At 39.4% G+C, this 72,089-nt stretch overlaps 1 protein-coding gene across 1 annotated transcript; it reads left to right on the forward strand.

Moving 5' to 3' along the window:
* The first annotated feature begins 19,839 nt into the window (after positions 1-19,839).
* LOC145125657 (uncharacterized) lies at positions 19,840-21,726 on the forward strand. Its single transcript, XM_079061081.1, has 5 exons — positions 19,840-20,301; positions 20,688-20,826; positions 20,915-21,129; positions 21,213-21,386; positions 21,475-21,726. Exons 1-5 carry the CDS (start codon positions 20,098-20,100, stop codon positions 21,559-21,561), a joined length of 819 nt encoding a protein of 272 aa, XP_078917207.1. The 5' UTR covers positions 19,840-20,097; the 3' UTR covers positions 21,562-21,726.
* Positions 21,727-72,089: the final 50,363 nt, after the last annotated feature.

The following is a 72,089-nucleotide window of genomic DNA, read 5'->3' on the forward strand; positions in this document are numbered from 1 at the left end:
CAGCGGGTTGGGCCACATGTTTAAGTGACCTACTCGCCGAGTCCAAGATAAGACTCGACGAGTAGGAGCTGGTGGATGAAACCCTAATTTCCGAGGTTTTCACCCTATTCAAGGATCACTTATTCCCTTAGCCTCTCTTACAGCCTCCCTTGAGTTCAGAAACCCTAAATTATGCTTACTATCCATATTTGTGTGTTTCTAAGATTGGAAGAAAGATCTTGGAGAAAGAGCTTGGAGTTCAAGAAGTTTGGAGCAAGGAACTGTTGTAGATCCGGATTCTACCCTATCTTGGCATCGTTTTGGAGGTGGTGGAGTTTGTGGCGGTAATCAGAGAGTTTGAGCTTATTTTTCGAGTCGACGGTTGAGGGGTGAATTTTCCTCACTATACTCAAGGGTCTAGGGGACCAAGGCCGACCCTTTTTGGATTGTTATCCTGATATGTTAAGTTAGTATGATATGTTAGATCAGTGTCCTGGTAGATAGGATGTTATTATGCTGCTATGATCACTTGGATCAGTTTATCTGTCTATAGATTATCATGTGATTATTTGTTATATGTGGACATGTATGTTTGGAGGTTGAGGCTTATCTGCTTTGTGTGAAAGCCAATAGACCCGGGCATTCCAACCTGTTGGTTGTGGGCAGTGAGTATTCCATCCCGAGGATGATCGAACTCATAGTATGTTGGCATTCCAACCGGATGGTTGAGGGCCGGGGTATTCCAACCCGATGGTTGACTGGACCCATAGTATGTTGTTCATAATTACATGTGTATTGTTGTGGTATGGGTATTTTGGGAGAAATCACTAAGCTTTCGGGCTTACAGTTTCAGTTTATTGTTTCAGGTACATCAGGGGATCGTGGCAAGGCAAAGGCGTGATCGTACAACTCCTCATGTTTTGTTTATGTTTCTGGGAAACTCTGATATAGACCATTTTGAAAACAAATTTGTAATGACTATTGGTTTTAAATGTTTCTTAAAAGTTTTAAATTGACTTGAATTTTATGGGTATTACAGTCTTGCAGCTGGATCGATTAACAAACTGGCGGATATCACTTTGTAATATCTCATGGTACCGGGCCTTTTTCATCTCCTCATCCGCCACGTACTGTGGAACAAGAAGGGCCCTCTCCCTGAACATGGTGGTGATCTCAGTCACCGTCTCAGTAGTCTGCTGGAGATCCTGGAACTCCCTCGCAAGCTGCTGCACCTCAATCACAGGTGAAAACTCGGCCCTGAACCTGGCCAAGAAATCACTCCAGGTCATCGTATCAAGAACGACATCATCTCTAATAGCATGTCTAACCTCCTCCCACCAATCACGCGCCCTGTCCTTCAGAAGGCGGGAAGCAAGTCGGACCTTGTCCCCCTCGGGACAACGACTGGTGCGAAAGGCGTTGGCGACATCAACCTACCACCTGCTTCTAGCAATGGGGTCCCGAGCCTCATGATAGTCTGGAGCTCCACAAGCTCGGAACTCTTTGAATGTCATCATGCGCGCCCCTATCATGGCCGCCATCTCAATGCGGAATGCACCCAACCTCTCGTCAAGAATATCCAGAATGCCCCCCTTAACCGTACCGAAGATCACAGGAGTCTGGTCCAATATACTGCGTGTAATCCCAGATGAAATGAACTCCCTCATCTGATCATCGAGCTACCCGGATCCAGATGCGAGCCTGATCCCTCTCCGGAGCCAGAGCTGCCAACTGGTCTAGTACGTAGCGTCACCATACTGAAAATACACCATAACAAACATCAGAATACTCATCATAACTCGAGGGATCTCACATACTACAAGTTCTCTGGGTTCATCTCAGCTTTCCTTGATTCGAGTACAGATCCTATGCTTTCAGTAGTACGGGCCCATACTACCTTCCACATCTATCCGTACTTTCCCCAAGAACTACCTTGACTCCACCAAGTCCCTTTCACTACTACTGCTCTCTGCGCTAATCTCATACTAGGCTTGCTTTAAGGTAATCTCCAACCCACTCTCCACCATCAGTTGCATAAGAAGTCCATGCTACCTTTCCCTAACTAGCTCGCGAATACCATAACATATTGCTAAGACCAGATAATTCTTCGAATGAGAGGTCTCTCCCTACAACGATGCGACTCAAACAAGAGTTGCGAAATAAGGATAAACCTAACCTTCTGAAATTATTTAGTCCTCGTAATATGTAACTCAGCATATTCGTTTACTAGTTAGTTAAAGATAGCTAGAACTCCTAAAAGCACAAAGCAAGTAGCATTCGAGCATTGAGTAACCATAATCAAGCATATCCTAATCAGGCCATCATATCACTGACTAATCAGTACTAGCATGCAGCTCAAATAAGCTCATACAATAGGCATAAAAGGCATCCTTCCTAGATCCTTGGCCCTAATCTAGCATGCAAATCATATAATCATATCATTTCATAACTAACATGTATGGGTAATTTGGGAGAACTTACTTGACCTCGGCTGATTGCATGCACCACACCCTTTTCTCTTTTCGAAATCTTTTTTATAAAAATGGATTTCTTTTGAAAAATTTTATACCAAATCCTTAGTTTGAGTTCAGACACACCCGAGAGTGTGCCCAAATCCCTCAAACCAAGGCTCTGATACCAACTTGAAACATTCCAAAAATTATGACCAAAATTTTCGTTTTAAATTATTAAATAAACCATAGTTATCAAAATCATCTCATCAAAGTATAAGTCATAGTATCTCAAAACATCGTATCAGAAACACATGTCAATATATCAGAATAAAACATCACAAGCTAAACATCTTGGTGTGTGCAATGCAGTCATCCCAAACTCTTCCCATTGCTACCGGAAGTACCTGAAACCAAAACTGAAAAATGTAAGCACGAAGCTTAGTGAGTCTCCCCAAGCTACCACATACCATACACATAATCACATAATCACATAATCACATAATAACATATCATGGGCCCCGCCCGGCATCGGACAATGTCCGGCATCGGGCCCCGCTCGACATCGGATCGAAATCCGGCATCGGGCCCCGCCCGACATCGAGAAAAGCTCGGTATACATATAAACATATCAACAAATACACATAAATAATTACATAACATAAACATATAAACATTCCTCGGGCCCCGCCCAACATCAGACCGAAATCCGGAAGCATACTAACATTCCTCGGGCATTGCTCGACATCGGACCGAGATCCGGAAACATACAAATACAGACACATGCAAGAATCATGAAGACATCAAGCATAAAAACATTCCTCAGGCATTGGCCGACATCAGACCGAAATCCGAAAAGCATATAAACATTCATCGGGTACTGCCCGACATCGGACCTTAGTTCGGAACATACTAACATACATAAACGGGTCGACATTGGTGCCTTCGACCCGTTCCTATAGGAGGAAACTCACCTCGCGAAGCTGAATGCAGAATCTCACGGTAAGGAATCTCTAATGGTTGCCCCGACGACTCCCCGAGCTATCATTGCCAAAATCATACTTAGTCAAAATCCAATAATCCTTCTTATGGTAAAATAAACATTTTACCCCCTGATCTAATTTGGACCATAACCTAGGCCCAAATCCGTAACATCAATGGTCTAATTCTATAAAGCCTTTCCAAGCCCACTAATGGCCCACTTATGGCCCAATTTTCTAAATTGGGCCCAACTTCTCAAATGGGCCTTCCCTTAAGCCCAAACATGTCCTTAGCCCAAGAACTGACTTCTGATGGCCCACTAAGGCCCAATAACTAAGAAGTCCAAAGATCGGCCCAAACCGAGGCCCAAATGACGAAAACCCATATCCAGTAAGTATGCGAGGCGTACTCCTCTGTACGCTAAGCGTACAGCTTGCATGGCTTGTACGTTGCGCGTACGGGCTTGTACGCCCAGGGTACTAACGTGTTCAGCCATAATTTCGAAAAAGGATTAATCCTTTAAGACCTTATGCTCCAAACGTAAATCTGAGTCTAGTAAAGTGACTTAACCAATAAATTCGATTACTTGGTGGCTTGTAACCCACCAAATGGACCCAAACTTGAAATATGGCAACTAACTTCCATAGAAATGACTAAAACTCATGCATGGACACAAAAAGACCTTCAAGATGGAAACTTTTCTGTTCTTGGGACTCATATAGCACTAAGGGTGGCAACCCTAAGCCTAGAAACGGATTTGGACTATAAAAATCCATTCTTGGGACCAAAAAGATCCAAAAAACCATTATCATAGATCTAAGCATACATGAGGCAAGTTGTGAGCGTTTTACCTCAAATGAGTGCTAAATGGTGATGATATCTCAGATCCTTGAGCTCAAGCTACTCAAGTTCTTCTTCACCAACTTCCTCTTTCTCCTTCTACGCTTCAAACCACCACAATGAGCTTCACAAGAACAAAATCACACAAAGATGAGGAATGGTAGGATTTCTAGGGTTTCTGAGTTTGAGAGGATGGTAAGGAGGCTAAGGTTTGGGACGTAATGAGGTATTTATATGGCTTAAACCCTAAAAATTAGGGGTCGTTTGGTTCGCTGGAATCTGTTGGAATCGGATTGAATTGAAATTTAATTCCATCACTTTCCTATGTTTGGTTCAAGTTTTGAGAAGGAATTGGATTCCTAAATGTGTCCAACTTTCCTTCCATTGAGGGAAAATAAATTCCATCTAAAAGATGAGGAAATTCAAATTCCTTTAAGTGGGAACGTTGAAGATTACCATATTACCCTTTTCATTTTTAACATTAAATATGAAAAACCTCTGTCACTACTCGCGACTACCTCAACCACAACCTTCGCCACCACTACCCACCACCTCCACCACCACCCACCACCACCACCTCCGCCACCCACCCACCACCACCACTAACCATCGCCACTGATGTCGTCGCCACTACCACCACCTTCACCACCACCACCCATAACTACCACCGCTTTCGTTACCACCACCATCACTATCGTCGACACCACTACCACCACCACCACCACCGTCACCACCATTACCACTACCACCACCACCCATAACCTCCGTTACCACCTACACCACCACCCTACCACTACCGTTGTTACTACTAACTCTATCATCACCACCACCACCTCTATTGCCACCACCACCACCACCACCTCCACTACCACCTACCACCACCACCTCTGCCACCCACCCACCCACCACCACCACCACTAACCATCACCACTGATGACGTCGCCACCGCCACCACCTTCGCCACCACCACCCACCACCACCACCGCTTCCGTTACCACCACCATCACCATCGCCGACACCACTACCATCACCACCGTCACCACCACTACCACCACCACAACCACCCATAACCTTCGTTACCACCTACACCACCACCCTACCACTACCGTTGTTACTACTAACTCTATCATCACCACCACCAAATCTATTGCCACCACCACCACCACCACCACCGTCGCCGCCACCCGCACCCACCAGGCCACCGCCGCCGCCGCTAACACCCACCGCCACAACCACAACTGCCTCTACCATCAACATTAGTGATGCCACTACTACCACCACCTCCACCTTCATCACCACCACACACTGCTGCCATCACCACCATCGCCGCCGCCACCACCTCCGTTTACTTTTTTATAATTTATATAATATATCTTTACATATAATCATAAAACAAAGTAAAAGTAAGAAAAAACCAAGAAGGATAGTTCTGTCATTTTACACTATTCCAATTTTATTTTCCGCCAACCAAACAAAATATAAAATTGGATTCAAATTCCATTCACTGGTAACCAAACAAAATATTGAAATGGATTCCAATTCAAGACAGATTACAATTCCTCAACAGATTCCAATTCCTTCAAAAACATTCTGTGAACCAAACGCCGCCTTAGGGTTTTGAGTCTGTTCGCGTACGCTGTGCGTACTCCTTGGTACGTTGCAAGTACGCGTATCGATCCCCCGCATCTAATGCGGCCACTACGCCCAACGTACGTCTTCAGTCAGCCCAATATACGATGACCCACTCACTAAGGCCCAACTCAACAATCCAATATTCATCTCATAGTCCAACAACTAATTATAAAGAAATTAAATAATTATCATTACCACAAGTCACGGGTGTTACATTTAGACTTTTAAAATACTAGGGTTTTAGAATTTAATATTTCAAAATTAAACTTTTAATTAAATTTTAATGTAACACCCAAAAATTCAAACCAATTTAAACTTTTGAAAACATTTCAAACCATTAAAAATCATTACAACTTTGTTTTCAAAATGTATAATATCAGAGTTTTCCCAAAAACATAGACAAAACATGAGGAGCTGTACGATCACGCCTTCGCCTTGCCGCGATCCCCTGATGTACCTGAAACAATAAACTGAAACTGTAAGCCCGAGAGCTTAGTGAGTTCCCCCAAAATACCGATACACATACAGTCCATATAAACATATCATAACAAACTAAAAAACATGTAATGGGTCCCCAGGTTTACAGACTGAATTACCCCTGAGCCCACAGTACGAGTCTCCCTTTAGCCCGTAACTGGAATGCTCCCGAGCCCATAGTACGAGTCTCCCTTTAGCCCGTAACTGGAATGCTCCCGAGCCCACAGTACGAGTCTCCCTTTAGCTCGTAACTGGAATGCTCCTAAGGTCTGTTGGCTACCGCACGGAGCAGTACAACCTCAACCCATCCCACATAACATATAACATACCACACAACCACTGAGCATGCAATAATCATATAACATCACAGGTAGTCCTACAGGTCTACCTAACTGACATAACTACTAGCATGCAACACTAACTTATACTCAACATCTATCACTGCTAGAATAACATATCCAATGGGCCGGCCTTGGTGCCTTAGACCCCTTAGTATAGTGAGGATAACTCACCTTGCAACTGTTGTCTAAAACTAGAAAGCTCAACTCCCGGATCACCAACACGAACTCCACCACCTATAGTTACCATAAAACCCTTTTTCATAAATCTCCAAATTACCAGAATACCCTCAGAAGTCAACTGGTCAACTCTTGGTCAAAGTCAAAGTCCACAGTCAAATTCAACAGTCCATGTTGACTCGACTCATCGAGTGCAGTTCACCAACTCGTCGAGTCCTTCCTGAACTCGAGAAGTCGTGAAATCCTTGATTGGCTCGTCGAGTTCCCCTTTAACTCGCCGAGTTCATACGTGTCCAAGAATTGGGAGAAACCTAGCCGACTCGCCGAGTCTTCGAACGACTCGCCGAGTTCAAGGCAATCTTCAACGGATTCGCCAAGTTTGTTCATCAATCCGACGAGTTCACGACCATCTTCATATGACTCGCCGAGGTGACTATGCAACTCGCCGAGTCCTTGCAGACCTTCATCCATGCAGACACTTTTTAAGCCATGCCAAGGTTCCAGATTACAGATCCAAGCTTCTAAGGCATGTTTAACACGTAAAGTTGCAAACTTTACACACATGCAAGGCTCTAAAGGCTCTAAATGACCAATCTAAGCTTCTAATGGAGCTTTACACCATAGGAGAGTCTCATCCTTGCAAAAGCTGGAAACTTTATGGACTTAGGACTCAAAAGAGGTTCAGATCTGAAGTTTCAACTTCAGATCTAGCTCTCATACCAACATCCCTTCATGAATAACTAAAGAAAGCCCTAGTTTTCACATATGAATGATTCTAGAAGAAAGAGAGGTTAAGGTAACAGTTGGTTACCTCCAAAACGTGCCCAAACTGAAGTAGACTCTGGATCCATATGGAAATCTTGATGCTAGCCTCTTGATCTACAAGTTCCCTTCACAAAAGTCACTCCCTAAAGCTCCAAAACACTCTCCAAGCTCTCACTCACAACAATTAGGGTTTCTGGGTCTCAAGAGGGTGATAGAGGACAGTGGGAGGCGCTAATGGTCCAATATATAGGGTGCAAAAACCCTGAAAATTAGGGTTTCCACTGCCAGCTCCTACTCGTTGAGTCCCTCATGCCGACTCGACGAGTCATTCATTAATTGACGTGTCCTGGCCCGCTGCTACTCGACGAGTCAAGCGCCAACTCGTCGAGTAGACCTTAGACATGAAGTCTAAATGGAAAAATTAATAATACCTGACGGTTGGGATGTTACAATTCTCCCCCACTTGACTTAGACTTCGTCCTCGAAGTCTGCTGTTGCGAATAACTCCGAGTAATGCTCCCGCATCTCAGCCTCCGACTCCCATGTCCACTCGGATCCCCTCTGATGCTCCCATTGTATCTTTACCAATGGAACCTCCTTGTTGTGCAGGACTTTCACTTTCCTTTCCAAAATGGCAATCGGCCTCTTAATATAATTCAGGCGCTCATCAATCTGAATGTCATCCAGTGGCACCACTGCCTACGGGTCCACAATGCACTTTCGCAACTGCAAAACGTGGAAAGTACTGTGGATCCGACTAAGCTCCTCCGGCAGCTCTAGTCTGTAAGCCACCTTGCCAACCCTGGAAATGATCCTGAACGACCCAATATATCGGGGACCCAATTTTTCCCTCTTCCTGAAGCGGATCACGCCCTTCCGGGGCGAGACCTTCTGGAGTACCATGTCACCAACCTGAAACTCTAACTCGGATCGGCGTCGGTCAGCGTAACTCTTCTGCCGACTCTGAGCGGTCTGCAGCCGCTGTCTAACCTGCTGAATCTTCTCGGTAGTCTGCAAGACCACCTCCATCCGACCCATCACCCTGTGACCAACCTCACCCCCAACAGACCGGGGTGCGACATTTCCGCCCATACAACAGCTCGAATGGCGGGGCGCCAATGCTAGAATGATAGCTGTTGTTGTAGGCGAACTCTGCAAGCGGTAGGTGGGAATCCCAGCTCCCACTGAAATCAATGACACACGCTCTCAACATATCCTCGAGGGTCTGAATGGTCCGCTCGCTCTGACCATCAGTCTGCGGATGGAAGGCTGTGCTGAAGTGGAACGGTGTGCCCAGCTCCTTGTGAAACTTCTGCCAGAAGCGGGAGGTAAACCTGACATCCCGATCAGAGACAATGGAAACGGGAACCCCATGGCGAGACACGATCTCGCAAACGTACATGTCGGCCAATATCTCGGCGGATGAGCTCTCCCGTATGGCCAAGAAATGGGCACTCTTGGTCAATCGATCCACGATGACCCATATAGCATCAAACCCCTTTGTCGTCCTCGGCAACTTGGTAATAAAATCCATCGTGATCTGTTCCCATTTCCACATGGGGATCTCCAGGGGCTGCAGCTTGCCATGCGGCCTCTGATGCTCGGCCTTGAACATCCTACATGTCAAGCACCTCTCGACGTACCAAGCGATTTATCGCTTCATGCACGGCCACCAATAGCTCAAACTCAAATCCCGGAACATCTTGGTGGGCCCCGGGTGAATAGAGAAATGAGACTTATGAGCCTCCTCCATAACCGTTTGCCTAACCCCACCAGACATCGGAACCCAAACCCGACCGCATCGGGTCAATAATCCCCGACTATCCTGCTCAAACCGTGTATTCTCACCCTTGATCCTCTCCAACTTCCAATTCTCCGGTCGCATGCCCTCAACCTGGGCATCTCTGATCAGACTCACAAGCGGGGAGTCCACTGCTATCCTCATACATACCGCTGGGGTGGAAGACCCAGCTGACTTGCGGCTCAAAGCATCCGCAACCACGTTCGCTTTACCAGGGTGGTAAAGGATCTCGCAATCGTAGTCCTTGACTACATCCAGCCACCTGCGCTGCCTCATGTTCAGGTTCGGCTGATCCATGATATGTCTCAAGCTCTTGTGATCCGTGTATATGGTGTAACGGACCCCGTAAACGTAATGTCTCCATATCTTGAGGGCGAACACCACCGCCCCCAGCTCCAAGTCATGCGTAGGGTATCTTGTCTCATGCGGCTTCAATTTCCGCGACGCATAAGCTATCACTCGTCCTTTCTGCATGAGGACCGCCCCTAACCCTGTGATGGATGCATCACAGAACCCCACAAAATCCTCAACTCCCTCCGAGAGTGTCAAGACTGGGGCCTCGTACAACCGCTGTCGGAGGGTCTCAAACGCCCTCTGCTGCTCAGGGCCCCACCGGAAATCCACCCCCTTCCTCGTCAGACGAGTGAGGGGTACCGCAATCTTGGAGAAGTTCTGTATGAATCTCCGGTAGTACCCTGCCAATCCCAAAAAGCTCCTGATGTCTGAGGGAGATTTCGGAACCTCCCACTGCATAACCGCCTCGATTTTGGCCGGATCGACCACAATCCCCTCTTGGTTAACGAGATGTCCGAGGAATTGGACCTCTCGTAGCCAAAACTCACACTTTGAGAACTTGGCGTACAGCCGTTCTCATCTCAGAACTCCCAACAACTCCCGCAGGTTCTCCTCATGCTGTTCTCGGGTCTTGAATACACCAAGATATCATCTATAAATACTATGACTGAGCGATCGAGCATCGGTCTACAGACCCGATTCATCAGGTCCATGAACACCGCTGGCGCGTTGGTGAGCCCAAACGGCATCACTACGAACTCGTAATGTCCATAACAAGTTCGGAACGCGGTCTTCTCCACGTCCTCCTCTCTGACCCTGACCTGATGATACCCAGACCTCAATTCTATCTTGGAAAACCAAGATGCACCCTGCAACTGATCGAAGAGATCGTCTATCCTCGGGAGTGGGTAACGGTTCTTCACCGTTAATTTATTCAACTCCCGGTAGTCAATGCACATCCGGTGCGAACCGTCCTTCTTCCGGACAAAAAGAATCGGTGCTCCCCATGGAGAACTGCTCGGACGAATGAACTGCTTGCCTAGCAGTTCATGTAGCTGTGACGACAGCTCCTGCATCTCTGGCGGTGCCAATCGGTACCACGCCTTAGCGATAGGGGCCGCACTTGGCACCAGGTCGATCCTGAACTCGACCTGTCTCTCCGGAGGTATCCCTGGCAACTCCTTCGGAAACACATCTGCAAATTCCATGACCACCGATACATTGGAAACCGAAATCTGATCCCTGACCCGCGTATCTACCACATACGCTAGATAACCCGCACACCCGTGCTGAATGTACTGCCGAGCCCTGGCAGCTGAACAAAACCCTGACCCCACTCTGGTGCCTTCACCATATACAATCAGTTCTCCCCCACTTGGGGTTCGAACTACCACTCATTGGCCCTCGCAATCAATCATAGCACCGAACCGACTGAGCCAATCCATGCCTACAATCACGCACACCTCCCCCATGGGGATCGGAATCAAATCTATCGGAAAGGACAACCCGAAAATCTCCAAATCACACCCTCGATAAACTGAAGAAGCAGAAACCCCGTGTTCGTTGGCGATAGACACTCGCAACGGACACTCTAACTCGCCTACTGGCACACTGAACTCCCTACTAAATGACTGAGATACGAAGGACCGACTCGCCTCCGAGTCAAATAAGACCAAAGCAGGCAAAGGGTTCACTAAAAACGTACCTAATCACAGGTACAACAGATAAGTATACATCAGATATAGAAAATGAGATAAAGGATAGAAACATACCAGCAACCACATCTGGTGCTGCCCTGGCTTCCTCTGCGGTCAATTGGAAAGCACGACCCTGAGCCTTCGGAGGCTCTGCCCTGACTGGTCTCCCATCCGTGATCCTCAAGGTAGCCGGTGCTGGAGCATGCGCCGACTTGGCGGCTAGCAACGGACAGTTGGCCTTAATGTGGCCAACCTGATCGCAGTGATAACATAACCGCATACCCTGAATCAGGACTGCCTGGCGGTAGTCCTTCGCGTAATGCCCCGTCTTGCCACACCTGTGGCACCCACTATCAGCTCGACACACACCAGAATGACCCTTGCCACACTTCCCACAAGTGCGGCTCTGCTGACCCCCGGTCCTAGTATCAGCGGTCTTATACCGCTTCGGTGCCGGCAAAGACTGTGTCGGGGCCTGCCGCTGCTCCCTTAACTGCAGCTCAATCTCTAACCCACGCCGTCTGGCGGCCTCCTGCAACTCTAGAAGAGTATCACATCGTTGGGTAGACACAAATTGACGGATATCCGTTTTGAGCATGCTCAGATAACGGGTCATCTGAGTCTACTCTGAAGCAAACTCCAGGCAAAACATCGCCCTCTCAGTGAACATACGGGTGATCTCCGTCACCGACTCCCCATCCTGTCTCAAACTCAGAAACTCTTGTGCCAAACGTTCCCGCTCAACCCGCAGAATGTAACGGGCACGGAACATGTCCCTGAACTGCTCCCAAGTAACAACAGCTCTCTGATCATCAGTGTACGACCCAGTCGCAAGTCTCCACCAGTCCTTGGCCCCAGACCTAAGCAGGTTCAGAGCACACCTGACCTTCTGGTCAGCAGGACACGAGCAGGTGAAGAAACACCCCTCCACATCTGAAATCCATCTCATAGCATTGATGGGATCCTGCGTCCCATCAAAAGTAGGGGGCTTCGTGTTACCGAAGTCCCTGTACTGGAAGCCCCTACCAACTCCTCCCCCTGCCGCTGATACAGCTGATGCAGCTGCCGCGGCGGCTGTCTCTGCAAGGGCTGCATAGCGCTCATCAAAGTACTCCACCATGGCGGTCTTAATCGACCCAAACATCTCTGGTAACTGTGCCCGGAACGCAGCAGCAACCTCCTCATGCAGGATCTCTCGAATCCTGGTATCCAACTCCTCTGTACCCATCTGCACCACTGGCTCAGGTGCTGTTGGCGCCTCCTGGCCTCTGTCCCCTGATCCTGATCCCGAACCGGATCCAGCCATAAAGCGTCTCGTCATCACCATTCTGAAACATACCACAAGATATCAGTTAATCCATATAAATAACTGGGAGCCAACTCCCGACTAACCCTAGGGATTGTGACTCACTTGCACGCGTATGGGTCCTGTGCTTTCAGTAGTATGGGCCCCCACTACCTTCCACACCTACCCATATTTGTCTTAAGCATCACCACAATTCCCTAACTGAATACACATCATAGCGAGCACTCAGTCCTCACTCCTAGAGGAATGCTAAATATCTCCTAACTGGCCTCTCGGCCTCACACAACCCACCTATCCATGAAACTTCCACCAACCCTGCAGCCCTAGTGTATGCTAGCCATACATAACGCTGGACCCTATAGACTTTCGAATATCCAATCCTACCCTAAGCTCCCAATCAAACAAGAACAGAACATAAGGCCAAATAACATTCTCAGGCTATAAGATCTTGGTTATGTATAACTGTGATGCATACACTAAGCAACTACAGTAATGATGTCAATCTCATATAAAGGAAACCCTAGGCTAACAGGCATCATGTAATCAGGCAATTCTATCATGCAATTCCTGAAGATCCCTAGCCTAGTACTAACATGATGTTCTAATATATCTCATAATCAAATAACTTGTATGGTATTTTGGGGTCTACTTACTGGCTCCGGCTGATCGTACATCCTGCATCCTCCTTTACTTATTTTGAAAACCTTTTTAAAGAAATTATTTTGAAAATCCTTTCCTTGATTTGAGACTAGAGTTACACGCATGACTCGCCGAGTTGACTATGCAACTCGCCGAGTCCTTGCAGACCTTCATCCATGCAGACACTTTTTAAGCCATGCCAAGGTTCCAGATTATAGATCCAAGCTTCTAAGGCATGTTTAACACGTAAAGTTGCAAACTTTACACACATGCAAGGCTCTAAAGGCTCTAAATGACCAATCTAAGCTTCTAATGGAGCTTTACACCATAGGAGAGTCTCATCCTTGCAAAAGCTGGAAACTTTATGGACTTAGGACTCAAAAGAGGTTCAGATCTGAAGTTTCAACTTCAGATCTAGCTCTCATACCAACATCCCTTCATGAATAACTAAAGAAAGCCCTAGTTTTCACATATGAATGATTCTAGAAGAAAGAGAGGTTAAGGTAACAGTTGGTTACCTCCAAAACGTGCCCAAACTGAAGTAGACTCGGGATCCACACAGAAATCTTGATGCTAGCCTCTTGATCTACAAGTTCCCTTCACAAAAGTCACTCCCCAAAGCTCCGAAACACTCTCCAAGCTCTCACTCATAGCAATTAGGGTTTCTGGGTCTCAAGAGGGTGATAGAGGACAGTGGGAGGCGCTAATGGTCCAATATATAGGGTGCAAAAACCCTGAAAATTAGGGTTTCCACTGCCAGCTCCTACTCGTTGAGTCCCTCATGCCGACTCGACGAGTCATTCATTAATTGACGTGTCCTGGCCCGCTGCTACTCGACGAGTCAAGCGCCAACTCGTCGAGTAGACCTTAGACATGAAGTCTAAATGGAAAAATTAATAATACCTGACGGTTGGGATGTTATATTTAAATTCCAAAACTTAAAGGGTACAATTTGAAACTTTCAAAATCATAAGATCAAAAATTTTAAATAATTAAACTAATCACATAATTTTGTCATTATCTTAAATTTGACCAAATCCATCTATTTTGATAAGGAAATCAGATTACCAATCAACAAATTCAATTTATGGTGATAAAAACGAATTATGGTAATTATCCTATTCCAAAATAGGTCAAAAATTCGAGAAATCAGCTAACAGACGAGCCAACTCGTCGAGTCAGGGCATGGACTCATCGAGTTCATCCAACTCGTCGAGTTCATCATAAAACTCGTCGAGTTTGTTGAATAGAAAACGATTTCTGTTTTGCATTCGATTTGGACAGTTTACTATTGCATCAATGTGACATCCCCAAAATCACGGCCATAAAAGACCGTTTTAATTTATGCTTTTAAAATAATTTCAGAGTAAATCCATTGATTTAAAAGAGCTGCGGAATTTGTTCCCAAAACAAAATACGATAAAATAAAGTTTATCAAAGCATTTCATCACGAGATGCATTTTCATTATATAACAATATTCGGGATGTCATGTTCCGATAAACAGACCAAAAGCATAAACAACAAAAGATAGACCATACAACAGTTACATATAACAACTGGTCTAATATCAAAAGATCTTGATAAGTCATCCAACTTATGCTCTCGCGCCACTACCTGTAATACAACAAAACTGAGTGGGTCAGGCTTGGGAGCCTTTCAACCCACAATAAATAATTATATTTAATTTCACCAACCAACAATAACCCGATTACCCATTCCCGTTATCCTCACTTTACGTCCCTAAAACAACATCTATCTCAAGGGACCTAATCTAGGATTTTTCATCGGGACGGACATTACTGCAAGGGGTTTCCTCAACAATAGATGTCCTAAAGGCAACCATGAGGGGGATAGAGTACACCGGTGAACACATCGTTCACAACACCTACAGGTTATGAGCCTGCTAGTGTTCCACATGACTGTCTAGAAAGAGTCTGTGGTCGTCATCCATACTCCGCTAGATGACTAGATCAACAACAACATCGAGGCCTCTCATCTGTTTATCACACATCAACTATCTACCCATGTTCTACCCAACATATTAGTAGATAAAAATATATATTTTTATACATAGTTTAAAACCTGTATAGCATGTTCATTCAATACATGTTCCACATAACAGATGAGGCACACACACATAACACGTATTTCATAGAGAAGAAATCATATCTATGAGATAGAAGAAAGTGAATATACATTCACACATATAACAACAAAATATACACATAACATGTATTTCATATAAAATACTTCATAATTATGCGTTAGAAGAAAGTAACTACACACTCACTTGATCAGAAGATGATCGGACAGCACTACGGCTTGTAGCAGTAGTATTCTTCGGTAGATCTGGAAGATCTTCACAAAAATTGGCTTCTCGCTGGCAGAGCTTCGGCTCGGGAATTGCACTTCTCGGGATCTTCGGGGCTTCGGGACTCGCTTCGGGTCTCGGGAATGATACCGGGGCTTCGGGGGATTAAAATAGGGCTTAGAGAGAGTATCGGGAATGGGAGAGTAAGAGATGAGCAACCAAACTCGGCTGACCCTCGATTTCTATTTATAGGGTGAATTTTCTGAGTTCACCTCGTGAGTTTCTAATATTCACCTCGTGAACTGGCTCACCTCGTGAGTTTCTAATATTCACCTCGTGAGCTCGATACGTCATTGTGTTCGTCACGACCACTTGCCTTGGAAGACGTCCATCATCTGTTCACCTCGTGAGTCACTAATGCTCACCTCGTGAACTGGCTCACCTCGTGAGTTTCTAATATTCACCTCGTGAGCTCTGACACAGCCTTGGGGTTCACGCCCCGAACTTCAGAAATTCATAACTTTCGCATACGAGCTCCGTTTTCAACGTTCTTTACATCCACGCGTTGGTGAGATTATGCTCTACAACTCTCATTTAGACTCCGTCGGCTAATTTTGACTTTATTTTTATTATATTTTTATTATATTATTTTTAGTAGGCCGGGACAGGAAAACTCCGTTAGAAATTCATAACTTCTTCATCCGAAGTCCGTTTTTGTCTGTCTTTTTACCGTTGGACTACTATCGACGAGATCTTCGATTCTCGTTTAGATTGTTTCGGCTAAAAACCGCTCGATCTCAAATCGAGTATTCGGGTTGCACACTGCTAAGTCGAAACTTCGGAAAATCATAACTTCCTCATACGAAGTCAGATTTGGGCGTTCTTTTTATGCACGCTCTCGGTTTAACGAACTCTACAACATTCTTTTAGATCACTAAGGTTAAATATCGCTCTATCGTAAATTCATATTTTACGTCATTCAGCGTCGTGCCGGTTCTGTCGCGAAACTTCGACAGGTCATAACTTCTTCGTTATAATTCGGATTTCGGCATTCTATATATATTCGGAAACCTCGTTTCAACTACTACAACATTATCCATAGATATCGAGCTTATCTAAGATTTCATTTTGACGCTTATTTTTATTCTTAATTCAATTAAGACATACAATTAAGCACAAAACACAAAATACTCAAATAATACACTTCTATTATTTCAAAATGAGTTACAAAGGTTAACCTAGACTACTATATCAACATTAATGACAAGCCCAGAAACACAGGCGTTACAATCAAATATAACAGAAAAACATCCTAGGCTCTGATACCACTGATGGGTTTTGAGCATAACAACATCCTATGTGATCATGCAACCCTAATTCCTTTGGATCTAAGCTTTTCTCTAGTTATACATGCAAATAGAAATTCCAAAGCAATAACCCTAATACTAGCATACAATTTTCGAGATCTATATGAAAACTTGGGTTAGAACATTACCTTGCTTGTTATCTAGTAATAACAAGAATTCCATGGATGATATTGACACTTGAAAGTTCTAGTGCCTCAAGTGTTGCACCTCTAATGGAGTCACAAACACCAATAGCAAAGGATGAGTGAGAGAGAGGGTAAAACACTATGATTTTCGGCTAGGGTGTCTCTTAGAATGCATAGGCCGAAAATCATATGCCAATGGGGTCTTTATATAACTGTGGCTGCTAGGGTTTTTAGGTGGAAACCCTAATCCTTGCTTAGGCTCCAAGCAGCCCATGGACATCCCTTCTGGAAGGCCTTAGACGATTTTTATAGGGCCTCCCTATAAAAATTCGTCCACCCCATTCCAAGGGAGTCCAGCAGCCCAGTTTGCAACTATCAATGATTTGCAAAACCAATACCCGTACTTTTAATCAGTTCCTTTAATCCCAAAATTAATACCAAATTAATTTATGATTAAATACTAATTAAATAATATGATTTCTAATTAATATATTATTCTTATAATATATTAATAAATCATTAAATAACCTCTTTCTCCAAAAGTCATCATATCAAGTTGCTATGGTGAAGGCAACACAAAAGGACCATGCTACTATCAAATCAAGTTCATACCAATTATAGTTATGGGCTTAGACACCTAATCCAACACACACGTTTCTACATTGATGGTCACGTTGTGAGGTTTCCTTCCTCACATCTTGACCATTTATTAATTGGGGTTTTACATCTTTAAATTGATCAAAAACATAAAAATATCGAATACTTGGATTAGGTGTTACACATCATTTCTCATGCCTATGTTCCTAGCATGCACACTATGTCTTTCCTTGGTCATCCATTTTGTGATCAGATCGACTAGTTTCTCCTTTGATGATACTCAATTTACAACTAGATCTCCATACTCAACTCTATCTCTAATGTAGTGGAATTTCATCTTTATATGCCTTGACCTTCCATGATCTCTAGGTTCTTTAGTCAAAACGACTGCACCTTTGTTATCATAGAATATCTCTAACAGATCTTTGTTACTCGGAACAACTCTAAGGCCACCTATGAAGTTTTTGATCCAGGTAGCTTCCTTGGATGCTTCGCTTGCAGCAATATATTAAGAATCACATGTAGAGTCCACCGTTGTCTCCTATTTTGAACTTTTCCAGGTCACCATACCACCATTCAAAATGAATACCCATCCAGACTGTGACTTTGAATCATCTTTATCTGTTTGGAAACTTGCATCAATATATCCCTTCACAACAGGCTCTTGTTCACCACCATATACACGCACCATGTCTTTCATATTTCTCAAATACCTAAGAATGTTCTTAACAACCGCCCAATGAATTAGTCTAGGATTTTCCTGATATCAACTTACCATGCTCAAAGCATGCGATACATCAGGACAAGTACATGTCATCGTGTACATGATCAATCCTATAGCTGAAGCATATGGGATACGAATCATTTTGTCATGTTCATCACTAGAACTAGGACATTAAGACTTGCTCAATTTAACGCTATGGCGCACTGGAACATTTCCTTTCTTGGAATTTTCCATATTGAATCCATTCAATACCTTATCCACATATGTACTTTGAGTGATTCCTATTAAACTCTTCGATCAATCTTTATAGATTCTTATACACAATATATATATATGTCGCTTCCCCTAGGTCCTTTATAACAAAACATTTCCCAAGCCAAGCTTTTACATTTTCCAACTTAAGACAATTGTTTCATGTGGGTAATATGTCATCTACATACAACACTAGGAACACAACGACACTCCCACTAGCTTTGACATACATGCATGACTCATCTGGAGTTCTCAAAAAACCAAACTCTTTGACTTTCTCATGGAAGCACAAATTCCAGCTTCACGATGCTTGTTTAAGTCCATAGATAGACATTTCAAGCTTAAAAACTCTATTAAGATACTTAGCATGTTCAAACCCTTCACTTTGTGTTTTGTACACATCCTCTAAATAATAATGATTTATGTATTATAAACAATTTATCCATCATTATTTTATAATTAACTATTAACTATAGGTAAAAATGTAAATTATTATGTAATTATGAGTTAATTATATGTAAAAGATATAAAAGTATTATGTAACCATTAGGTATTCAGTAAAAAAGTAAAATTTAGTTATTGAGGAGTATGAATAAATTGAAAATGAATATGAATAAATAAAGCCTTTTTTTGAATCGAAAAATATAAATATATAATCTACTCTTAAACTAACATTTAATTTCATTTATTTTTATCTATGTCCACGACGAGACTTAAACCCTCAACCTCAAAAAAAAAAAAAAATATCACCTGATACCGTTGAGCTAGAAAACTTTTGGTAAATAGTACCTATTGGTTTATAAAAAAAATACAAAGAATCATTTATAGAAAAAGAATACAAAGGATCATTGTTATGCAATTTGGTAAAGGAAACCCATATTTGACAACAGTCGGTTAAGTGTACGGCTGTTACACAGATTACCTCAAGCTTCCAATTATAAAACAACACGTTTCAGTAAACTATTGCCTATAATAAAAACCATATATAACCTTCACGTCACTTTAACCCAACGCCTAGGGGAACCAGAAGTGGATTGAATATCGAAATTCGATAAAAAGCCAAACCCTTTCTTTGTATGCTTTGCGATCTAGGGAAATCGATACTTATTTTTCGATTGGATGATCAACAAAACTCGAATTCGATCGAATTAGTGAAAAAGCAATTTAGATCGAGGATCGGAAGACTAGTTTTTTGATGTCCGATTGAAGTGATAAAGAGGGCGGAACCCTAATTATTGAATTATTGGGGCTTTTGTATTTGATTGAATTGAATCGCTGTATGAAAGATATAGGGGGGAGAAGGCGATCATAGAAAACAAAAAACAGAGCTGCACACACAACATGTCTGCGGTGGTGTGCGGGAAAAGATCATCTTTCTTCGAGGATCATACCGTACCTTCTTCATCATCGGCGTCGCCTCCTGCTTCTAAAAGAATCCGTTGCTTTTCTTCTTCGTCCCCTGTGCAATTTTCCTCAGCGACTCCATCGTCGCGGTTTTTCGCACTCGATCGTCTCATCGCGCTGTTCCCTGAGATGGATAAGCAGGTTCGTTACTTGTTAATCGGTTCCTTATTGGTATTAGTTCGTTTCTCCTTTCAGAAAGAAGCATCTAGTATATATGTAATTTTATCGTTCTTGTTTCATATAGCTATATTCTTGTGTTTCCTTCTCTAAGTAGAAAGATTTCCTGTTGTTGCTGTTTGTGTAGCATTCTTTAATTGTCAACAGAGGAGAAACATATGTTTATACTTTATAACTTGAAGCTAACTCTTTGCAATGGTAGTTTATCTAAAATTGTTTTTTCTTTAGATTGTGTTTCATATAAGAACACTTTCTTGGTTTAATGGAATACCAGATACTGACAATCAGAATCATATATATATATATATATATATATATATATATATATATATATATATAATCTATTTCAGCTTCTTGAAAGAACTCTGAACGAATGTGGTGATGACATTGAAACTGCAATCAAAAGTCTTACTGAGCTACGTTTAGTTTCTGTTGAACATGCTGCCTCTGCTGTTGGAAAGGAATCCGAGTATCAAATCCAACCCAATGGTGTGTCCTGTTCTTTCTATCTTATCTCTTTTAGGTATCTTTAACAATTCTTATGCTACTGCTTACTGTGTATGTATTGATGTTTTAGCTAATGGTGTTGCAAATGGTGAGGCTGTTCTTATTGAGAATTCATCACCTCAAAAACCACCTGTAGATGGTGCAGATTGGGTTGACCTTTTTGTGAGAGAAATGGTGAGTGCTTCCAACATTGATGATGCTCGAGTTCGTGCTTCAAGAGCTCTTGAATTGTTGGAGAAATCTATATGTGAACGTGTTACAACTGAGGCACATGGTCTTCAACAGGTGGGTTGACTTTAACTTTAACTCCTCTCTTCTCTTTCTCTAGGGTTTGTTAATTGAATGATGATGATTTTGTTTATCTGTAGGAAAATATGATGATGAAGGAACAACTTCAAGCCCTAATTCAAGAAAACTCTCTGTTGAAAAGAGCTGTTGCAATTCAACATGAAAGACAAAAGGAATTTGAAGATAGGGGGCAAGAGTTGCATAATCTAAAGCAAATGGTATCTCAATACCAAGAACAACTTAGAACTCTTGAGGTATTTTTTCATTATTTAAAAAAAAAAAAAAAATTTCAAAGGATTTTCTGTCTTTATAATTGATTATGAATTTATGATTGATTCTCAGGTCAACAACTATTCTTTGACCATGCACTTGAAGCAGGCTCAGCAAGGTAGCTCAATTCCAGGGCGATTTCACCCTGATGTTTTTTAATTAAATTTTGAGAGATTTATATTATACTCTTGAATTTTACTTGGTATTATATATATATAAAGCCTAATTATCCAAGGCTTATATAATATATACTTCATATTTTCAGACTTGTGTTATTGTATTGTTGTACAACAAAATATATCAATTTCATGGCTTTTTCATCTACTTATTGAAGATTTTATTTGCTATCTGAATTCTGATTGATTAACTGGAACAAAATGGGTAGAAAAATAATTAACTCTCAAATGATAACTGTGTATCATGAAAATAATAACATATAATTATGGTTTTCGAAATTATGATTTTCAAAATTGTAATATACTTTTATATGTACTACTACAAAGTAAAATAGTTTGAAGTATAGATTTTCAAATATCTATTTTTTTTTGAAGCGAACTCTTTATATACGGTGATTTTTTTTTTTTCACAAGTTTCTCTTGTTGACTAAGAAAATTATTATTATTTTTTTAAAGTATATGTTTGAAAATCAGAAAATGTATCTTCGGAAATATGTGAAGTGATTACATCTTTGAAATCATTTTGCACAGATAGAAGTACATTGCATTTGAAATCATATTGCATAAAAGGAAAATTTCAAAATACTCTTATTATTATATTTTGTATTTTTTGCCAACTCATTTTAACAATCATTTAGGTGAAAAACTGTGTTAGTAACTAACCTTTTACGTGAAGAATTGTAACAAAAAAAGACCCTATATTTTTCAACCCATTCAATTCACTTGCCATATCATTTTCTTTATTTAATTAAATTAAAAAATATAAAATATAACAAAACATAACAATTTTTATGGCCACATGCATCAAAATCAAAACCAATCAAATAAAACATAACATTATCTAATTGAATTAGAAATGTGAATATATTCATTTTCATTGTACAAATTTATATTAAAACAAAAAACATAAAACTAAAAGGAAATACCACAGGTTATCAACCCATACGCATCAAAACAAAAAAGTGGGAATGAATATTTTATGTTTATTCCTCCTAAAAATGGACGGACTGGTAAACTCGTTAATGGAGTAAATGTAAGAAGCCGTTCAACTCATTGCTTCCCAGCCTTCCCTTACCAAAACTTTAACCCATTTGGACTCCTTCCTCCCTTACAAGTTGTTTAAAGTAATTTATCTTTCACATGAAAAGTTATCAAAAGAAAGAGAGAAAATTATTATTAGTTTTTTGGAGTAATTTTATTTGAGAGATGTATTATTTAAAGAAACTTTTATAAATAAAATTGTTTTATTATGTAAAATACGAATATACGATTGTTGTATTTAGATTAATCAGATTTGTTTGTTAACAATCATAACTAATAATTCAAATATTAAGAACTAATAAAAATCATCTTAAATTATTACTGTGTATAATGTGTATGTGTTAAACAAGTAGATAATCGATTCTTACAAAGATTTTTTCTAACAAGAGTATCGTTAACAATCTAGGAATATATATAGAAAACTTCATTTAAGACAAACTTAATTTTAAAAGACTGTGAGACCAATTTTTTTTAGTTAAATATTTTAGTATTAAAAACATAATATGTATAATACTCTAACATTATGTTTTTAGAATATTTCAGTGTAAAATGTGTTAACAATATTGTTTTAGAATCTTAAAATATAATATATATTATGTTTTTATGAAAAGTAGAATATTAGATTATTTCATTAGAAAAAACTGGTCTCACAGAATCACAAAAATTGACACGTCTCAAATGAACATAACACTATATATATATATATATATATATATATATATATATATATATATATATATATATATATATATATATATATATATAGACACACACACGTTCAAATAAGAACCACTAAAGGTTAGGAACTATCTAGGAATTATATATATATATATATATATATATATATATATATATATATATATATATATATACACACACGTTCAAATAAGAACCACTAAAAGTTAGGAACTATCTAGGATTTATTTTCATTAAGGGTATTTTTGTCTATTCCACTAGTAGCTTTATTTAAACCATTTTCTTACTTACAATTCATTATATTCATAATCAGATCCAGATTTAGATATATTCTCTCTCCTCTCAATAAGCTTCAATAACACAAATAATTTCTCATTTTGATTGCTACCACTAGTGATGCATACCACCGCCAACGACGACCATGCGACCTCCGGCGATTGTCATCACGGTCGTTGCTCTGGTGAACCATTGCCATCACCCCTAACATCAGTCTTCTACACCTTCACACACACACACGCACACACACACACACACACACACACACACACACACATATATATATATATATATATATATATATATATATATATATATATATATATATGATTTGTGCTTCGTCCCCAATGACCTTCCGACCGCCGACCTCTCCAATGCTGCAAAAAATTTAATGTTGCATCCCTCAACCTTTCAAATCTGAAGCCAAAGATGTCGGAGAAGTCACCAACCGCCATCAACCTTTTAGATTTGAAGCCAAAGACGTACATATTTCTCAGATCCGATGTGTTTTGTGTAATTTCAAGCATAGATCTGGTGTATACAAAACATTTCATGGTGGTTAGTGGTAGTTCCACCACCACATCGGATATATTTCACCATCATCGCCTCCTCTCCTCAAACTGCCAAAAAAGTCACCAACCGCCATCAACCTTCAAATCTGAAGCCAAAGATACACCAATTTCTCAGATCTGGTTAGACCTGGTAAGATATGATGTGTTTGGTGCAATTCAAGCATATATATGGTGTACGAAGCATTTCATGGTGGCCAGAAGTGGTTCCAGCGTCACATCAGAACTGATGTGTATGGTGCTTATAGATCTTATATATGTGGTGCTTTTAAGGCGTTTGATGAAATGCTTCACCAAAATTAGGTATGTTTTTAAGTTGTAAGTACTATGAATGAGAGTCCTGAACTGTTTTATTAAACTATAAATGAAAGTCTAGAAATGATTTATTAAACTGTGAATTTATGAGGTAAATACAAGGTGTTTGATGAAACGCCTTAACAAAATAAAGTATGTTTTTAAGTTGTTAATACTGTGAATGAGAGTCCATAACTGCTTTATTAAACCGTGAATGGAATTTTTGAAATGTAAATTTTAAGTTGAGAGTATGGATGTGAATGTATAATTTTTGTGTATGAAACTATGAATTTATTGTATTAAGATGTGAATTTTGTGTTTTAAACTTTGAAATGGCTGTATAAGCAGTGAATTGCTTGTATGAATACGTGATTTTTTTTTATGAATTTTGTGTTTGCTTTTGAAAGATGAGATGATGTAAAAACCCAAAGTCTTCTTCTTCAAAACAACGTTATAAGTTATTAACATGTTCTTCAACTTCTGGATTGACCCAAAAATAGCCAGAGATAGCAAGTTGTTTTCTTTCTATTGTTAAGTTCCAACGGGATTAAGAAGTGATAGTTTTGTGCAAGTTTTGCAAAGACATGGCACAAAATTTTGAGATGAACCAAGTGCTTAGTGAGTGCCTTGGAAAGATCATTTGAATGCTGGAAGCACATATGATTAGATCCATCCATTTAGAAGATGCAATGTTCTAGTTGAAGAATGAACATGTGTTGAACTGAATAAACACCTACTGGTAGAGATTTGTGAATAACCTTCGTACCATAGGGAAGTAAGAATCTGACTCCTTTGAAGGTTCTCTTCCGAGACACTGAAGCAGATGCTGAGAATAAGGAAGGTTTATTTGAGGTTGTTGATACAAAAAGTGGCCCTCTTTAGCTAAAGGAACCGCAGTATGATAAGTTGCTGATACCGCAGTGAGAATTGATACCGCAGTGAGAGTTTTTGTCTACCGCAATTGGAAAGCTATTGTTGAACCGCATTTACTACCGCAACCTCATCTACTACCGCAACTGCATCCGCTACCACAATTGAAGATTGCATGAAGATCTACTTTGTTTTATTACGGACATAGCGTACACTCTTTTTATTATCCCGTGAACCGTAGATTGTTACTGAGGTCAGTAGTTTAATATTAGTTTATTTCAAATGTAACTTTTCGGGACTCTATATATAGAGACTCCCTCTTCATGTAATCTTATCCACTTTCACGATCTTTTGAGCTAATACAGAAATACAAAGATCACTCTCTCAAATATCCATCTTGTCTAATATCCGAGATTCTCTTCACCTTAAGTTGTTCACATTTACTAACTAGTGTTTAACTGCAAACCTTGTTATGAATCAACTTGGTGTCTACTTGATATAACTTGTTGTTGTTTATATTTCCTTTACATTTCCGCAACTAACTATGTAACACTTCTAACTTATTATTGTTGAGCTAACTTGATCCTTGAGATTAACTTATTCCGCAACTATTATCTTGTATTAACATTTGTTCAAGTGTTTCTCAAAAGTCTTTCTCTCAACAGAGGTCTTAGGTACTAAGTCAAGATCCTTAAATTTTGTGACGAGTCTCTCTAGAATAAGCCTCAGTTCCTCAACATATTTTCCTTTCTGCTTGTTGATCAACTCAAGTAGTTGCATCCATTAATTGTACCCAAACTTCATAAAATCTTGAGAAGATAGAACTTCGGTATATTGGCCAACAGCTTTTCCATTGTCACCATGTCTTATGATATACACTGTAAGCATTCTTTCAATATTGGTCTTGGAGCATCTTACTTTTATGATTGGATCATGATCACTTCTTCTTGTCAGTACATCTCCAAACCTGTTTCTATCAAGTATGGTAATTGCACTTCCCTGAACATATTTCTCCTTTGATGCTTTCAAATTGAACTTTTCCATTCGTTCAATCTGATCAAACAGATGCCAGAGTCGGTAACCACCTTTGGAATCTTCTTAGAATTTCTCCTGTCATACATTTGATTAGAGGACTGAATGTTATGTTGTCTGGCATACTCCCTAGCCACTTTGATAGAAACACCCTAAATTTTTTCCATCTCAGAAACTGTACGCTCTTTACATTTCTTCTTGGAAGGACCAACATCAGGGGCAGTTGTTTCCTTTCTTTTCTTGCTTAGTGGAACATCATCTTCATTAGATTCAATGTCACTTGGTTGCCCTTGAGGAACATGCTGCTCCCCCTCAACATCAGCACCGGTAGTACCAGTGTTAGGGTATATGGTCTGAATAGGTTGAACATCAATAAAAGACAAGTCTATATAATAGAATTCATCATTAACATCTGATTGCTTCATTTTTAGCGTCATCAATAGCAGTGCCACTGGTGAATTCCTTAATTAGATTCTCCCCCTTTTTGGTATCATTAGTTTGAGGGGAGGGCATAATGGAAAGTGCCGATGTTTTATTATGAGGAGGAGTAGTTGAAGGAGGAGTAGTGGATGGTGAAGGACCTGGAGGCAGTAGTGGCGGACGCGGAAGCATAGAGGTGGAGGGTTCGCTGAATGGAAGAGCCTCTTTAGAATCAGGTGGTGGTTGTTGTTCATTCCTTGGAGGAGACTGATACCCATCTTTAGTTTTAGTGTTAATGCCTAAAATTATACGCTTGATTTTAGTGATACCAGTCTCCATTGTAACAAAACGATGATTCATAGAAGTGACCTGAACTAGAGACTCCAATTTCGAAAGATTTTTCTCCTGAAAATATTTGAAACCAACAAGAAACTGTCATGGTAGTGATTGCTCCCCCTAAATAGTTGCTTGTGTGGGAAGAATTTGTTGAATAGGACAATGTTCAAGCTAAGCAGATAATGTAAGATCATGCTGGACTTGTGGAGCTTCAGAAGTACAAAATAGAGAAGTTCACACACGATCAAGAGAGGATGTATGAGTAGGAGGAGTATTACCTTGATCATGTGGAGGAGTCTCAGAGATATAATTAGTTTCAACATCATTACCTTGTTGAGCTGGAGGAGTTTTCGGAATGAGCTCTTATTCTTCTTCAAATGATGAAGAAGACTCAAACCGAATGTGTTTATTTGGTCGACCTGATTCAACTTCTTTAAAATCCTGTAAGTTCACTTGATTTGCTTGAACTTGATAAACATGAACCATTTCCGTATATTCACTATTCCACTCAAAATTACTGTCATCATTAAGATTCTCATTGGCAACGTCAACATCTTCATCAGACTGAGAGAGACTCTCAGTGTCTGCTTTTAAATCTTCTACAATGCGTTGGTTTGACACCGAGTGGGTCTCATCCTCCATTATTTCATCCTCAGAGAGGACAACAGGTGCAACATATGGAAGTTTCTCACACTCGTAAGGAGCGTTAATCCACTTATGCATACCCTTTTTAATGCTCCAATCATCATTAGGGTTTTGATTGAACAACTTGGAAGAGGTGAATGAATGAATCCAATCTACAACTTGATCATCACCATAACCGGCACCAACATGTTGAAGAAAGAGTGCAAACCATCTGTGATATGGGACATAAGTGGACCTTTTATTTCCTCTGATAATCTCATCAATTTGATCAAATATCAGCTAAAAAAATTCAAGTTGGTTATTCTTGATAATAGAGAAAAGGATATGTTGTTCAAAGGAATTCATTTCATCAAGGCTCCTAATTTTGTGAGCGAGACACTTGTCGAGAACGCCAGTAAGAAATTTCCAAGTAGTGTGAAGTTTCTATAGAATAACATTGTGGTTTCCTTGCTTCTTAAAATCGTTGTCCAAATTTTCTAGAATAGCACGACATTCAGCCATAGCAGGAAGAGGAAAATATTCATCACGAATTGGTAATTCATAAAGCTATTCAAATATTCATTGCAATCATTGGAATCATATAATTTTCATCATCGATTGTGCCAACAATTACTCCAACATCATGCAAGTAGAAGTATAGTAGAACTCACAAACATGTTGTGGAAGAAAGGGATCAACAACATTGAAAAGAGCATAGCAAAGTGGAGATGCTGTAAGATAGGCCACACAATCTTTAAATCCCTTGTTTTCTTATTTTTTAGGGATTTCAGGAGAGAATGCGACATTGTTGGACATGATGATGATAGGACTATCAGGAGTTCTAGCAGCTTTGATGACATTTGGTGTAGGAGAATATGTGTAGAGAACAGATGGAGGAGCCATTGCGATTAGGTTCTTGTGATTTAAGACAAACAAGGGATTTTGATCACAATTGAAAGTGTAATGTGACGATGATGATATAAGTCCCCCTTTATACCTCAGAGAGAATCATTGAGAAGCAATCATAAGAGTTAGAAGAATTTGCCCCAAATCTTGCAGTTATCTAGGAATGATGCATATCCCCAAATTTAAAAAGTTACCGTTTAGAACAAGATTTTGTGAAGATGGTAAATTGACCCAAGAGTAGTATTTGGCGAGCAACAATCATCAACGACAAAACAATAGAGTCATCATCTGTGTATGAGACATGCAATGGAAGTATATGAGGGATTTTGGTATATCACATTATTGTATTATTGCAATAGTAGATCACTTACACAGTGTAGCGAGGTATCATCAGTGTATGGTTCTATACGCTGAATCATTTGCCATTTTTATTAGAAGAATAATTTTGGAGAGAATGGGATGATGCATGTAATAAATTCTGGTAAATGCACCCATCAGCATAGAATGTAAAATTTTTATTAGTGTATGGTTTATATAGTGAATCATAAAATTTTTTGTTAGAAGTTTTGTAGGGAAAGAGTGGGTATGTGCGTGTAATATATCACTGTACATGATATACCCATCGGCATAGATTTTTCAAGTTCTCATCAACATCTGGTATCATACGTTGAATCATAAAACTTTATAGAAGAAAAATAGGGAAAGAGAGGGTTGTTGTGTGTAATATATCACGATACTTGATATACTTATCGACATAGATTTTCCAAGTCCTCATCAGCGTCTGGTATCATGTGTTAAATCATAAAAATTTAAAGAAGAAAGATAATGCAAGAAGGGGTTGTACGTGTGATAAACTATGATACATAACTTAACCATCGATACAGAATTTCAAACTTTTATTAGTGTATGGTATCGTATAGTGAATCATCAATTTTTATGATAGAATACTTATTGTGAGAGAAAAGGATGTCTCAGTCACACTGAGGTGTGATCAGTGTGAATCATAGACAGTTTCTAACTTATTAACCGAGAGTGGTTTAACTCCTAGCATCATAGAGTTATGTTTACAGTTTCAGTCTAGAATCAATGATTCATCATCAATTCCTTTTGATATGGTACAAGACAAAATTAAGAAAATAAGTAAAAACAAAAAGAAACAGTCAAAAAGAAAAAAGTCAAAAAAAGAAACCGTGCAACTTTTTTAAGAAGATCATAAAGACCCAATATGGTGTATCTTTTGAATTGAATGTTCATAAAGTACTTCCTCTTTTAAGAATCTTGTCACACCAAATTTTGTCTATAAAAGAGAGACAAATTAGAACTCATTTCACAGCCCCAAACATATCAAAATACAGAGATTTAAGAACCATTATAGAGAAAGAGATGTTATTATCCTTCGAAGATGAGATTACTCTGATGTATTCCAATATTTATATTGATCACAGCGAGAAGAGATCTGAAGTAGCACGGTCTTTGTAACCAACGAGTTAAAAAGTTCTAAACTTTGTAACCTTCGAGTTATGAAAGCCATCAGGAGAAGACTTGAAGGAAAAAATATTATGAGCTTCATAATAAGAGACAATAATCATTGTTTTAATAATGAATTCTTTGGATCTCAGATGGGGATCAGCGTAGCAGTGAGAGCGTTTATGGAAATTAGACGTGCCATGTTCATTATCTTCACTTGACCATGTCTCAACAGGTTAAGGATCCAATAGAAGGAAAGGAGAGCATTCAGAAGGTTCTGTCCAGACACAATTCTTTCTTATCTTGTGTCGACAGTAATACGCTCAATGCGTATCACCCTGACCATCAACTTCATACTGAAGAATGTATGTGTTGAAAGAAAGATGAAGAGCCTTTGAGAATGGTTTCAGAGACCAGATTCAATGATAAGATTTTGCAACAAATGGTGTGAAGAAATAGGTGGGATGGTCTTTTCTATAAAGAGGTTGGATGCATATCAACATTAAATTCAGAAGATAGAGATCCTGAGACTTGAAAGTTGAGAGAAAATAAAACATTAGTGATTAGAGAAATATATGCATGCAATGTATACTCCTTTGGTAAAAATGAAAGATTGGTTTTTCTAAAGAAAAATACTTGTTTTTGTAGTTTTGTAGTTTTTAAAGCCAATCCATATAGTACTAAAAATACAAAGCAGTAAATATCTATGAAGCAACAAATACATCAAGCACATAAATGTTATTTTTCCTAATAACAGTGAGCAAGATTGAATTCTTCGAATCAGTGATGTTTCCCTCCTTCTCGCTGAAGTAAACCTTATAGCCAACACACAAAGTTGACTGATGGAGAATAGGTTATGTCTAAGACATTTGACATACGAAACATCCTTAAATTCTACGGTCCTGTACTGAATCGATCCAAATCCCTTAGTTCTTCCTTTGCGGTTGTCTCCAAACGCCACAACATAGCCATCTTTTTCAACACAACCACTCAGGAAAGACTTACAACCTGTCATATGCCTGGAGCATCCACTATCAAGATACCAAATATGCTCCTTACCATACGGTGCTAAGAAACAAATTAGGACACACTGACCCATTTTTCAATGGGTCTTTTCAACAAAGAAAAAACATTATAACAAGCAGTGGGAAGATAGTTTAGTGAGTCATCATTTTTGGTCCATTTCTCATTTCTTAAATGAAGATTGTCAACTCTCTTAGTGTCTTCACCAAAGATGCACTCATTGATCTTATAATAAGGATCTCTACAACGATAACATACCCTTACCCCATGTTTTTTTTGTTGACACTTTTCAAAAATTGGGGTTCCAAGGCGTTGTGACCTTTTCATGAATTTTATGAATTTTTAAACAAGCCCTATAAAAAAGGATTTGTCTATGTGACGAGATGTGGAATAGGGATGATGATGTACACAAAGATTCATCAGTGTCAAAGGAATGAGACTTATCAACGACATGATGGTTAACGATAAATTCTGGGGACTCGCTGAGTATCTCATGTGTGGAGTGGAATTCAACATTAGAAATGTGAAACTTGAGATACATTTTAGTGGTTCGGGTAGGAATGTCAAAGGCAGGGTTTCTAATAGTAGGATCTAAAGCAGTTAGACTGGTAATGCAAACAGTGACACCATCAAGATTAGTCGTGCAATGTTTATCAATGAGAGATTGATTTATGAATGAGTGACTAACGAACCTAGACTTAAAATATTCCTTGAGATCATGAGAGGAAGGTAAGTTTTGTTCAGTTTCAATCTGTTTATAAATTTTGACAGCCTCAACAATATTTCCACCAGGAATTTTTTTCACACTGATCAGGTATCTTGGCATCTATTATTTTATTTAACTTATGGTGAGAGTGAGCCCAATTATTCATGATACCTTGAAGTTTGTCAGCATACATTTCAACTCTATCCTTTTTAGAATGAAGATCAATATTAGTAAGAGATAGAGTAGTGACTATAGTGTTAGTTAAAGAAAGAGTATTTTCAAAGTTGGATAAACTTGTGTGTCAATCTCTAACCTAAGTGTGTGTTTTCTTGATTAACTTTTGAGAGATGATGACAGACTTAATTAAACATGATACATTTTTGTTATCAGAGTAAGTGATGAACTTGTTTACTTGATATAAGGACAAGGAATCCCAGTCTTGACTTTTGGAATCCTTAGCGGCTTTGGCTAGATCAGCTTCAAATGTACTAGATCTTTTTCTTTCTTTATTAATTACTGGAGCATCAATGTGAGCAATCAAATGCTTATCTCTTCCTCCATCTTCGTCAGATGATTCTTCATCATGCACCCAATTTTCAACTTCAGCGACTAAGATCTTTACATCAATATTTTTTCTCTTCAAAGAGGCCAAAAACTTCTTGTAAGTGTCTCACATTATTTCCTTTCTCAAAATCTTTGTTTATTCATCATTATGAAGATTACCGAACAAGGAAGCCAAATCCATGGTTGCGATTTTCTCACTGTTCTTCAAAACATCTACGTGATGCTCCCAGCTATCGTTCAATGAATCAAGAAACTTGAGAACCAAAGAGTTGATAGTCTTGTTCATTCACTAGGAAATTAAAATGATTGAAGACCCGAGTAAGCGTCTCATTCTTTTGCTGACAAAAAAGGCTCATATCAACGATTAAGACTGTTCTTGGTAACAACCTTCACCTCATCAATACCTTCATAGGCAATAATTAGCGTATCCATCATCTCCTTTGCTGATCGACAATTCTGAACAAAGTGATAGATGTTATATGGAAGAGAGTTTCCTATAGCAGCAGGGCTCTAACATCAAGAGCAACAAGACATTTCTCTTCATCGTCGAATTCATGAACATGTTTTTTAACTAACTCACCTTCTTTGACATTGCCCTTCATGGGTTGGTACATATGAACATGAGGACCGTTTTTGACGATATCTATCATTGAGTAGTCCATTGTTTCAAGGACCATTATTTCCTTCGACTTCCATATGGTAAAGTTGTTTTCATCAAACTCTGGACTTTTGTTACCGGAAGTGGTTTTAGTGGGATTTGAAGAAGAAGAAGAGGAAGACATGGTTAATTGATATAGGCAACCTGGTATAATACCAGTTGTAGGTTCCTTGATCGATATCAACTAACAATAAACAAAAGAACACAAAAGAATATCACAAAGAATTTCACTAAGAATATCACAAAGATTTTCACCAAGAGAACGAGCACAAAGATCTAGGGTTCGATAATCAACCAATGATCAGAACCCTAGTATATATAGAAAAGTAAATACGATGCGAATCCCTACAAACAAGGGATATCACATGATGTGTGTAAAACCAACTAGTTTTAATCCTACTAACTTAAACACAAAGACGAACACACGAAAGGCAGTGTACCTATCGATTAGCAGTTTAGTTCAGGTAAGTAGGGTATCGAACACAGGGAACGGTAAACAATTAAAACTAAAGACTACTTTTATCTAAATTAAATAGTAAATATGGGTTTTCTCTAGTTTTACAAGACTAGAAACTTACTAATACTACTTGGGCTAAGAACTAGAAAAACAAAGATTTAACTGAATTTAATAATAAAAGGGACTTCTGTTTAGTTCAACTCAATTGATCCTATGGTTGATATTATGGTAATAGTGCAATGGATTAATTCTTCTATTGGCTACCGATTCAAGTGATTAGCCTTGCGTTCGCTACGATAATCCTTAGAAAACAAACTAACTCAAACAGTGATCAGTTGTCTAATTTAATTTAATTCACTAGATTATTTATTCGGGTTAATTTAGACTTGAAATAGCTAACTAAATTGGTCCTTTAGTTAACCTCTTGCTGATGGTCATCAAACAAGCTCACACATGAATTTACCTAATTTTTCTTATTAATTCTAGTTTCACGTTCGTTAGTCCTAGACATATGATAAAGTGGTCACATAAACATATGGGGTTGATAATTAAAAGATGTTCATACTATTTAATTATCTTCCTATTAACAGAAAATTAGTTATCATTCACACATAAGGTTCTTTAACAAGCTAGAATCAACAAAATCACCAATATTAAATTAATCCTACCATAAAATCAAACCATAATATCAATTTTGTATCCCCAAACAGAAGTTTAAGAGTTTTAGCTCATGATTAAGGTAATTAACAGCAATAAAACGAATTCTAATTGTCTAACCATAATTGAGAAACAATAGATTAAGTAGAATGATGAGAATGTGCCTCAAATCTTCTTCGGAATTGGATTCTAGGTTGTATCTTCGTTCTCTAGGGTTCTTCTGGCTCTTCAATCGCAGCTTGCTTCTCCCCAAAGGTTCTAGCAGTCCTTCCATCGGATTAAGACCCGCTATTTATAATTATCACAAAATAGGGGCTACTCGGCGAGTAGGTCGTGGACTCGCCGAGTACTAGTGTGAAATCCGTGTTCGGCAAGGAATCTTGACTTTTCTTTCGGGAACATTCTAATGAACTCGCCGAGTACGTGCGTGGACTCGCCGAGTAAGTGTGTAGTTTTCCCTTTTCCTTCATTCTTTGGTCTCTAATTGCTTCTCCTTTTTCCTTCTGCTTCCAAGCATGTCTTTTGGACTGAAAACACAATATAAGCATTATTAAGTACCTTTTGTCCATATTATGCATATAATTAGCCAAAAATGAATAGAAATATATGTTAAACATATGATTAATTATGCACATATCAAAATACCCCACACTTGACTTTTGCTTGCCCCCAAGCAAAACTGAATTTTAACACATTAGAATCACATAGGACAACTCACGTCGAACCCAGCCATTATGCCAAGACCACAACGCGCACATTTGTGTCTAAAATTCCTAATAACCCCCCATACTCTAAATACTCACAATCCTCATAAACATTCGCCCACTCACCCCGAACTATGCTCATTTTATGCATCCCTCCGAATCCATCCTCAGAAAACCTCTTAACCTCAAGGTGTTTTTGGTTGAGTAACCCAAGCATACATAATCTAGATAATTACAATGTATGATACCACATTGGAGCTCTTTGGAATTCTTCATTTCTTTGGCATTTGATCTTTGATCTCTTTGAATTCACCACTTTGTTGTTTGGTTTTTGGTATCTTCAACTTTTTGAATTTCTTGGAATTTTTGATCTTCTAATTTCATATTTGACTTTGATGCTCCAAAAATTCTTACAACTTTTCTTTTGTAATTCTCTCTTTTTTTTTCATGTAACTCACTTTTTTCTTCACTCAATACCTACATGCTTAAGCAGGGGCACTCAACTTCAACCTTTATTGATTAATGATAATAATTTTCCTGGATACATTTTAAGTACACGATGCTAAACATATTGCATCCTCAAACTAAGCGAGGTTGTGTTTTTGTCCCACGATTTCACTAGAATAAAGGAGGCCACAAATGCACTAGAACGTATATAGGCTCAACTAAACATTTGGGTCCTCATGGAATCATCAAATATAATACTAGCATGATCCCTAATTGTTTTTACCAAAATATCTAAATTAGCCCTAGCAATTTTATGCAAAATTTTAAAATTAATCTAAATTTTAACTAAATGTAACCAACCCCCTACCCCACACTTAATTTATGCAATGTCCCCATTGCATATTATGCATGAATAAGAAAACATAAAAATAAAGAGGGAATTGGAACAAACTCCCCTGGGATAGTAGTGGCGAGGTTGATATCTCTTATCTTCAGCTCCATCTTCAATTGACTTTAGACATGGGAACAACTCATCCATGTCGTGGGTGTCAAAATCTCGTGTGGTACAGTCTTTATAACAACTCCAAATATAAGGGAAAAACTCTTGGAAAAGCTCGGAAAATGATCTTCAAAGAATAGAACCAATGCCCATATCAAATGTCATCAAATCTTCAGCTCAAAAGTAAGAAGAATGAGCGACTCGTCGAGTAAGTATGTAGACTCGCCGAGTTGAAGCGTAAATGGCAGAAGAATCGTGAATTTTCACATGGACTCGGCGAGTCCATAAGATGCACTCGGCGAGTAGACCGCTGTGTGACAAAAATTTTATTCTGCCCAAGTCCGTTTCTGATGTATGGGGGTTATATAAACTAATAATTTCCCTCATTTTTCTTCAGGGAATAAACACTCTTTAACCCTTCTATCTATTGGACTCATAGCTTGACTCAAAACTTCGTTTCCTCTCTCGCCTTGACTCGATTTCTCACTTCGTTAGCCTTGACTCTAGACCCTCACATGCAATCCTAAGCTTCAAACTGAAAAGATCAAAACAACACACAAGTAATAGAAAAACGAAAAAAAACATCAAAATTAAAATCCTAAATTACCCTAATAAACTAGAAGTTTAAAAAGAAAAAGAAAAGCAAAATCTAATGACGGGTTGCCTCCCGCAAGCGCTTCTTTTTGTGCGAGTCTTTAGCTGGACTCCCAACTTAATAAACTTCTAATAAATTCGATGCCCATCTATCCATTGCATTAAATATTTTCTTTGGACCAATTTGTAAAATTTGGCTCTTTGCTTCTAAAATTGGCCAAACGAGCTTGAATACATAAAACCCAAGAATATTGACAAGGGTTGGAACCGGTTGGATACTAATCAGAAATGGATCGCGCTTCAGAACTTTCTCCAAAGTTGGAATCGTCACCCCATGCTTCGAAACACAAACCGGAAGAACAAGGGACCATGTCGTGGTAATGGTCAAACCACGGCTTGGTTCCTGCAACTCAGGTTTTTCTTGTTCTTCATCTGACCTCTCTGCTAGCAATCTTTCCAGCTCCTCCAAATCTTTTTCTGGATTAAAATCTTCATCTTGTAACTTTAGCTCTTGTGACTCAAATTGTTCTTGTTTATTAGGCAAGATGTTATCTAACCATCTTCCAAATTCCTTCAAATCATCATCTGAGTCATATTCCTCATCTTCTAGCTCTTGTGACTCAGATGTCCCTTGTGTGTTGGGCAAGATGTTATCTAACCATCTTCCAAATTTCTTCAAATCTTCATCTGAGTCATACTCCTCATCTTCTTGCTCAATTTCCTGTACTACTTCCTCAAGAAAAACATCAAGAGCATCGAGATTTGGAAAATACATAATAAATAAAAATAAAAATAAAAATAAAAATTAAACTAAATAAAAAAAAATTAATCTATAAATAAAAAAAAATGATAACAATTAGCAAATAAAATTAACTATTTAGAACCGTTCCCCGGCAACGGCGCCAAAAACTTGATGTGTGTAAAACCAACTAGTTTTAATCCTACTAACTTAAACACAAAGACGAACACACGAAAGACAGTGTACCTATCGATTAGCAGTTTAGTTCAGGTAAGTAGGGTATCGAACACAGGGAACGGTAAACAATTAAAACTAAAGACTAATTTTATCTAAATTAAATAGTAAATATGGGTTTTCTCTAGTTTTACAAGACTAGAAACTTACTAATACTACTTGGGCTAAGAACTAGAAAAACAAAGATTTAACTGAATTTAATAATAAAAGGGACTTCTGTTTAGTTCAACTCAATTGATCCTATGGTTGATATTATGGTAATAGTGCAATGGATTAATTCTTCTATTGGCTACCGATTCAAGTGATTAGCCTTGCGTTCGCTACGATAATCCTTAGAAAACAAACTAACTCAAACAGTGATCAGTTGTCTAATTTAATTTAATTCACTAGATTATTTATTCGGGTTAATTTAGACTTGAAATAGCTAACTAAATTGGTCCTTTAGTTAACCTCTTGCTGATGGTCATCAAACAAGCTCACACATGAATTTACCTAATTTTTCTTATTAATTCTAGTTTCACGTTCGTTAGTCCTAGACATATGATAAAGTGGTCACATAAACATATGGGGTTGATAATTAAAAGATGTTCATACTATTTAATTATCTTCCTATTAACAGAAAATTAGTTATCATTCACACATAAGGTTCTTTAACAAGCTAGAATCAACAAAATCACCAATATTAAATTAATCCTACCATAAAATCAAACCATAATATCAATTTTGTATCCCCAAACAGAAGTTTAAGAGTTTTAGCTCATGATTGAGGTAATTAACAGCAATAAAACGAATTCTAATTGTCTAACCATAATTGAGAAACAATAGATTAAGTAGAATGATGAGAATGTGCCTCAAATCTTCTTCGGAATTGGATTCTAGGTTGTATCTTCGTTCTCTAGGGTTCTTCTGGCTCTTCAATCGCTGCTTGCTTCTCCCCAAAGGTTCCAACAGTCCTTCCATCGGATTAAGACCCGCTATTTATAACTATCACAAAACAGGGGCTACTCGGCGAGTAGGTCGTGGACTCGCCGAGTACTAGTGTGAAATCCGTGTTCGGCAAGGAATCTTGACTTTTCTTTCGGGAACATTCTAATGAACTCGCCGAGTACGTGAGTGGACTCGCCGAGTAAGTGTGTAGTTTTCCCTTTTCCTTCATTCTTTGGTCTCTAATTGCTTCTCCTTTTTCCTTATGCTTCCAAGCATGTCTTTTGGACTGAAAACACAATATAAGCATTATTAAGTATCTTTTGTCCATATTATGCATATAATTAGCCAAAAATGAATAGAAATATATGTTAAACATATGATTAATTATGCACATATCATCACATAATCTTCGATAATAATAAAGTATATCTGATATCACTAAGATACCAGATCTACTAACTAACTATGTATATTCTATAATTACAAGAGATTACTTAAGATGTACATATCACGCTGACATGACATTGCAAACTTAACTTCATGCTGGCACTTATGAGACACTGACACTGATTAAGTCAACATGACTGTTTTACATCATCATATTCTAAGGCTTGACCTTACAACTATGAATTCATTATATTAAGCTGTGAATTTTGTGTCTTAAACTGCGAATTAACCGTATTAAGTTGTAAATTAACTGTACTAAGCAGTGATTTTTGATTACAAATTTTGTGTTAAAATCTGAATAATTTATGTATGAATGTATGTATTAAATTTCTTGTAAATACATTTAGTTTTTTGTGTTCTATAAATGTGTATGTAACACCTCAAAGTTAAGACCAAATTTTTCATTTTTAATTTACCAAAAATATGTTTCATAAACCAAGTTATAAAACATATAATTGTTTAAAACACCATTATTACAAAATATTAGAGTTCTCAAATTGTCCCAGTAACAAATCTCCTAGCGAGTGTGTACATTCAGACCTTTGCCTTCCCACGGTCCTCAAAAGTACCTGCCACATACAAGTCAACAAATGTAAGCACGAAGCTTAGTGAATTCCCAAAATACCACACATAGCACAGTACAAATAAACAACTATGGGTTATCAACAACACTAGGGACTATCAGCAGTCCCAGTAGGCTAATAGCACGCCCGATGGGTTATTAGCAACCCTGGAGACTATCAGCAGTCTCAGTCACATATAAACAATATAATACAATACTAACAGCTACACCCAACTGGTCATCACAGATACAACTATTCTACCACACATGCTCATACACATGTAAGAGTCACAAATATAGCTAGCATCATACATACACAATTTAGTGAGTCGGCATTTGTGCCTTTGACTCACGAGCGCGGGGAGAAGAGTCACCTCTACTGATGATAACTTAAACAACACCCGATCCGTGGCGAACACTGCTCTTCACACTAAACCAAAACCAAAAACAACCCAATCAATAATTAGGGTTTAACCCAAACCCATGGTCTAGTCCATTCTTTACCAAGATAAGGGAAAAAGATCATTTTGCCCTTTTTATACAAGCCCAACTAGACTAAGACCAAGATCCATAATGTCCCAAGGCAAAAAATTGACCCATTGGGCTTCTGCACAGAACGCCTGGTGCTCCTCCCTACGACGCCTGGCGTCCGAACGCTGAGTGTTCATATGAAAACGCCTGGAGTTTGCTCGCAATTCACCAACTTCCAAACCAATGACTTAATGGATTAAGATATCAAGTCCAAACTTCAGATCCATAGCTAATAGAACATCTAAAGCCATAAAGTTGCAAACTTTATGGCCATGCATGGTTACAATGAGCCCAAAAGCTAAAACTCCAACTCCTTAACCCATTAATACACCTCAAAACTTGCATAGATTGAAAGGAAGGTCCAAGATCAAAATTTTATCACTTAATCTACCCTAAAACGTCCAAAAGGACAACTTATTTGGTCTAAGGTAGCTCCTACCCAAAAAGACCAAGAAAATGGGGCTAATAAGCATAAACTTCTAACATAAGCAAGATCTAGAGATATGATGATCAAGTTCAGAACTTTATACCACAAAATGATGATGCAAGATGCCAAGAGTCCAGATCAACAAGTTGGAGGGCAACACCAACACTCCAATGATCTTCCTTCTCTATCAAGAACACTAAAATGATACCAAAAAGATGCACAAGGCTTCAAACTCTCATACACACTTAGGGTTTTCGATATGAGGATGGAGGTTGGAGTGGTGAAGGGTTTTGAGGCCATAATAACTTTCATCACTGGACAAACCATCACACCCTCCTAAAGTTTGGAAATTCAATACCTCAACTGACTCCTAAGCAATCACAACTATCTCGGAACACAATTATTACAATATCTTTACCATACGAACCATACAGAACCCTTCTGACCCTGATTACCACTTGCTGATTCCACTGGGGGGAAATCGGAATTTCTGACCGTTCTCTGATGTTGGAACCTACATCCAAAAACAAGGCAGCCCCTAAAACGAGCCTCGGGTAGATAACCACTGCAGAGAGGCACAAACAACACCATCATATTCCATAATTCCCTGGCTATGACCGAAAGTCTAGAGAGAGAGATCTACAAAGTCGGGGACTCCCAAGGCCACAACCATAGAATCAATCCTATCAATATGCTTCCCGAGACCGGGAACCCGTCAGGTCTAAATTTCAGAACTCATATTCCAGGACTGACATTCATCCACCCCTCGCCTTTGAGTCTGATTACTGCCAAACATGCGGAAAAGAATTCAAACACATCAATCGCGAATTTCCACAAATTCCAAATCCATAAGATGTACTAAAAACCTTTAATAAACCCTTGACTCCCTGACACGCCATTTGCAACCTCCGTTTCTACGAGCAAAGATGGGAAATCCAAGAATTTTCACATTTGCCTCTAATCCTTATCAACGCAGGTGTACGCCCACCTGGAAAATCACTCGAGACATTCACAAAGAACTTCATGATTCGAGACTTCATAACCTATACCCAACCTTGATAACCAAACCCCTAATAACAGTTTGCGAACCAACGAGATTTACATTGCGACACTCCGCATATACTTTCTGATACACGGCTGATACTCCCAACAACCCTTAACTGCCCACTTCATCCAAACCAACTGATTCGTGAGTCTCCCGACTCCCATCAACGCGCCAACACCAAAAGTACCACAAGCAGAAGAAAATAACAATCATGATCACTGGTCCCACAACCTATGTCTGGAATACCCCTACCAGGTCCTCAACATAGGTCTGGATTTCCTCCGAGCCCACATCATGAGTCTGGAATGCTCTCGATATTACACCGTTCTTTTCGACATTACATTATTCGCCCAACACCCCAGGGCCTAAAGATACTCACCTCATTCCATCGCCTTGCAGGGACCTAATCAACGTCCCTCTCAACGCTAACAAGCACAACCATGCCATAATCTTGTCATACACAATTCCTTTCATAAAACAAACTGCTAACAAAGAAAAACCCTACGAAATCATGGTCGCACACAACCCGAGAATAGGATAAACGATCGTACTCTAGATCTAATTCAAATTCTATAACCCAAAAAGAACCATGCATATAATTTGAACCAAGTGCTCCAATGCTATCTTGTCCATCCTACCTACACCCCTCTCGGCAATATATAATGAATTTACCACAATGTACACCCTTAGGGAACCCATAACCTCATCCAAAAAGGGAAGAAATACCAGAGTTCTATCGAAATTAAAAACCTCCATCATTAACATAAGACATCCTCATGAACGGTCGAGACAAGACCCCATACCTAGATTGAGACTGAATAGATTCCACCAATACGCAACTAGATCGAGAAAACTTCCAAGGTGATCCTGAATGCTACCAAAACCTAAGCCTGCTATGAACCAAAATTCCACACCACCATTGAGGGTAAACATACCGAGAGACCAAAAGAACATAAAACATACTGAACTTGATGATAGGTCAACACATCCACTGAACTTCATCTGTCACAACTTGAAACTTTCGGAGAACCTCCGTTGAATGATGAACGAAACGACCAATAATCGAGAACGCATTGACATTAGATCCAATGAACCAAAACCCACGTGGAGCTGAACGTACCCAACTCTGAAACTAATTTCCTGGTCGATCTCTGCCCAAGCTAGACTATAAATAGAAATCCATACAACGAGCCGACAATTCCCTCAACAACCGATACTCAACCTGAGTGATCCTAGCGGCTCCTCATCTATTCATTGGCACCCCAAAAGGAACCAATAGCTACAATGAGTTCCTTGACCAACTACTTTCTGCTGGGAGACAACTCATGTATCTCCTGAACACACACATCCGATCGCCACTTACTCTATACCCCTGCCTTGACCTAATCCTGAACCAAGATTCCACATACCCGCACCGCAGATCCCTATAACCCATTCTTCCAATATCACGAATTCGAACAGAACAATAATCCTCCAAGCAGAATACCCAATCCTCACCCACTTAGGGTTCGAACTACCACCCACTGGTATTGAGACAAAACCATAAATCAGACTAGCTCAACCAGAAACAAACCGTCCCTGACCCCTTGGAATGCATAACACACTCAAGATGATCTTCCAGATAAGGACCATTCGACTTACAAGAGAATTCTGGATTTCAGCTAAAGACTTATGAAAATTTCAAATCATAACCACTTAGAATTAAGGAATTCCTACATTGCATAAGCAAAACACCAACTTAATATCCAAGACATACATTCTTCTCCTGCAATCCCGACCGACGATCAGGTACCTGACCTGCCTATATCCAAAGAACACAGACCCTTGATCGCATCACAAAATATCCATACCACATCAATCCTCTTATACACTCCCATGCTGACATACTATCGCCAAACACCATGATCAACAGACCCCATGCAGGGTTTACATCCTAACTCTGACAATCACAAGCTTACTCACTCCTTCTCCGAACTCGGAAAAATGAAAGGGCATAATCCTTGCCATAGATAGAAACAATCCAATCCATCAATCAACCACTCAACCTCCGGCTGCAATCCCCAAGCCGATAATAAAAATCATTTCCTTCTTGAGCCCCACAACTCAATTCACGGCCTCGATCAAAACCCACGATACCTCCAAACCAACATACTCATCTAACTCTGAACCATTCAACCCAAACTGATATCGCTACTGGGGCCCGAAACAATCACCAGACCCATCCTCATTCCTAAGCAACCATAATAAAAAGATCGATAGATACGGAACCACTGCCATGAATCATGGTATCAAACCATGCTATCTCTCCCGACCAGCCCTTAGAATCCCTGAAACTCTCCTTGATTCGAGTATGGATCATGTGATTCTAGTAGTATGGGCCCAATACTACCTTCCACACCTATCCATACTTTCCTCAAGAATCATATCGGATCCTCTAAGACCTACTCATAATAATACTCCTAATACCTTCTTAACAACGAATCAACCGAACTAAAACACTTCCTAGGCTCTCCTAGGATTCCCCCACCACCTCCCCTGCCATCAGCTGCTGAAGAACCCCTACTAATGTCAGTTAACCACTTCATGAATACAATTACATGCAACAAAGCTTAAATAATCTTTCGACTAAAGGACTCAAACCTACAACGGTTGGAGTCAAACAAGAGCTGCGCAATAGGTTCAAGACCTTCATTCTTAGATCATTTAACCTTCATAGCAGGTAATATAATGTATTCATTTGATAGTTAACTCACATCAATATGCGGTCCCATAAAGCACAAAGCAAGCAACATTCGAGCAGAGGAGCCGACTGACACTAAAACACACTAAAATTAGGCAGATCCTCATACAAAATTCTTGATCTCTAAATCCCAGCATCCCGGGTACACGTCATCCTGACCTCACTCTCTCAAGAGTTGCTATTAATTCTCTCGCCGACCCGCCATGTACTGCACCCACTCATGAAACTTCCACCAACCTTGCAGCCACTCGTGCATGCTAATTAGACATAATGCTCAATCCCATAGACAGTTGAATACTCGACTCTACTCTAAGCCCTTAATCAGACAAGAACAGGAAGTAAAGCTAAATCTATTTCATATTAGAAAGATGTTAATTTCATATAAGAAAGAACCCTAGGCTATCAGGCATCATATAATCAGACAATTCTATCATGCAATTCCTTAAGATCCCTAGCCTATCACTAGCATGTTGTTCTAACATATCACAACATCAAATAACAGTGTGGTAATTTGGGGTCTACTTACTGGCTTCAGCTGATCGTACACATCACATCCTTTCTTGATTATTTTGAAAGAAACTTTTAAAATCATTTTTAAAACCTTTTCCTTAGTTTGAGATTGGATTCACACGAGTGTTCCTCCAGTTCACTAAAACCAAGGCTCTGATACCAAATTGTAACACCCCAAAGTTAAGACCAAATTTTTCATTTTCAATTTACCAAATATAAGTTTGATAAACCAAGTTATCAAACACATAATTGTTCAAAACACCATTATTACAAAATATCAGAGTTCTTAAACTGTCCTAGTAACAAATCTCCCAGCGAGTTTGTACAATTAGACCTTTGCCTTCCCGCGGTCCTCAAAAGTAACTGCCACATACAAGTCAACAACTATAAGCACAAAGCTTAGTGAGTTCCCAAAATACCACACACAACACAACACAAATAAACAACTATGAGTTATTAGCAACCCTGGGGACTATCAGCAGTCCCAGTGGGCTAACAACACGCCTAGTATGTTATCAGCAACCCTGGAGACTATCAGCAGTCTCAGTCACATATAAACAACAAAATACAATACTAACAGCTAGACCCAACTGGTCATCACAGATACAACTATTCTACCACACATGCTTATACACATGTAAGAGTCACAAAGACAGCTAACATCCTACATACACAATTTAGTGAGTCGGTATTGGTGCCTTCGACTCACGAGCGCCGGGAAAAGAGTCGCCTCTACTGATGATAACTTAAACAACACCCGATCCGTGGCGAACACTGCTCTTCACACTAAACCAAAACCAAAAACAACCCAATCAACAGTTAGGGTTTAACCCAACCCCATGGTCTAGTCCATTCCTTACCAATATATGGTCAAAAGATCGTTTTTCCCTTTTTATACAAGCCCAACTAGACTAAGCCCAAGGCATCTAATGGCCTAAGGCCCAAAATCGACCCATTGGGCTTCTGCACAGAATGCCTGGTGTTCCTCCCTACGACGCCTGGCGTCCGAACGCTATGCGTTCACATGCAAACGCCTGGCGTTTGTTTGCTGTTCACCAACTTCCAAACAATTGACTTAATGGCTTAAGATATCAAGTCGAAACTTCAGATCCATAGCTAACAGAACGTCTAAAGCCATAAAGTTGCAAACTTTATGGCCATGCATGGTTACAATGATCCTAAAAGCCAAAACTCTAACTCCTTAACCCATTAAGACACTTCAAAACTTGCATGGATTGAAAGGAAGGTCCAAGATCAAAATTTTATCACTTAATCTACCCTAAAACGTCCAAAAGGACAACTTATTTGGTCTAAGGTAGCTCCTACCCAAAAGACCAAGAAAATGGGGCTAATAAGCATAAACTTCTAACATAAGCAAGATCTAGAGATATGATGATCTAGTTCAGAACTTTATGCCACAAAATGATGCTCCACGATATCAAAAGTCCAGATCCACAAGCTCGAGAGCAATACCAACACTCCAATGATCTTCCTTCTCTATCAAGAACACTAAAATAATACCAAAAAGATGCACAAGGCTTCAAACTCTCATACACACTTAGGGTTTTCGAAATGAGGATGGAGACTGATGTCCTTTAAATGAGGTGCAAACCCTAAAAGTTAGGGTTTGGTCTCTGCGTGCAAACGTCTGGCATTTGAACGCCAAGCATTCTATGCCAAACGTCTGGCGTTTGGACCAAAGAGCCAAACTTTACCAAAGTGCCACAATGAATATGGTTCAAGATATATGATATCTTGAACTATATTTATTTTAATGACATCCATTATATATATATATATATATATATATATATATATATATATATATATATATATATATATATATATATATATATATATATATATATATTAGTTTGTAATTAAATATTTATTTACATACCTAAATTCTAACATTAAATTTAATCGATTCAATTGATAATTTTTATAAATATTCTATTTCAATTTGAATATTATACAAAAAAAAATGTTTTATAAGAATTTTTTCCTGTTATTGTGCAGAAAAACCATAATCGAGATCGTCAAGATCCCGATCTTGATTGTAGAATTGTATGTTCTTAAGATCCCACCTCTAGAAAAACGATACAGATCGTATAAGGATTGAATTAGTTTGTCATAAGATAGCATTTGAGACCATGGAATCAAGATCATGATTATAAGATCGAAACCGATATTAACATTCCATCAAAATCTAAATTCAATCATTACACAATAGGTTCGTACCCATTTACACTCTATTTTTTCCCCACATTTTAAGCTTCAAAGGACTAAAAGGGTAAGGTAAAAGCAATAATTTTTTTTCCCTCCTTTCAGCCACTTAAGAAACCTATCACACCCTAAAAAAACATTAATTTTTTTTTTTTTTTGAGAAAATCTATATCTTTTGTCCACCATGAAACTTAACCTTCAACCTATTAAGGAATGAAACATTTCCATTATGCTTGATAATACTAGTCTAAAGGTGGTTTGGTAAACCTTTGACAACTTGTGAATGGTCAGTTGATCAATAAATTAAGATGCATATTTTATGTTTTAAACTTATATGTGTCATTTTTATGTATGATCTTAGGATCGTATAACAATCTTACAAAATCAAAAACAATACTACATAAAATTATGATCTTGACGACATTGGTAATCATCATAAAAAGCTCAAACCTACGATATAAATTTAATTTTAAAAATATAGTAATAAATTAAATGTGGCCATCGATCACATGTTTTACCTAATTCACATGAATAGCTTTAATATTGTGTGAGCTGAGTTTTGGTACAGGGAGAGGTTCCATAAGAGAAAGGTAAACTTGCATTTTTGTGGTCCATGTACAATTTGGATCGGTACGCGACATAATTCATGAAAGCTCCATATATTTTGTAGGCTTTTATATTGAAAATAATAGTTAAAAACTAAATATGTAGATTTTTCTCGATATTTAATTTATTAGTCTTTTATTTCAGGGATTGACTAACATGCGCTAGTTTAATCAAAAATAATTATTTATTTGATCTTCAAGTAGGTTTTGCAAATGTATCGGATTTTCTTTTTGTCCATACACCCTATACATATATATATTCGACTGACATTAAACTAAAGTAAATAATAAAAAAAATGTAAGTAATAAGTCACAAAAGATAAACAGTCAATATGCAATTAATTTCTTAACATAATTTGGAATTAATTAATATTAAATCAAATCTTTTAGTTTCTTGATGTATAATCCAGAATCCAAAGCAGATACATTGATCTCACAAAAGTGAAATCAAATGAAAGCTGAAGAACCCAAGAAACCAAGGAAAACAAACCAAAACTAACAAGCTTCTTCTGGTATTGATGTTCTCTCTATCTTCCCACAGCTTTATTGAACCGCAAAGATTTGATATAAAACCAAAGATCGAGTAGATCAAAACCCATGCAGTTCAAGAAAGCCGTGGAAGAATAGAAAGAGCACCATTTGTATGGCTGTTTGCAGACCTTTCGATTCTTCTTCTTCTTCCTCTTGGAAACCCTAATTAGGGTTCTGTAAAACACATAGTAAAACAAAGAGTATGATAAAGAAAGAGGGGTTGCAGGCTAGAGCAAGTGAGAAAGGGTGAGTATTTATAGGAGAAAGGAGGTCTTTTTACCACCAATCCCGAGAAGAATAAGGTATAATATTAAACTGCTGATACGGTGATCCCCCGTACCCTTTTTAGACTAACTAACCCCTTTATTTATTTATTTATTTGTTTTAGTTTTATTTTTATTACTCTCTGTAATTTATTTATAATAAAAAAAGTAATCTAGTCACGTCTTTAATAATTTTAGCTATTATTTTGTTATTTCATAAAGTGTTTACTTTTTAGCCCGTCATTGTCTTTGATGGCCAGGTGGTTGGAGATTGAAAAGGGAGTAGAGTTCGTTATGGTCCAAGTGTATTATTGCAATTCACAGTTTTACGTTATGTGATAATTATTACCCTTTGGCTAATTAAAAAAGCCTCTCAATTTAATTTTTCCTAAAATATATGCTGCTGAATCCAAAAAAGATAGTTTGATTTTGGACAGATTCAAACTTGGGGCTGATTTGGGAGAGAAATGGCAGTGGGAGTGGTCCAAACTGATTAGAAGGGGAGAGGAATCTGAATTGGCTGAGTTGTTGTATCAGGTTGAGAATTTCAGCTTCTCACATGATGCATGGATCTATATAGCTTGTTGGCAAAGGTAGAGGGCTTTAATACTTCACTAATTTTTTTGTTGGGTTTTGCTAAAATTTAATTGTTTTTTATGGAGGGTCTTTAAAAATCAAATTCCTACCACCGATAACCTGTTAAAGCGTGGAAATTTTGTCCTCTCGGATCTATGCGTGTTTTGGTGGATGCAGCGAGATTCAGTTGATCATCATTGGTGTTCGTTGGTTTCTAAACCTCCTTCAAACATCAAAAAGTCCATGGCTTTGATTTTTGCTTTTTCAAACCAAGATGTGAAGTTTGGACTTGTTTTTATTAGATATTATTATATTACTTTTATCTGTATATATGTTTGTGCTATTCGGCCCATGCTCTCTCCATGTCCTTATATATATATTGTTTTTAATGAGAAGATGTCAGATTCTTGGAAAATATTTGTTTAGGTATCCGATAGGATTAGAGCAGTTATCAAATATTGTCCTAAGCTCTCAGTCTCTCCTTCCTTTATTTTTCGTCTTTAAAACCCTACACCAGACGACGATTTCTCCCTGCCAGGCCCTCCCCTTTTTCTATATCGATGTAACACCCGTTTCCCCGTTTTGATCAGTCGAAGACTTAACGATGTCAAAGTTAAGGTTTAGGGGAAACACCTTATGCCACGGTGTGGCAGGTTGCTGGCCACGGTGTGGCCATGTCACTTAGATGAAGAACGCACCTGATTGGGCACCACGACGTGGTTGCTGCAACAGCCCACGCCTATGAAGTTTAGGGTTTCCTCCGTATTTAATGGTTTGATGTCAAGGGATACGTTATTTCTTCAGCCTCCACCCTTCCAACTCGAAACCATAGCCTCCATACTTGTTTCTGAGCTTGTCCTTTTGATTTTGTGAAGCTTGTGGGAGAAGGAACTCTTTGTTGGTGCAATGAAGCAAGGAGCTAACTTAGATCCATTATCTTCTTCAGATTTCAGAGTCCGTGAAGGTATAAAGTTCATACCTTGACCTTTGTTCTTCTATATCTAAGTTTATGCTCATTATGGTTGGTTTTGGTCCTTTTTATGGATCTTCTTGGAGTTGAAGAACTCTAGAGCTTGTTATGGCACTCTTATGGCTTTTAGAACTCTGATGTCGGTGTAGTGGTGATAGAAGCAGTACAATCCTTGCTAAAGTGCCCTGACTTGCTGCACTTGTAGCAGCCCGAACCACCCGCCCTGCAAACTTCATCATGCGACCAGCCGCATTTGCCACAACGCCTCCGGCCCTGCTGGCCCTTCGACCTAGTGTCGAAACCCTTGGGTTTCTTCGCTGAAACAATTGTCTGCCCAGGCTCTGCCTTCCTCTTCCCTATGTGCTTCAGGTCAATCTCCTGCTCCCGTGCCCTGACTATCATATCATCTTGTGTCGGGAAGGCAGAAAAAACTAACAAACTCCCTGATGTCTGATCTCAGCATATCATGGTATCGGGTCTTCCTTATATCCTCATCAGCTATATATTGGGGCACCAAAAATACTCTCTCCCTGAACTTGGCGGTGATCTCCGCCATAGTCTCAGTCATCTGCCTCATATCAAGAAACTCCCTGGTTAGCTGTTGAACCTCAACAGTCGGGGATCCAAAGGCATAGCTGACCCCTCCCCCCAATCCCGGGCTCGCTCCCTCAAACATCCTACAGCAAACCTGACCTTTGACCCCTCGGGGCAGAAGCTCGTCATCTGAGCACACTCGATGCCGGCTATCCAACGCCTGGCTGCGATAGGGTCCTTCACCCCAAAGAAATATGGTGCCCCACATCCCCTGAAATCCTTGAAGGAGAGTGTGCGGACCCCAGACAGGCTAGCGACCAGATCAACCATGAAGATCCGAAGACGACCCTCCATCAATTCCATGATACCTTCCTTGATCGACCCGAACATCACAGGGGTCACATCAAGGATGCCTCTCGTAATCTCAGATGCAATGAACTCTCGAAAACCCTCATCAATTGGTCTGGAGCCCGTGCCCAAAACAGATCCATATCCTGAACCTACCGCTCCATGACGTGTCATCACCATACTGAAACATAACCACATAAACAATTAGCATACACACGAGAAGGTTCATACTCTCGAGTTTCCCAGATTCATTGTGGTCTTCCTGACATCGGGTATAAATCCTATACTTTCAGTAGTACGAGCCCAATACTACCTTCCACACCTAATTATACCCTCCTCAAGGACTACCCCGACTCCTCCAAGTCACTCTTTCCAACTAATACACTCTCATACTATAAGGCGTCCTACGCACCAAACATCTCATAGGGACTCCCTAAGACTCCCCTCTTTGCTATCAGCTACAGAAGGAACTTCTACAGGTACTACCTAACTACTGCATGAATACAGTTACATACTACTGGTACCAGATAATTCATCGAATGAAAGGTTCCACCCTACAACGGTTGGACTCAAACAAGAGCTGCACGGTAGGGTTAAACCTATCCTTCTAAAATTATCCAATCCTAATAATATGTAACCCGATGCATTCATTCATTAGTTAGTTAGTACCAACAGAACTCCCTAAAGCACAAAGCATGCAATATTCGAGCATCAGGCAAATCAACTCAAAACATACCCTATTTAGGCCATCCTAACAAGTAACTGATCTGATACTAGCATGCAATCTAAAAGCTCATACATATAGGCACATAAAGGCATCTCTCATAGCATTCTATCATGCAATCCTAAGCAGATGCTTAGCCCCTAATCTAGCATGTGATTCTCATATCATAGCATAAAACATATAACTTCTATGGGTATTTTGGGAAAACTTACTTGAGCTCGGATGATTGCACGCATCACACCCCTTGTCTTTTATTAAAATCCTTAGATTTAAATGTTTTTTTTGAAAAACATACCAAACCCTCGATTTGAGTCCATGCACACCCGAGAGTATGCCCGAATCCCTAAAACCAAGGCTCTGATACCAACTTGTAACATCCCAAAAAATACAGATAAAATTTTGTTTTTAGATTCATTCAATTCATAAGAAACTGATACCAAAATATTCAAAAGAGTCACATTATGTCATACTATCAGAGTACAAATCCCAAAATCACTAAGTGCAGAAAAACATAGAGTGATGCGGTGCGATCAGGCCGAGCCCTTCCCCTTCGAACTGGAAGTACCTAAAACAGAAACTGAAAACTGTAAGCATAAAGCTTAGTGAGTTCCCCCAACATACCACATACTAAGAAAACATACTGCCAACCATATCTGGGTATTGGCCTACCCCTTTGGTCTATCTCAACTGGATACTGCCAAGCATATCTGGGTGTTGGCCTACCCTTTCGGTCTATCTCAATCGCATACTACCAAGCATATATGGGTGCTGGCCTACCCCTTCGGTCTATTTCAATCGGATAATGAGTCTATTTCACCCCTACCACTACCACATAATATCATAACAGTAATCATAGACTCATCAAGCATATACAGACATAACTGACAATTATCACAAAGACAATCATCACGCTACAACACAAACTAGTGGGCCGACCTTGGTGCCTTCGACACACGGCTACTGCGAAGGAAGACTCACCTCAGACTGTGGGTATCACATCACACTCAGCGGATGACTCACGAACTCCTCTCCTTATCGCACAAGCACAAAAACCTAATTAGAAATTAGGTCACCATCTAGACCGAAGGTCCAAAACCTTAGTCCTTGACTTAAGGCAAAAATGCTCCTTCACCTTTGCCTTATTGGGCCTCCTTCTCTCCAAGGACCAATTCCACAAAAACCCAAAAGGCATCCAAGCCCACCATAGGGCCTCTAATGCCCAATATGGCCTAAGGACCCCAAACATGGCCTTAGGTCCAAAAATGACTTGCTACACCCAGGTGGGACTGAGGCCAAACTTACTCAAGTCTAAATCCTAACACCACATGAGCCCAAAAACTTCCAAGCCCACAAATAGTGTACACACGACATACTTGGCTTGTACGCCCAACGTATGCTGGTGTTGACCAGGGGTCGAGGCGCTGACCCAGTACGCGTAGCGTACACTTTAGTACGCATGGCGTACTGGTCTACCACCCCATTCTTATTTCCATGACTTAATCCCTTAAGACCTAACTTCCAAAACTTAGATCCATACTCCTAGGAACGTCCTAAGCCATAATGTAGCAAACTTTATGCTTTTGCATGTAAGAATGAGGCTCAAAACAAGAATCAAGCCCATAAGAACCCTTGGATGGTTCCTAACACTTGCATGGTTGAGGCTTAACCATCAAGGTCCGATTTTTATGACTCAAAACAACTCTAAGAGCTCAAAAGGACATCTCATATGGTCTGAAGTTGCTCAACTCTAAGAATCCAAACTTTGGGATCAAAAGATGACATTTTCTACCCTAAAACTAGATCTAAGCATGAATGGTCAAGGTTCAAGCTTTATACCTTCAATGGGTTAGAAATGGTGCCAAACTTCTGGATCTACAAGCTCTTACCACATCCTTACTTCTTCCCAAGCTCACTTCTTCTTCAAAACTCTAAAGAATCACCAAAAACTCTCAAGGAAGCTCACAATGCACTAAAGGTTGCTTAGGGTTCGATATTTTCATTTCAAGGGCAATGGAGGCTGATAAGGTAAGGGACTTGGGGGACTTAAGGTCCTTAAATAGGGTGCAAACCCTAAAAACTAGGGTTTGTCTCAGACACACGCACGCCATGTCTACTCCACGTACGCCTAACGTACGTGGTCAAGCTCCGCGACAATAAATGTGGCTAGTACGCTAAGCGTACTCAATGAGTATGCCCCACGTACTAACCAAGGGACCAAATTGAAAGAAATTTTACATTAGGGCTTAAAGGGAAACTTACCAAAACTTGAATGTTACGTAGGAGTTCAGACCAGTAATTGAGGTCCAGAAGGTGGCTGCATGAAAAGTACCAGAACGCAGAACATGATATGTGTCTTGAATGGGTGCATAGACCACATGACAAAGATGGTCAACATGAAGGGGGTGGGGGTTTCCAAAACAACGAAACACGAAGTTACCATCTTGGTTAACGTCAGTGAGGGTGGCGAGGAACTCTCTTTTCAACAGAGGTGATGTGGGGTAGTCAAGTGTCAAAAGACCCTCCTAGCCAATATTAGCAAAGAGAGCACGAACCCCATCATAAATATTAAGATTCTTAAGAACAGTTCTGCTGGTAGCAAAATCTGCGGGGAGACTTATCTAGTAATAGGTAGTTGGTAATGGTCAACTGCAACCTAAGACCCTAGATTGACTACCTGGTCATTAAGGTGAATGGTAATGGTCAATATTTCTACACATACGTTGGGTTCAGGAGGCATGGTTTGGTTTCAGGTAAAAGCTTAGGACCGGTTTTGCGTCTGGAATTTTTTTGATTTTTGAAATTCCGCTCTGAAGAACTTCTTCTGTTTGGCGAGTAGAACAAACGATCCCAGTATCACGTCCTGATCTGCTCTAACGGACTGTAGATCTGAAAAAGAAGTTCAAAACTTTTAAAGAAGAACTCAAAAATTTTAAGAAAAATCAGCCAAACCATCACGTTTCTAGTAGTGTAGGAGTGTGGAGGAAGTAAAATGGAAGAGGTCGATACCTTTCACGTTTAATTCTGGCAAAAAAGGAAGATTTTGTTGCATTTCTGGTTGATTTTTCGAATTTCAGAGAGAGTGCAGAGAGAAAGAGAGTGTTCTGAAGAATTGTGAGTGGCAAATGAGGTAGCAGCTCTTATTTATAGGGTTTAGAATTTGCTATCGCATTTTTCTTTTCTATTTTTTTTAGCGATAAAAATCGTCAAAATCTAAACTCAATCGTTTTTTTTTTCAAAATCAATGATCATATTTTTCTACTTCTATGATCGCATTTTTCATTATTTCGATCGAATTTATTTTTGTTCGAAAAAATAGATTTAGAGGTCCTCGATCAAAAAATTGTTGGATTAGGTGTCTAAGCCCATAACTATAATTGGTATGTACTTGACCCAATAGTAGCATTGTCCTTTTGGGTTGCCTTCACCATAACAACTTGACTGGATGAATTATGGAGAAAGAGGTTAATTATGATTTATCAATATATTATAGGAATAATATATTAAAAGAGAAATTATATTATTTAGTTAATATTGGTCAAGAAGTAATTTTGTGGTCAAAAGAGATTAATTAAATTAAGTGGACTGGTACTATAATTATAAGATAGTTACAACGTTGGGCTTAGGATCCATAAGGAAGGGATGGACGAAATTTATGTGGGAGTCCAGATAGAATTCGTCCAAAGGGCCTTCTGGAAGGATCCTATGGGCTGCTTAAGGACTGGATTAAGGTTTTGACTGAAACCCTAACTGCTCAGCTATATAAGGGACCCCATGGCATCCCAAAATCGGACACTAGAAACCCTAGAAGGATCTTGAGCCGATTTTATGCCTCTCCCTCTCTCTCTAATATTCTTCCATTGGTCTTGGTGTTTGTGATCTATTAAAGGCATCTCATTTGAGGTGCTAAGTTCTCAAAGGTTGAAGATCAAGCTAGCTACAATTGAAAGGTAAGATTTTAATTTTGTTTTAGATATAAATTTCGATTTATGCATGCTAGTTTAGGGTTATAGCTTTGGATGATTATTATTGCATGTACATTTAGAGAAAACCTAGATCTAAAGCTTTAGGGTTGCATGTGCACATAGGATTGATGTAATGCTCAAAACCCATCAGTGGTATCAGAGCCTAGGTCGTTTTTCTATTGTATATGATGCATTGCTTAATTGTTCTTAGCTGAAAAAGGTCGAAAATCCGAATCTGCTGCATGGACTCGACGAGTCCTCTGATGAACTCGACGAGTCCAAAGTTTGACTCGACGAGTCAGCTCGTCAGTTGGTAGATTTTTCGGGGTTTTGACCAGAATTGGATTCGGATAATTACCAAAAACGTTTTTGACTGATAAAACTCGAATTTTATTATATGGTAATGATTATCCTCATCCAATTAGAAGATAATTGTCAAACTATAAGATAATTATTAGTTTATATGATAAAGATAATTATTTGTATTATTTGATGTGAATTATCTTGCCATAAATTGAATTAGGTCAAATTTAGATAATGACAAATTATTTGATTAATTAAATTATTTTTTAATTTGATCTAGAAAGGTTTTGAAAAGTTTCAAAACTTGCCCTCAAGTTTTGGAATTTAAATTTTGATTAAAAAGTTTTAATTTTGAAATATTTAAATTCTAAACCCTAGAGTTTTAAAAGTTTAAAATCCAACCCTTATACTATTATAATATTAAAAGATTAATAATTATATATATATATATATATATATATATATATATATATATATATATATATATAAGATAAGTCAGTCTTACCGTTAGTAGGCCTCATTCACGAAGCTAGTCTATAAGGGGTATTTAAGGAAGCGACCTATAAAATGACCGTCATTGGATATCCACTCTTACCCACCGCACCATTGACTAGTGGAGGGTCGTTAGCCGAACGGGTAGGATATGACAAACTAATTCCTCATTAAAAAGTATAATGATTTTATAAAGTAACTAAATATTTTCCTAAATTCCCAATCTTAGTTACTTTAGGAAAAATGTGAAAATGATGCTATTCCATGAAATTGCACTTTGTACCTTGCCAAGTCGTTAGTGGAGCGTGTGTGGCTAACCGACACACTAATTTGGGACTAGCAAGGGTGGCAGAGGGTAGCTCGATGTTTATCATAGATTAATGGAGCGTGTATGGTTAACCGGCACATTGATTAGGTGATAAATGACATCGAGAGTACCAAGCACATTTGCAGGGTTATTCACACCTTGTTTGTGATCCTCGGTATCCCAGTCACAAACTTGAAGGGCATAATCGAGATTTAATCATGCCATTGAAAAGTTCAATGAATCTCAAAAGAATCTAAGAATTTCAATTCATTTAAAACCTAATGTTCTTTTTCGTTTTTCATGGTGGAAATTGGTAAATCGTCATTTACCTACCTTCAATTATTTGCAATTATATTACGACATCCCTTTTCTTAATTGTAAATAATTGTGTTGGGTCCTAGCCCTAATTTTTCATTTGGGTGTTAAATTGGGGATTCTTATCTAATCTAAAATTTGTGTATTTTCTTTTTCAGATGTCTACTTCAAACAACGCTGCTAACTCCAACGCTTCTGGCTCCTTCTCCCTCATGAACTTGTGTGGGAGGGTGATCTTTGATGGATCCAATTTTAACGATTGGGTTCACAAAATTCGCATGGTCACCCTCTACGAGGACAAGGAGTATGTTCTCAACAAGGAGTTAAAGGATATTGACCATAACACTTCTACTCCCGAGCAAATCGCTCAATATATGATACTCATGAGAGGGACGCGACAAAGGTCTCATGTATCATGCTTGCGACCATGACTGCCGAACTCCAAAAGTCCTACGAGGACTACTATCCTTACGAGATGCACCAAGACTTGATGGAAAGGTACCATCAAAGTGCTAGGCAGGAAAGGTACGAGATCATCGTCTCCATGATCACTACAAAGATGAAGGATGGAGAGTCCATCACGGCCCACTTGCAAAAGATGTAAAGGTACGTAGACCGCTTGCTGAAGTTGAATGTAAACTTCGATGAAGAGTTGGCCATAGATATTATCCTGCACTCTTTGCCTCCTTGTTATGATCAATTTCGTATGACCTATCATATGAACAAGGAGGAGGTCACTCTAAGCAAGCTTCAAGGCCTTCTGCGAACTGCTGAGAGTAGTTTGAAAGGCAAGTCTGTTGCATCTACTCCTACTGCTGCTGCCCCGATCTAGGCAATTGGACAAGGGAAAGGGAAGAAGAGGAACGCTCCTTCTAAGAGCCACAAGGGAAATACCCATGATGGATCCTCTTCTAGTGGGACCAAAGGTGGTTTTGCTGCTCCCTCTTCAAATCCGAAGGATGCAGAGTGCTTCCACTATCACGAAAAAGGGCATTGGAAACGAAGCTGCCTGAAGTATCTGCAAGACATCAAGGATGGGAAGATAAAGCCCACCTTCACAGGTATTTATACTATTCAATCTAATAACTCATCACATGCTATTTCTTGGGTCCTTGATACAGGATGTGGTTTTCACATTTGTTTAGATTTGCAGGGTCTAAGAAGAAGTAGGGATGTGGAGCATGGGAAGATGAACTTGAGCATGGGGAATAGGAAAGCGTCGCCTATCACCAAGATTGAAGTTTATTCTTTAGTGCTTAGTAGTGGGTTAGGTTTAGAGTTAAATAATTGTTGCTACTCGTCAGAAATGACACGAAACATTATTTCTTTTCATGGTTTGTATAAACAAGGTTTTAGATTTTCATTTAATAATGAAATTGGTTCTATTAATGCTTTCTTGAATGGTACTTTCTATTTTGAAGCATTGTCTTGTAATGGTATATATGAAATTGTGATGGTTGTAGACAACTTAGGAAATAATGTGTTGCATATCAATTCGTCCAATGGTTTGGACAAAGCATGCTTGTGGCATTGTCGTCTTCGACATGTGAACAAGAAACACATAGCCCAACTCCAAAAGGATGGAGTCTTGGAGTCATTTGACCTTAGGTCCGATGACACGTGTGAATATTGTCTGCTTGGAAAGATGACCAAGTCACCCTTAACTGGTACTTGTGAAAGGGGTGAGGGCTTATTGGATCTCATACATACGGATGTATGTGGACCCTTTAGATCCACCACAAGGGATGCGAACCGCTTCCATGTTACTTTTACCGATGATTATAGCAAATATGGGTATATCTACTTAATCAAGCATAAGTCAGAAACTTTTGAAAAGTTGAAAGAGTTTAAGCAAGAAGTGGAGAATCAGCTGGGCAGGAAGATAAAGATGCTCCGATCCGATTGAGGTGGTGAGCATCGGTAATGCCCGTGTTTCTAGGCTAGGCATTAATATTGACATTATAGTCTAGGTTAACCTTTGTGACTCATTTTGGAGAAATGAAAAGGAATTATGTGAATATTATGTGTTTTATGTGTTTTATGCTTAATTATTAGGGTTTAATTAATTAAGAATAAAAAACCAAGCGTCAGAAATTAAATTTTAGATGAAGCCGATATCTATTAAGAAACTTGTAGTGGGCGTGACAAGGATTACAGATATATAAAGAATGCCGAAATCCGAGTTATAACGAAGAAGTTATGACCTGTCGAAGTTTCGCGACAAACCGGCACGGGGCCGAATGTCGTAAAAAGTGAGTTTTTGATAAACTACTTTTTTGCCTTAGTGATCTAAACGAAACTCGTAGTGTTCGTTAAACCGAGAGTAGGTATAAAAAGAACGCCCAAATCTGACTTCGTATGAGGAAGTTATGATTTTTCGAAGTTTCAGCTTAGCAGTAGACAGCTAAAAACTCGAATTTTAGATCGAGTTATTTTTAGCCGACACGACCTAAACGAGAATCGAAGGTCTCGTCATTAGTAGCTCAACGGTAAAAAGTCTGACGAAAACGGACGTCGGATGAAGAAGTTATGAATTTTTAACGGATTTCCTGTCCCGGTCTGTTAAAAATAATAATATAAAAATTAAAGTCAAAATTAGCCGACGAAGTCTAAACGAAATTTTACCTACGCGTGCATATAAAGAACGTCAAAAACGGAGCTCGTATGCGAAAGTTATGGATTTTAGAAGTTTTTGCACAAAAATCGAGAAAATTCGCATAGTCATGTTTTTGCCACGTCACCCTCGCTTAGATCGTGCCACGTGTCCGAAATTGGTGAGTAATGCGAGCCACGTGTCCGAGCTGCTGAGTCATCCGAGCTGCTGAGTCATCCGAAGGGGTCCACTAGGAATCCGACGCGTGTCCTATTCCTCGTGTCCGGGTCTCGCAGAAGGAGGCCACGTCCGAAGTCTCGGACTAGACCTCGGTCCAATCAGCGGCTGCCACCGAGACTTCGCACATGCTAGCCATGTGCTGCACACCCTCGCCCTACTGCCGCGTGTCCTCGCCTGATGACTCTTCCCTCCTGAACCGACTTCGGACCCCCTATAAATAGAAGGGTCATGCGAGCCTTCTCGGGTACTTTTGGGATTTCACCATCTTCCACCCCTTTCTTCATATTTTCTTCATCTTAACATTCCCCAAAGCCCCGGTATTGATTATAACCCCCGGAATACGCCACGAAGAGCCCGAGAAGCCCGGAAAATTTATCTTTTCGGTTTCGAATCCCGACCCTCGCAGAGCCCGGTTTCTGAATAAAACTCCCGGTTTTATTAGAAACGAACGTTTTAGGAAACGAATTGCTGCCCGATTTTCATCAAAACAAGTGAGTGTATAGTCACTTTCATTTTACACATAGATATGAAGTATTTACCTTAAAATACGTGTTATGTGAAAATATATTAATTGTTTATTTGAGGTGACTGTTGTGTTGATGTTTTATACAAGTTTAAACTGTATATATATTTTTATCTACAAATATGTTGGGTAGAACATGGGTAGATAGTTGGTGTGTGATAAAATAAAGTGATGAGTGGTCTCGATGTGATTTGAGATTCAGTCATCTAGCGGAGTTTGGATGACGACCACGGACTTTCTAGACAGTCCAGTGGGAAACATTAGCAGGCCCGCAACCTGTAGGTGTTAATGAACTTGGGTGTTTATTCGATGTACTCCATCCCCCTCATGGTTGCCTTTAGGACATGTATAGCTGAGGAAACCCCTTAGCAGTAGTGTCCATCCCGATGATATTCTTTAGGCTAGGTCCCTTGTGAAAAGTGTTTAGGGACGTAAAGTGAGGATAACGGGAACGGGTAATCAGGGTTATTGTTGATTGGTGAACTTAATAAGTTTTATGCTGACCAGGCTCCCAAGCCTGACCCACTCAACTTTTTATGTTACAGGTAGTGGACCCCGAGCATAGTCGGAGTACGATGAGAGATTTTTTGATTATAGGCCAGTAGTTGTAAATAACTGTTGAAAGGCTTATAATGTCTTGTTTATGCTTTTGATCTGTATCGGAACATGACATCCCGAGGTTTTGATATGAAATGAAATTATATATTTATTAAAGAAAGGTTTTGACAAACTTTTATTATATTTTGTATTGGGGACCAATTCCGCAACATCTTTTAAAAAGATTTCTCTGATTTTATTTTAAAAAGCATAAATTAAATCGTTCTTTTCTGGCCGAGAAATTAGGGGATGTCACAGTTGGTATCAGAGCATTAGTTTAAGCGAACTAAGAAATTGTAGGATTTCTAGACTTAAACTTAGAATGCTAAGTGATGATTGTGAGATGAGTGTCTACCATATTTAAGACACGAGCACTAGTTTATTTTAGGAAAGATTCCTAAAATGCCCTTATGTGCTAAATGCTATGTGTTTGCCATGTGTGCCATTATTTGTTCGGATCTATGGGCTGTTGCCGACCGGATCTGGAAACCTTATGTGTGTAGGATTCTAATCGTACGATTACGAGATTAGAACTAACATGTAAACGTTTTGGAGTGATAAGGGAATTGAAATGTCTAACAAGGATAAACACCTAAATTCGCCTTATTCGGTATATAGATTGTAATGGCAAGAACTCGTAGTGGAGTTGAAAATGCAAACGGAAACAGGGATCAACAGCCTCAACCTCAAGTAGTTGAGCAAGTACCTGTTATAGGAGCTGCACCTGAGCCAATGACGATGGCTGGGGTACAAGCAATGATGCAGATGATGTTAGATCGCCAGATGGAGGAGACAAGGCGATTACTACAACAGCATAGGGAAGAGACTACGATACCTGTTGAACAGCCCGTATTGAATGAAGGGCAATCAGCAGGAGGGAACTACAGTGGGACTCTTGGTCAAGCCAACCCACCGATAGTTAGACAAGACAACCAGGATGGAGGAGTTGATGGACGCGGGTGTAAATACAAAGATTTCATGGCATCTAAACCACCATGTCTATCTGGGAGTCCGACACCGGTGGAAGTCGTGAATTGGATCTCCGAAATGGAGACGATGTTTGAAAGCTGTGAGTGCAGCGACAAACAAAAGATCGCACTTGCAATTCCTCTGTTAAAGTCCGGTGTGTTGAACTGGTGGAAGTTACTAGCTAATTCGATGCCCAAGGGAGAAGCTAGTAAGATGTCTTGGGAAGACTTTGTGCTACAACTGAAACTGCAATACTGCTCTGAGCAGGATCTTCTGGAAATTAATAATGAGTTCCAGAATTTAAAGAAGGGAAAGATGAGCGTTACTGAATACGCTGCTAGTTTTACTGAAAAGATGAAGCTTGTTCCTTACCTAGTTCCAACTGAACTCTCTAAGGTCAACAAGTTTGCCCTCGGATTACCAGCGGACTTTGGTCCGATGGTTATGGAAGCAACCACTTTGAAAGCCGCCATCTGGGCTGCTAAGAATGTTGAGGTTCAGATCAAAGAGAAGGGTCTGGAGAGGGCAGAAGTTGGTGAAAAGAGAAAATTTGAAGGAACTTCAGGTTCCAACAAGAAAAGCAAATTTTCTAAGTTTAAGAAGTTTGGAGGGGGAGGAGGTGAAGTGAAATGGTGTGAGAAGTGCAAGAAAAAGCACTCTGGGAAATGTAGCGAGGAAGTGACTTGCTACAAATGTGGAAAGACTGGGCATTATGCCAATATGTGTCCATCCGACAAGAGGGTATGTTTTGAGTGTCGTGAAGAAGGGCATGTTTTTAAAGACTGTCTAAAGAGGAAGGATGCAACAAAGCCCAATCTACCACCAAAGCCGAAGGCGAGAGCCTTTCAGATGACCCTTGAAGCTGCAAAAGAAGAAGTCGATGTCGCTTCAGGTACCTTTCTCGTAAATGAATTGCCTGCCCAAATTTTGTTTGATTCTGGAGCCAATTACTCCTTTATATCGCATGAATTTGGTAGAAAACTAGCTTTGCCTGTAGATAGACTAGTTAATGCCTTATTAGTCGAGATTGCTAGTGGCAAGTTTGTACCTGTTAGCCATCGTATGAAAAATATCCTCATTGACTTGGATGGGAATAAGTTCCACGAGGAATTATTGCCTATCGAGTTAAATGGATTCGACATAGTTTTAGGAATGGATTGGCTTAGCGCCAATGATGCCGAGATATTATGTAGGAAGAAGATAGTAAAAGTAAACCCGCCAGGGAGAGAGTCGTTTATGGTGTATGGAGACAAACGCAGAGTAAACTCTGGAATCATTTCCCTAATGAAAGCCAGAAAGTGTTTGGCCAAGGGATGTACATCATATCTAGCGTTCGTGATCGATGCTAAGAAGGAGAAGAAGGAGGTGCAGAATATTCCGGTGGTGTGTGATTATCCGAAAGTCTTTCCCGAAGATCTTCCCGGATTGCCCCCTGATCGACAAGTGGAGTTTCGTATCGACTTGTTACCAGGAACGACGCCGATAACAAAAGCACCGTATCGATTAGCGCCAATCGAAATGAAAGAACTTATGACACAACTTCAGGAGTTATTGGACAAAGGTTTCATTCGACCTAGTTCATCACCCTGGGGAGCCCCTGTGTTGTTTGTAAAGAAGAAAGACGGGAGCATGAGAATGTGCATCGATTACAGAGAGCTGAATAAAGCGACGATAAAGAACAAGTATCCGTCGCCGAGGATCGATGACCTGTTCGACCAGTTGCAAGATTCGAGCTATTTCTCGAAGATCGATCTTAGGTCGGGGTACCATCAAATAAAGGTGAGGGAGCAGGATATCGAGAAGACCGCGTTCAGAACAAGATATGGACATTATTAATTTTTGGTTATGTCGTTCGGATTAACCAATGCCCCAACAGCTTTCATGGATTTGATGAACAGGGTTTGTAAACCATACCTTGATAAATCCGTGATAGTATTCATAGACGATATCTTGATCTATTCGAAAAGCAAGCAGGAGCATGAGAAGCATCTGCTTGAAGTGCTGGAAGTTTTGAAAAAGGAGAAGCTGTATGCCAAGTTCTCCAAATGTGAATTTTGGATTCAAGAAGTCCAATTTTTAGGTCATGTGGTTAACCAAGAAGGAATAATGGTTAACCCAGCAAAGATTGAAGCTGTGATGAAGTGGGAACAACCAAAAAGTCCTACGGAGATTAGAAGCTTTTTAGGATTAGCTGGATATTATCGAAGATTTATCCAAGGCTTTTCTTCGATTGCTACTCCATTAACAGCTTTGACCCACAAAGGAGCTACTCATGCTTGGAATGAGAAACATAAGGAAGCCTTTGAAAAGTTAAAGAAGAAACTGTGTGAAGCACCGATTCTTTCGTTACCTGAAGGAGTTGATGACTTCGCAGTCTATAGTGATGCCTCTGGAGTTGGGTTAGGATGTGTTCTGACCCAAAGGGATAAAGTGATCGCGTATGCCTCGAGCCAATTGAAAGAGCATGAAAAGAACTACCCCACTCATGATCTGGAGTTGGCAGCGGTAGTATTCGCCTTAAAGATCTGGAGGCACTATCTTTACGGTACTAAGTGTAAACTTTTCACTGATCATAAGAGTCTTCAATATCTCTTTAATCAGAAGGAATTGAACATGAGACAGCGGCGCTGGCTAGAACTACTCAAGGACTACGACTGTGAGATACTTTACCACCCTGGTAAAGAAAATGTTGTTGCTGATGCTCTCAGTCGGAAGGTAAATCTTGAAAAGAGAAGGCCAAGAGCGTTGAGAATTGAAGTCGTCTCGACAATTGTGGAAAATATAAAGAAAGCTCAGGAGGAAGCTTTAGAGCAAATTGACCGGAAGGAGGAACGTTTGGGCAAAACGTCGGTGTTTGATACAAACGGTCAAGGATTGAAGGTATTCAAAGATAGGATTTGGGTACCTAAGACGGGAGGAGTAAGAGGTCTTCTGATGGAAGAAGCTCACAAAACCATGTACTCGATTCATCCCGGCAGTACGAAAATGTATAGGGATTTAAAACCCTATTACTGGTGGCCGACGATGAAGCTCGATGTTGCTAAGTATGTGGCCGAGTGTGTAACATGTGCTAGGGTTAAGGCACAACATCAGAAACCGTATGGGAGTTTAGAACCTTTACCTGTACCCATGGGTAAATGGGAAGATATCACTATGGATTTTGTGGCTAAACTGCCCAGAACAAGGAACGGTCACGACATGATTTGGGTGGTCGTTGATCGCTTCACTAAGAGTGCGCATTTCATAGCCGCTAACGAGAAATGGTCTATGGATAAACTTGCGAATTCTTATGTGAAGGAAATTGTGAGGCTACAAGGTGTTCCGTTAACGATTGTATCCGATCGTGACAGCCGTTTTACCTCAAGGTTTTGGAGGAGTCTACAAGAGGAATTGGGTACCAAGTTGTGTTTGAGTACAGCTTACCATCCGCAAACTGATGGTCAGAGCAAACGAACGATTCAAACATTGGAGGATATGCTGAGAGCATGTACCCTAGAATTCCAAGGTAACTGGGATGAACATTTACCTCTAGTAAAATTTTCCTATAATAATAGTTTCCACTCAAGCATCAAGATGGCACCTTATCACGCTTTGTATGGAGAAAAGTGTCGAACGCCGTCATGTTGGCTGGAAGCTGGGGAGAAGCAGTTTATGGGACCTGAGATAGTCCATCAAACTGCTGAAAAGTTGAAAGTTATAAGGGAAAGGATGTTAGCTGCTCAAGATCGACAAAAGAGTTATGCTGACAAGAAAAGACAACCGATATCCTTCGAAGTTGGAGATTCGGTTTTACTTAAAGTCTCGCCGTGGAAGGGACTTATAAGATTTGGTAAAAGAGGAAAGTTGAGTCCAAGGTTTATTGGACCATTTAAAGTTCTTCAGAGGATCGGGAATCAAGCTTACAAGCTAAAATTACCGGAAGAACTGGAGGGTATTCATAACACCTTTCATGTGTGTTATTTGATAAAGTTCACGGGAGATGTTCCCGACATAATTCCCATTTCTGAGTTGAGGTTGGATGAAAACAAGAGGTTGATCGAAGAACCTGAGGCAATCGTTGACCGTAAGACTAAGAAGTTGCGGCGCAAGATGGTCGATTTAGTGCTTGTGCGTTGGAAACATACGAATGGGCCAAATCTCACTTGGGAATCGGAGAGTGACATGATGAGTCGCTACCCGCATTTGTTTGCTGATGTGTGATTTCGGGGACGGAATCATCCTAAGGGGGAGAGAATTGTAATGCCCGTGTTTCTAGGCTAGGCATTAATATTGACATTATAGTCTAGGTTAACCTTTGTGACTCATTTTGGAGAAATGAAAAGGAATTATGTGAATATTATGTGTTTTATGTGTTTTATGCTTAATTATTAGGGTTTAATTAATTAAGAATAAAAACCGAGCGTCAAAAATTAAATTTTAGATGAAGCCGATATCTATTAAGAAACTTGTAGTGGGCGTGACAAGGATTACGGATATATAAAGAATGCCGAAATCCGAGTTATAACGAAGAAGTTACGACCCGTCGAAGTTTCGCGACAAACCGGCATGGGGCCGAATGTCGTAAAAAGTGAGTTTTTGATAAACTACTTTTTTGCCTTAGTGATCTAAACGAAACTCGTAGTGTTCGTTAAACCGAGAGTAGGTATAAAAAGAACGCCCAAATCTGACTTCGTATGAGGAAGTTATGATTTTTCAAAGTTTCAGCTTAGCAGTAGACAGCTAAAAACTCGAATTTTAGATCGAGTGATTTTTAGCCAACACGACCTAAACGAGAATCGAAGGTCTCGTCATTAGTAGCTCAACAGTAAAAAGTCTGACGAAAACGGACGTCGGATGAAGAAGTTATGAATTTTTAACGGATTTCCTGTCCCGGTCTGTTAAAAATAATAATATAAAAATTAAAGTCAAAATTAGCCGACGAAGTCTAAACGAAAGTTGTAGAGCGTAATTTTACCTACGCGTGCATATATTAGCCGACGAAGTCTAAACGAAAGTTGTAGAGCGTAATTTTACCTACGAACGTCAAAAACGGAGCTCGTATGCGAAAGTTATGGATTTTAGAAGTTTTTGCACAAAAATCGAGAAAATTTGCATAGTCACGTTTTTGCCACGTCACCCTCGCTTAGATCGTGCCACGTGTCCGAAATTGGTGAGTCATGCGAGCCACGTGTCCGAGCTGCTGAGTCATCCGAGCCGCTGAGTCATCCGAAGGGGTCCACTAGGAGTCCGACGCGTGTCCTATTCCTCGTGTCCGGGTCTCGCAGAAGGAGGCCACGTCCGAAGTCTCGGACTAGACCTCGGTCCAATCAGCGGCTGCCACCGAGACTTCGCACATGCAAGCCATGTGCTGCGCACCCTCGCCCTGCTGCCACGTGTCCTCGCCTGATGACTCTCCCCTCCTGAACCGACTTCGGACCCCCTATAAATAGAAGGGTCATGCGAGCCTTCTCGGGTACTTTTGGGATTTCACCATCTTCCACCCCTTTCTTCATATTTTCTTCATCTTAACATTCCCCAAAACCCCGGTATCGATTATAACCCCCGGAATACGCCACGAAGAGCCCGAGAAGCACGGAAAATTTATCTTTTCGGTTTCGAAGCCCGACCCTCGCAGAGCCCGGTTTCTGAATAAAACTCCTTGTTTTATTAGAAACGAACGTTTTAGGAAACGAATTGCTGCCCGATTTTCATCAAAACAAGTGAGTGTATAGTCACTTTCATTTTACACATAGATATGAAGTATTTACCTTAAAATACGTGTTATGTGTAAATATATTAATTGTTTATTTGAGGTGACTGTTGTGTTGATGTTTTATACAAGTTTTAAACTGTATATATATTTTTATCTACAAATATGTTGGGTAGAACATGGGTAGATAGTTGGTGTGTGATAAAATAAAGTGATGAGAGGTCTCGATGTGATTTGAGATTCAGTCATCTAGCGGAGTTTGGATGACGACCACGGACTTTCTAGACAGTCCAGTGGGAAACATTAGCAGGCCCGCAACATGTAGGTGTTAATAAACTTGGGTGTTTATTCGTTGTACTCCATCCCCCTCATGGTTTCCTTTAGGACATGTATGGCTGAGGAAACCCCTTAGCAGTAGTGTCCATCCCGATGATATTCTTTAGGCTAGGTCCCTTGTGAAAAGTGTTTAGGGACGTAAAGTGAGGATGACGGGAACGGGTAATCAGGGTTATTGTTGATTGGTGAACTTAATAAATTTATTATTACTGTGGGTTGAAAACCCTATATGCTCACCAGGCTCCCAAGCCTGACTCACTCAGCTTTTTATGTTATAGGTAGTAGACCCCGAGCATAATCGGAGGACGATGAGAGATTTTTGGATTATAGGCAGTAGTTGTAAATAACTGTTGAAATGCTTATAATGTCTTGTTTATGCTTTTGATCTGTATCGGAACATGACATCCCGAGGTTTTGATATGAAATGAAATTATATATTTCTTAAAGAAAGGTTTTGATAAACTTTTATTATATTTTGTATTGGGGACCAATTCCGCAACATCTTTTAAAAAGATTTCTCTGATTTTATTTTAAAAAGCATAAATTAAATCGGTATTTTCTGGCCGAGAAATTAGGGGATGTCACAGTATCTTAGTATCGAGTTCCACGACTATCTTAAGGAATGTAGAATTGTTTCCCAATTAACGCTACCTAGGACACCACAGTTGAATGGTGTAGCTGAGAGGCGCAATCGAACCTTGTTGGACATGGTTCGCTCCATGATGAGTCGAGCTTCGTTACCTATCTCATTCTGGGGGTATGCCTTAGAGACTGCCGCCCATATCCTTAATCTAGTCCCAACTAAGATGGTTGCCAAAACACCTCACAATATGTGGACAGGGAAGGTTCCCTCGTTGGCACATATCATGGTTTGGGGTTGCGAGGCTTTCGTAAGACGAGAGTCTCACGACAAACTCGAACCTCGTAGTGAGCGATGTATTTTCATCGGCTACCCACAAAAGTCCTTTGGATATATCTTCTATAGACCGAGTGAAATTGTTGTCTTCGTTGCGAGGAGATGGGTTTTCCGAGAGAGAGAACTCAAATGCCAAGAGGACAGTGGGAGGCAAATTGACCTTCAAGAGCTTCAAGAATCAAACGATAAAGGAACCTCTAACACTAGCGCTCAAACCGAGGAGGAAACTCATGTTGAACCGATTGATGAGTCTTTACCTACTGAAGGTGATACGTTTATTAGTAATAGTACACAAATAAATATGGATGATGTAACAACCCGTTATTTTTCAAGTCAATAAAAGTCAAACGTTTTAAATAAAAACTCGAATTTTATTGATTTTGTTGATTAAGTTAGGAACATAAGGGTTAAATCTGATTTAAATTATATAAATGAAGTTTTTATATAAGTATTTGGAATGAAATACACTTAAAATCAACATTTTTCTCTTTGGAACCGAGAACCCTCTGACCGAAAACCCCTTTTCGGTCGAGAATGCTCGGATCGCAAACCCTCAAACCGAAAATGTCTTTCCAGCCAAAAACTCAATCGCTATATATATATTTTCCCCGAAAAATAAGTCATTTTCTCTGTTGGGTTTAAAGGGTTGCGCCATTGGGCCTTAGTAGTTCGGTCCATTTTGTACTCTCGGTTTGGGCCTGTCCAACCGAGTTAATCTTTCTAGGGTTTAGTATATAAGGTGCATGCATGCATCCTTGTCATTAACGCTTTTTGATTATCATTTATTGTACTGTAAACCCTAGTACACCTCTACAGAGGAAGTTCTTAGTCGAGCTCTTCTGAGGTGTGACTATATTCTAATCATTCGACATACGGTTGATTCATTGAGTGTTCTAGTGTTTGTTATTCTAATCATTCGACATACGGTATCAGAGCAGGAGACTGTGTAATCCATACGCATCTCTTCTGTTGAAGAAGGTTTTAGGGTTTTCCGCTATTATCGTTTTCTGCTAGAACCGTCATTCTTCATTGACGCAGTTCTTAGACTTCGATCATAGCCTAACTTTGTTTAATAGTCTGATCTTGAACAGGTTTCAAAACAAAATCATCATGTCTCTTGACGATTCACAAACGAACCCAATCAACTGTTGGGTTTTGAGCATTCTAACACTCCTATGGTGTACATGCAACCCTATAAACCTTGGATCTATGTTTTCTCTATTATACATGCAAATATTAACTATTCCAAGGTTTCATCCTAACTAGCATATTATGAAGCACCTATACTACAAAGTTCTAGTTAGATGACATACCTTTTGATGTAGCTTGATGTCTTCAAGCTTTAAGAGCTTAGCCCCAATAGTGTGGAAGCCTCAAATGGAATCACAAATCACCAAAACACCTTGGAAGAACTTGAGAGGATATGTATGCACACTAAAATCGGCCCACTCTTATTTTCACACACTTGTTCCAATTTTGTGAGCCAAGGACCCCTTTATATATTATGGAGGATTAGGGTTACATCCATGTAAACCCTAATACCCATGACCTTTCATTTACATAGGATCCATGGGTTAAAAGCTCCATGGACCATCCATGAAAGCTTAGCCCAACCTAAATGAACTTGGCCCATTCCATATATATAAGAGTCCATATTTAATTAGTTATTTTTGATCACTTAATTAATTCTAAATTAATTCTTGATCAATACTAATTAAATAATATGATTCCATATTAATATATTAGAACTTATAATATATTAATATAAATCATAAATATACTATTCTCAAAAGACTATCCATATAAATTGTGCCGGTGAAGTGCAACCCAAATGGACCATGCCGGGTCGGGTCAAGTACATACCAAATATAGTTATGGACTTAGACATTAATCCAACAGTCTCCCACTTGAAGAGGGATGCCGTAATCATAATCGAATTTTGAGAACGCAATATATAGAATTTCCTTAAGTTGAACCAATCCAACTTGAAATTCATATATATATTCTTGACTAAAGATGATTAAGGTCTTAATCTAAGCCTTTAGAACTGAAATGAAGTATATCTTCTCCCTTAATTATAGCAAAACAACTTTTTCAATCCCTGCAGCCTCACGAATTGAAACTTTTGTTTTCTATAATTAACATTGCTAACTTGCAACACTAACAATAATTATCATTCTCCCACTAACATGATGATTATTAGCATAACACTTATGCTCCCACTAGCTTTGACATATACTCAGAAATCAGCTGGACTTCTAGAAATCAATACTTTATTGACTTTCTTACCAAAGTTCAGATTTCTGATACGAGATGCTTTGATAAAACTTTATCAAAATCATACACCTTTCCTTAGATTGCATGCATGTGTGTCTAAACAATTTCAGAACTATGAAAAGGGATGTCGTAATCATAGTCTCAATTGTTTAGACCTTTTGCCATCTGCTTCAAATCTACTTGGTGGAAGTGTTTCCTCACCATCATTTTCATGAATCGGAGAGAAACCTTATGACCCTTAGATTTTATGGTGTATGTGTTCTTATCCATGTGAATCGTCAAAACCATAGTCACAAGACAAGGATAATGAAAAATCCAAACTCATATGGACTGAACTTATGCAATCTTAACTTCTTGCCACCTGGCAGTACAGGGCCTGCCATTGCTTCCAAGTTGTTATGCAACCAATTGAGAACTTTCAGAACTCCTATACAAAGCCAACTTTAACTGGAATGGGCACAGAATATGTCAACACGATAGGTTATAAACCTCAAGTCGTGTGCTAGTGAAGAACCTCAGGTTTTATTCTTGATTAGTTCTTGAAATTCTTTTTAGGATCTTTAAGACTCCCACTATCCTCTTGACATATAATACTATCTTGCCAAATATTCAAGAGATAGTGCGGATTCTTTATCAAGACAAACACTTCACACAATTGGCCTTAGTTGGTCTTTGTTTTATCCAAAACATCACAACTTACCAATTTCAAATGTACAAGAGTAGGACACTTTTACTCTTACATCTGACAAGTGTTTTAAACCTTTCTTTAAGATATGTCACTCAAGTTACAATCTTGGAGTATGACTCTAAGAATTGTTTTGGAACGAAGTATGACTCATCTTCCTGATCTAACCATTTCAACAATTCATGACTCCTCTTCTTAGTCATAAGAATGCACTATGATGACCTTTAGAGGACTAATTGTGATATGATTTCTAAATCATTAAGATGATCACAAACATGATACTAAAGTACTCTCCCATCTTTTCAGATTTGAGAAACTTTTATCTTTCTGCCTAATTTGATTCTTCCCATTCGTTCTGCCATACATTGAGACTTTTCCAATGTTTCAGAATTATACTTAAACTTGTAAGTATAACCATATTTACTAAACTTTAGTAAATCAAATAGTCTTAACGAGCTTTGTGGTGGACATGACCAGTGCACAAGAATGTGTACTCGATCCCTTTAGTCCTTCACTTGACTCACACAT

The sequence above is a fragment of the Lactuca virosa genome, chromosome 7 (genome assembly GCF_052849685.1).
Source record: "Lactuca virosa cultivar CGN04683 chromosome 7, Lactuca_virosa_CGN04683_v6, whole genome shotgun sequence".
In the NCBI taxonomy this organism is placed as follows: Eukaryota; Viridiplantae; Streptophyta; class Magnoliopsida; order Asterales; family Asteraceae; genus Lactuca; species Lactuca virosa.

What these genes read in the sequence shown, in the direction of transcription:
- LOC145125657 (XM_079061081.1), top strand. Translation starts at nt 20,098, where the DNA reads ATGTCTGCGGTGGTGTGCGGGAAAAGATCATCTTTCTTCGAGGATCAT. An exon ending in TCCCTGAGATGGATAAGCAG is followed by an intron (nt 20,302 to 20,687) that starts GTTCGTTACTTG and finishes AATCTATTTCAG; the next exon opens with CTTCTTGAAAGAACTCTGAA. An exon ending in AACAACTTAGAACTCTTGAG is followed by an intron (nt 21,387 to 21,474) that starts GTATTTTTTCAT and finishes ATTGATTCTCAG; the next exon opens with GTCAACAACTATTCTTTGAC.